The sequence below is a fragment of the Lolium perenne genome, chromosome 7 (genome assembly GCF_019359855.2).
Source record: "Lolium perenne isolate Kyuss_39 chromosome 7, Kyuss_2.0, whole genome shotgun sequence".
Lineage (NCBI taxonomy): Eukaryota > Viridiplantae > Streptophyta > Magnoliopsida > Poales > Poaceae > Lolium > Lolium perenne.
Genome location: NC_067250.2, coordinates 115,883,102 through 115,954,943, shown reverse-complemented (window position 1 = coordinate 115,954,943; position 71,842 = coordinate 115,883,102). Strand labels below are relative to the sequence as shown.

At 45.5% G+C, this 71,842-nt stretch overlaps 4 protein-coding genes and 1 pseudogene across 5 annotated transcripts; 4 read left to right on the top strand and 1 right to left on the bottom strand.

The window, feature by feature from the left end:
* The first annotated feature begins 7,565 nt into the window (after positions 1-7,565).
* Positions 7,566-8,099, top strand: LOC127323916 (uncharacterized). The gene has a single exon (XM_051352020.1). The coding sequence runs from the start codon at positions 7,566-7,568 to the stop codon at positions 8,097-8,099; it is 534 nt and encodes a 177-aa protein (XP_051207980.1).
* A 7,759-nt stretch (positions 8,100-15,858) lies between these two features.
* Positions 15,859-24,031, top strand: LOC127323776 (C2 and GRAM domain-containing protein At1g03370). The gene is made up of 9 exons (XM_051351895.2): positions 15,859-17,041; positions 17,284-18,648; positions 19,220-19,402; positions 19,576-19,859; positions 19,944-20,060; positions 21,308-21,564; positions 21,781-21,958; positions 22,088-22,360; positions 23,301-24,031. The coding sequence occupies exons 1-9, from the start codon at positions 16,693-16,695 to the stop codon at positions 23,493-23,495; spliced, it is 3,201 nt and encodes a 1,066-aa protein (XP_051207855.1). The 5' UTR covers positions 15,859-16,692; the 3' UTR covers positions 23,496-24,031.
* Positions 24,032-24,793: 762 nt separating this feature from the next.
* LOC127323777 (probable E3 ubiquitin-protein ligase XERICO) lies at positions 24,794-25,779 on the bottom strand. Its single transcript, XM_051351896.2, has one exon. The coding sequence runs from the start codon at positions 25,612-25,614 to the stop codon at positions 25,138-25,140; it is 477 nt and encodes a 158-aa protein (XP_051207856.1). The 5' UTR covers positions 25,615-25,779; the 3' UTR covers positions 24,794-25,137.
* Positions 25,780-55,598: 29,819 nt separating this feature from the next.
* On the top strand, positions 55,599-57,972 carry LOC127323782 (F-box protein At3g07870). 2 transcript variants are annotated; one of them, XM_071823460.1, is made up of 2 exons: positions 55,599-55,878; positions 56,661-57,972. In XM_071823460.1, exon 2 carries the CDS (start codon positions 56,708-56,710, stop codon positions 57,851-57,853), a length of 1,146 nt encoding a protein of 381 aa, XP_071679561.1. In that variant the 5' UTR covers positions 55,599-55,878; positions 56,661-56,707; the 3' UTR covers positions 57,854-57,972. The 2 variants fall into 2 exon arrangements, with proteins under 2 accessions (XP_071679561.1, XP_051207860.1); XM_051351900.2 differs by having other exon boundaries at positions 55,623-55,878; positions 56,671-57,969.
* A 2,139-nt stretch (positions 57,973-60,111) lies between these two features.
* Positions 60,112-61,534, top strand: LOC127323917 (F-box/LRR-repeat protein At2g43260-like; annotated as a pseudogene).
* Positions 61,535-71,842: the final 10,308 nt, after the last annotated feature.

The window sequence follows — 71,842 nt, the reverse complement described above, 5'->3', positions numbered from 1 at the left end:
GCATCCTCATCATTTAACTTAACGCTTGGGTCGGTGTTCACTTTGAAGGGCGGAATTTCAGCAAACATATTATAATCTTCTGACATGTCTGTCTTGTCCTCCACTCCCACGATGTTTCTTTTCCCTGAAAGAACAATGTGGCGCTTTGGATCATCGCATGATGTACTGATCGTTTTCTTATCTTTCCGTTTCCTCGGTTTGCTACACATGTCCTTGACATAGAAAACCTGAGCGACATCTTTCGCTAGGACGAATGGTTCGTCAAGGTAACCAATATTGTTGAAATCCACCATTGTCATTCCGTATTGCTGGTCCACCTTTACCCCACCCCCTGTTAGCTTGAACCATTTGCACCGGAACAAAGGGACCTTAAAGGAGGGTCCATAGTCAAGTTCCCATATCTCCTCTATGTAACCATAATATGTGACCTTTTGCCCATTCTCGGTTGCTGCATCAAAGCGGACACCACTGTTTTGGTTGGTGCTCTTTTTATCTTGGGCGATCGTGTAAAATGTATTCCCATTTATCTCGTACCCTTGGAAAGTCGTTATAGTCGAAGATGGTGTCTTGGCCAACATGTACAGCTGATCTCCAACATCATTGTCATTCATTAAATGTTTTCTCAACCAACTGCCGAAAGCCTCCATGTGGGCCTTCCTAATCCAGGATTCAGGCTTCCCCGGGTTGTCCGAGCGTAAAATATTCTTGTGTTTCTCAAAGTACGGAGCCACCAAGTTGGAATTGGTCAGAACTGTGTGGTGTGCTTCAGTCAGAGAATGGCCGTCCATACATATCGTTGATTTCCTTCCGATCGTGCCTTTTCCACTTAGTCTCCCCTCGTGCCGCGATCGAGGAAGACCAATCGGCTTAAGGTCAGGAACAAAGTCAACACAAAACTCAATTACCTCCTCATTTCCATAGCCCTTGGCGATGCTTCCTTCTGGCCTAGCACGGTTACGAACATATTTCTTTAATACTCCCATGAACCTCTCGAAGGGGAACATATTGTGTAGAAATACAGGACCGAGAATGGAAATCTCTTCGACTAGGTGAACCAGGAGGTGCGTCATAATATTGAAGAAGGATGGCGGGAACACCAACTCGAAACTGACAAGACATTGGACCACATCGTTCTGTAACCGTGGTAGAACTTTTGGATTGATTACCTTCTGAGAGATTGCATTGAGGAATGCACATAGCTTCACAATGGCTACTCGAACATTTTCCGGCAGGAGCCCCCTCAAAGCAATCGGAAGCAATTGCGTCATAATCACGTGGCAGTCGTGAGACTTCAGGTTTTGGAACTTTTTCTCCGCCATGTTTATTATTCCCTTTATATTGGACGAGAATCCAGACGGGACCTTCATACCGCTCAGGCATTCAAAAAAGATGACCTTCTCTTCTTTGGTCAGAGCGTAGCTGGCACGACCTTGAAACCATTCCGGATGCCGGTCATCAGGGTCTTTCAAACGTTGCTGGTCCTGCCGTGCTTCCTTTGTATCATTTGTCTTCCCATACACGCCCAAGAAGCTCAGGAGGTTCACGCAAATATTCTTCGTAACGTGCATCACGTCGATTGCAGAGCGGACATCTAGGACTTTCCAATATTCTAGCTCCCAGAATATAGATTTCTTCTTCCACATGGCTGCGTGCCCGTCAGCTCGCTTCGGAACTGATTGTCCGCCAGGACCCTTTCCAAAGATGACTTTCAAATCCTTGACCATATCAAATACCTCAGCACCAGTGCGTTCCGCAGGCTTCGGCCGGTGATCTGCCTTGCCGTTGTAATGCTTGCCTTTCTTTCTTATGGGATGAGTTTTCGGACGAAATCGACGATGCCCAAGGTACACGTTCTTCTTACAATTTGGCAAATGTACACTTTCCGTCTCATGTAAGCAGTGCGTGCATGCATTGTATCCCTTATTTGACAGTCCCGAACGGTTACTAAAAGCAGGCCAATCGTTGATGGTTACGAAAAGCAACGCTCGTAGGTCAAATTCCTCTTCTTTGTGCTCATCCCACACACGGACACCAGGTCTGCCCCACAGCTGTAAAAGTTCATCAACTAATGGCCTTAGGTACACATCGATGTCGTTGCCGGGTTGCTTCGGACCTTGGATGAGCACTGGCATCATAATGAACTTCCGCTTCATGCACAACCAAGGAGGAAGGTTGTAGATGCATAGAGTCACGGGCCAGGTGCTATGGCTGGAGCTCTGCTCGCCAAAAGGATTCATGCCATCCGTACTTAGACCAAATCTTATGTTCCTTGCGTCAGCTGCAAAATCTTTGAACTCTCTGTCGATCTTTCTCCATTGCGTTCCATCTGCGGGGTGTCTCAACTCCCCGTCCGACTTACGGTCCTCTTTGTGCCATCGCAACAACTTGGCATGCTCTTTGTTCCCTGAACAGACGTTTCAACCGTGGTATTATAGGAGCATACCACATCACCTTGGCGGGAACCCTCTTCCCCGGGTTTCTGGCCCTCAACATCGTCACCGGGGTCATCGCCTCGATCTTATAACGCAATGCAAGTGCATACCGGGCATTCATTCAAATTTTCGTATTCACCGCGGTAGAGGATGCGATCGTTGATGCATGCATGTATCTTCGTAACCTCTAAACCTAGAGGGCAGACAACCTTCTTTGCTTCGTAAATGCGGCGGGCAACTCGTTATTCTTTGGAAACATATTCTTCAACATTTTCAGCAAGTTTTCAAATGCCGAGTCAGCTACACCTGCCTCGTGCCTTCCATTTCAGCAAATCCAGTGTGCAACCCAGCTTTTTCAGACCATCATCGCATCCGGTACAGCGCCTTTCGTGATCCTCTAACATGCGATCCAAATTCTCCCTCTCCTTTTCGGTTTCGCAGTGTCTCCGTGCATCAGCAATGGTCCGACCAAGATCATCAACGGGATCATCACGTGCCTCTTCTTCACCTTCCCCTTCACCTTCAGCATCCTCCATGAAAGTATCACCGAAATGAGCAAGATAGCTTTCATCGATGAAATCATCCCCTTCTTCATCTTCTTCCATTATAACCCCTCTTTCTCCATGCTTGGTCCAACAATTATAGCTTGGCATGAAACCGTGCCGAAGCAGGTGCATGTGAACATCTCTTGAGGAAGAGTAACCCTTCTGATTCTTACAGTTAACACATGGACAGATAACAAAACCCCCCCGCTTGTTCGCATTAGCCACTACGAGGAAATCTTTCAAACCCGTAGTGAACTCGCCGGAGAGTCGGTTACCGTACATCCATTGCCGATTCATCTGCATTATTATAATATAAAATATATAATTAACCATCATGCATTTGTTAAACTAACTAGCTACAAACAATATAAATTAAACAATGAACTACACACATGCATATTTTATCAATGACACATCAAAGGTTCAAGTTGCTAACCGCGATCGAGGAGGAAAAAATAAATGAGAAAGCTCAAGTGTGGCTCCAACACTTCATATCATGTTTGTTTCATTCTCTTGGGGCATTTCATCAAACACCTTATGTGCATAAGAGGAACCAAAAGCAAACCTAACACCCACTTGTGAAGTTTGTGAAGAGAATGGCTCCAAATGGCTAAGTGTTGGCTGCTGGATGGGTATATATAGGGGAGGGGATTTAGTCGCGGTTGGCCTTGGCCTGGCCAACCGCGACTAAAGGTGCCCGCGCCAACCGCGACTAAAGGCCTTCGGGCACCTTTAGTCGCGGTTGGCCTGGCCAACCGCGACTAAAGCCCCCCACGTGCACCAGCTGGCCACCGAGCGCCCTGGGCCCAGGCCTTTGGTCGCGGTTCTCCTGCCGAACCGCGACTAAAGGTCCCATTAGTCGCGGTTGCTACAGCTTCGCGACTTATGGGGCTGGACGGAAGCCTGTTTTTCCACTAGTGCAACCACAAACGAGTCATCAATTCTTGTTCATTCATTCTGAATTTGAACATGCTCCTCACTAGCATTTTTAGTGCCTAATGGACTACCCGCTGCACTTTATGGTGCACCATCTTGTACTTCTCTCTTTGAAAATATATTCACAACTAACACATGAGTAATAGATTTTACTATTAAAAATCTACAACGAAAGAGCATATCCTCAAAAAACAATTAGTTGTTTTTTTGGCCCAAATGCATAAAAACTTCATGAAGAAGCTTGCCCATGGAAATTCCACAACTCCTCAATTAAGTCATCTTAAAGATGTTCATGGGACCCCGGTACAATCTTAGAAATCTTGTGATCCGGTCTAAATCAACTCTCATTGGGATACCGACTAGGTCTGGAGAGGGTGTGTGTGTGGGGTGGGGGGGTGAGGGGACTGGCGTCCATGCACAACCATACTAGCTCGTGTTGACCACACGTGTGCTCTCACGAAGCTTGTAGTTTCTAGTACGGCAATGGGGAGGAGCTCAGATTGGGGGGGGGGATCAAGGGTAGCTATGATGAGTGGAGGAGGAGGTCGAGCCCGCAGGGTTGGGCGACGGGGGCACTCCTCTGTAGCCGAATTTAGGTCGGATGATGGGTAGCAAGGGTGAATGATGACGATGGCAACACGGTGGGAGTTCGATGCATCTAGACGGTGGCAGAATGGGTTCAGGCATGTTGGCAGGGTGGGCACGGGAAGACTTCTACTCGCTAGTTGGCCTTCTTGCGTGTGCCAAAACTTTGGCGATTTGGTTTCGAGATTTATGTTTGTGAGACGAGGGAAGAGATAAGAGTGAATTCGACTTTTTACCCTGTAATTTTGTATTTGTGACACTAATTACCCTGCCGAGTGAAAATTTGTGTAAATTACCCATTTTAAAGGTTTTCCACCCTTAGTTTTTTGTGTTTGTTCATTGGGCAAGGTGTTAGGTGATGATTGGGATCCAAAAATATCAAAACGTTAGTGATGAAGGTAACATATGGATTAACCAAGTTTGGGCATAAATCGTCCATAAGGCCCTTCTATATTTACATACCTTATCGCTGCACATCGACGTATTATACCTATTTTATCTAACAATTACAAGTAAAATGATAAATTGGGTATAAACCGTGTTTAAAGTATCCTAAATGGGATATTTTGGTAGAAGTTCCACTAAATGGGGTAATATGTATCACAAATGCATAACTAGAGGGTAAAAGGTGGAATTTACTCTAAATTTAAAAGGCTCCCAAACAACTTAACAACTTAGGCAGTAGAGGGACGTTTAGGGACAAACGGTTCTGTCAAGGCATCTCCAACGGGGCGACGCAAATGGACGCCACGCAACCGTTTGCGTCCGCGCGGACCGGAAATGCACCTGCACCCTGCTTCAGCGGGGCGACGCATAGTGTCCGGACTGTCCGCGGAGATGCAAACGCAACGCAAATATGCGGCTTGTTTGCGTCTCCGCGGTCGCGCCGAGCGTCCGCTCGCTTCTCCCACGGGCCCGCCTTCCCTGGCTCGAGCTGGCGCGAATTAAAGCAGAACAACGCCGGGGAGGGCAACCGCGCCGATCGACGCGCGAACCGCCGGAATGGAGCGCCGAACCACCGCGAAAGATTAACCGCAGACCTCTTCGTTATACGCGCCGCCATTAATCCCCGCTCAATAAGAGCTCTGCGCTAATTCATCTCCAACCGACATGCCATTCATCTTCATCTCTAACACCGGCGTGCCACCTACGTGAAGCCATGAGCAACCTATCGTTGCCATCGGACACCGACAATGAGGGGAAGCCGCCGGGATGGCGGCATTGGTGGGATAGAGCTACCACGCCGAGCAATTCCAGCTCCCCGCCGACGCAGGGCGAGGAGGACCGGGATGCCGTTGGCCACGACGGCCAGGACGACGAGGATGAAAAGGAGGAGGATTCAGACGCAAGGTGGATACGGCTAGAGGCGGCGGCGGCAAGGAAGGAGGCAAGGGCCCGGGAGAGGGCGCAGGCATGGGCGGAGGCTCGTCATCCGTTCACCGATGACAAGGAAGACCCCAACAACCACTCATCGGAGGGGAACTCAAGCTCGTCGGACGCGTCGACCGGCAGTACCTCTTCGGAGGAGGTGACGAGCAGGAAGCGCGTCCGTGAGAATGAAGAGGCGGAGCCTTCTAACAAGAAGTAGCTAGTTTAAAATTTGTTTGTTCTCGCAGTTTGTATGTTTAATTTATTCGAACTTATTGCACTAATTTTAAAATATCGATTCTACTTAAAAATATGGGGACAACAATTTATACTTCGCATGGCATGATCAAACACTCGTTCGATCAACTTCGCATAGGCAGCCGTGGAAGCAATTTGGGAAGAGGTTCATGCAAGTTTCTTCGAAATATCAATTCTACGTTACAAATGCGTCGGGCCGCTGAGGTTGCTCCCGACGTAAATGCATAATTTACGCCTAGCGACTATTTCGATGGGGCGCGCAAATGGACGTACGCCCGCTGGAGATACCATCAGTTTTTATTTTGGATTGGGGATTATTTCCGAGAAACTGCCGGCGACACTCCTCGTACCACGCACAGCCTCAACGTGCGCCACTGCGCCCTCTGCACGATCCTGTCAGCTGCTACCCGCTAAGAGCAATTCCAATAGTGTAGTCAGCTTTGGTGTTGTTTGCAGCGCCCGACTTGTCATTCTTGTCGTCAGGGAAGACCACGCGGGCTGCTGCGCCGGGCACGCGCAGCGCTCCTTCGCTGGGTGCGATTTCGGACCAATATGGGTCCAACCTGGCCGGCAGCATCCCGGGCCTCTCCCTCTCACGCAGGTTTGAGGCCCTTGCTGATCTGGCCCCGCCGGTGACTGGAGACGGCGTGCCCACCCCCATGGACACCTCTCTCCCTGGCCTGGAGGAGTCCCTCGCGTCGGGCGAGACGGTGTCTCACGTCTCAGACCCCGTGGACGACTGGCTCCTGGACAGCCCCACCGGCCAGGCCCCCGTGGCGCCGCTGGGCCCGACGCTTCCGACCTCGGAGCCAGACCTCCGCGGCGAGGTGATCGCTGACATCTCCCTCTCCCAGGGCAAGCGCACCAAGGTGGTGGAAGTGCAGGCGCCGCCAAGGACTACCAAGAAGACGACGGCGGCGAGCGCGGTGCGGAAGAGCTCCAGGAACCAGGGACCGGCGGCAAACCTACCGGCCTTGGAGAAGGCCAAGCTGTTGACCAAGACCAAGAACCTCGATCCTCCTCCTTCTGGACCAGGTACTAACCCCTTCGCTGCCCTGCCCTCCCTCTCTGACTCGCATATCTCCTCCGTTATCACCGACAGCTGCATTGTCTTCGTACCAAGTGCGGGCACTCGGGAAGAGGCCATTACCCTCCTTCGCGCGAAGGAGAAGGTCCAAGCTGCCCTCGCGGAGGCCGCGGCCGATAAAGTGCGCCAGGCCTCGGAGCTCGCTGCCGGGGAGGCAGCCAAGAACACCGTTGACTCCCCTGGGGAAGGGGGTGCGGATCTTTCCAATGCTCTTGATCTTCCGGCGGAAGCTGGATGTGGGAAGGCCAGTTCCCCTTCGACACGTACCACTCGTAGCATGTCGCGGAGCAAACGCTCCACGCGACCTCTGCTGACGGCCCGCAAGGGGCGCGGGATGAAGCTTAAGGGTAAGCCATGAGAGCCCTCATCTATAACATTAGGGGCTTCGGCGAGCAGGGTCGCCGTACGCAGCTCAAGAACTACCTGCGCCTTAATCACTGCGACATCATCGGTCTCCAGGAGACTATCAAGGCCGATTTCTCCACCGCCGAGCTTCGTAGCCTGGAGTTTGGCAGCCAATATGTCTGGAATTGGGTCCCGGCAGACGGTCATTCGGGAGGAATGCTCCTTGGATTCAATGATGATGCTTTCGAGGTGGGGGCCTGGAAGAGCGGCTCCTTCTTCTTGTCCGCCCCGGTGTTTCAGCGCAACAACCGGCTCCGGTGGTCCTTCTTCCTTGTCTATGGGCCGGCCGACCACCGCCGCACGGACGAGTTCCTGGGGGAGCTCATCCAAGCTGTTAACGCCTCGCCTTACCCGGTGGTGGTGGGGGGCGACTTCAACTTAATCCGATGTGGCGCGGACAAAAACAATGGGAACATCCACAGGGCTAGGATGCTTCAGTTCAACGAGGCCATTGACACTATGGCTCTCAGAGAGCTGGATTGAGCAGGGGCTCGCTTCACTTGGACCAACAAACGCCTCGACCCTGTCCGTTGCGTTCTGGATCGAGTCTTGGTGTCTCCAGCCTGGGAGGCTGCCTTCCCTATGTGCTCCCTTACTGCCCTTACTAGGATTGGGTCAGACCACACCCCTCTCCTCCTATGCGACGGCATGAACGCACCACAGAGGTATTCCCGGTTCTTCTTCCAATCTTGGTGGTTTGAGGTTTCAGGCTTCCTCGAGCTGATGAGGGACAAGCTCAACCACTTCCTTCTAGATCTGGGTCCGCACAGGTGTTGCATCGACCTTTGGCAATGCACATCGCGCCACTCCCGCCAATTCCTGAAAGGCTGGGGAGCTAACCTGGGAAAGGAGCGGCGAGATCGCAAAGCTGCCCTCCTGGCGCAGGTGGGCGACCTGGATCGTCAGGCTGATGGGCCAGGCCTTGACGAAGAAGGATGGGCCCTCAGATATCACCTCGAAGATCAGCTGATCTCCATGGACAGGATCGACGAGGAATACTGGAGGCAACGCAGTCGCCTCCGGTGGACTCTGCAGGGGGACTCTTGTACTGCCTATTTCCATGCTATTGCAAATGGGCGCAGGAGGAAGTGCACCATCCCCCGGCTCTTGACCAATCTGGGAGAGATCGACGAGCAGCAGGCACTAATGGAACACATCTACCAGTTCTACCAGGGCCTGATGGGTTCGGTGGGAGAACCTAGGAGGTTTGCCCTGGGCGACAACCTCTGGGAGGACGAGGGACGAATCTCGGACACTGATAACCGAGAGCTGGAGCTCACCTTCACTGTGGAGGAGCTCGACGAGGTCCTTCTCAGCATGAAACCTGTCTCTGCCCCTGGCCCGGATGGCCTACCTGTCCTCTTCTTCAAGAGATTCTGGGAGACTCTCCGCACCCCCATTCTGAAGATCCTGAACGACTTCGCCCTAGGGAGGGTAGACATCGCACGCCTCAACTTTGGGATTATCTCCCTGATCCCGAAAGTTAAGGGTGCTGATCAGATCAAGCAGTTTAGACCTATCGCTCTCATCAACGTTATTTTTAAGTTTGTCTCCAAGGCCTACGCGATCAGACTTGCTCCCCTTGCCCATAGGACGATAGACCGTAGTCGGTCGGCTTTTATCCAGGGACGATGCCTGCACGAAGGAGCACTGGCTCTCCATGAGATTGTTCATGAGCTCCACTCTAAGAAGCAAGAGGGCTTGCTTCTTAAGCTCGACTTCGAGAAAGCCTTTGATAGGGTTAACTGGGACTTTCTCCAAGAGGTCCTGCTCCGAAAGGGTTTTTCGGGCATGATGGTTCATAGACTCATGCAACTGGTCAAGGGTGGCCAAACTGCGATTAACGTCAACGGGGAGATTGGACCGTTCTTCCGAAACGCCAGGGGTGTGCGCCAGGGGGACCCCTTCTCTCCCATCCTCTTCGACTTTCTTGTAGATGGCTTTGCGGCAATGCTATCCAGGGCATCTGCAGCGGGGCACATTCGAGGAGTTGTTGACCACCTCATTCCAGGGGGAGTGACTCACCTTCAATACGCGGACGACACTTTGGTTCTAATAGAGCCCTCTCCGCTGGGTATTGCTAATCTCAAGACCCTTCTTCTCTGCTTTGAGAACATGTCGGGCCTTAAGATCAATTTTGACAAGAGCGAGGTTCTGTTGACAGGGGTCACGGAAGGGGCACGGATTGGGATAGCCCAACTCCTCAATTGCAAGCTGGGTAGCTTCCCCATTCGCTACTTAGGTTTTCCAATTAGCGAACGTCCGCTTTGGGTAGCAGACTGGGGCTTCCTCCCGGATAAAGTTGGTCACAGGGTGGACCCCTGGCAAGGCCTTTACCTTGCCTCGGCTGGCAGACTGGAGCTGACCAACTCCTGTCTGTCTAGCCTCCCCTTGTTTGCCATGAGCATGTATTTACTACATGATGGCACTCACAAGGCGATGGACAAACACCGTGCTCGCTTCTTCTGGGAAGGAGTCGGTAACCGTCGGAAGTACCATATGGTAGACTGGGCTACTGTTTGTAAGCCCAAAGCGTTCGGTGGTCTGGGGATCCTGAACACCAAACTCATGAACATCTCCTTGATGCTCAAATGGATTTGGAAACTCTACCAACATGAGGAAGGTCTTTGGGCGGACCTTATCCGGGCCAAGTACTTGGGGGGGCGAGACCTATTCTCAAGGGAAGTCCCTACCAATGGCTCCCAGTTCTGGAAGTCCATTCAAAAGATCAAATGGTACTTCAAACTTGGGGCCAAACATGAGGTGCGCAATGGTAAGCGCACCTACTTCTGGCTGGACTGGTGGACGGGTACGGGCCCTCTCCACTCCCGTTTCCCACGCTTGTTCAGCTGTTGTATGTCTCCCTTCGCCACCGTCAAGGACGCACGTGTCCTTGACGGTGCACCTGGGGAATGGCGGATTGGGTTCCGCCGCCAACTTGGGATGGTGGAGCGGGTGGAATGGGACGATCTTTGCAGGGAGGTCCACGCCCTTTTCCACTCCACTCAGGAGGACATTGTCTCCTGGTCCTTGGAGCCCTCTGGACGCTTCACGGCCAACTCGACCTACCTCCACTTGTCGCGGGGGGCGACAACTACCTGCTTCAAGGAAGTCTGGCGTACATGTGTACCACCCAGGATCAGAGTCTTTCTTTGGCAGCTGATCCGCAACAGACTTCCTTCCTCAGCTCAGGTGGCCAAGAGGCGAGGACCTTCGGATGGTCTTTGCTCGCTTTGCCACGAACCTGAGGATTGCAACCACATTTTCTTCTTATGTCCTATGGCTAGATTCATGTGGGCCGGAGTCAGGGAGCTACTCCGGTGCGACTGGAACCCTGCAGGGGCAGGGGAGTTCATCGCGTTAGCCAATGGTCTTTCGGGCCCCTTGCGTAGGCTAGTTTGGTTCACTTTTGCGGCCCAATGCTGGACCCTATGGAACATTAGAAACAAACTAACTATCGAAGGAAAACTGATTGGCAACCCCGCTGATGCTTTCTATCATATGCTTCTTCATTTACAGCACTGGAGGGTTCTGGTCAGACCGACGGACCATGCACTGGTGGACACGGCGGTGGGCGACGTCCGGAGGCTATACACGCGGACTAGAGGCGACAGGTCTTCATGATGGCGATCGTTTCCGTCTCAGCGCTTGATGTGTCTGTAGCTATCTGCCTTTGTTCTTAGGATCCAGGGGGATTTTCTATCTACTGCTATCTTTGATTGGTGTTGTGTGGAACTGGATGCTGTAAGACTCTTGTATCTGTGGTTGTCGTGTTGGCTTTATCTATAAAGCTGGGCTTAGGCCTTCTCTTTAAAATAGTGTAGCCAGCTGCTGGCTATAAGCCAAATGCCATGTCATCTATAGCTAACTTAGAACCAACATATACAATAGTGAGCTATAAAATGTAGTACTTTAGCAATGCATGATCCACCTTTCACTCTCACAAAGTGCCTAGGAGCACGTGCTAGAGCTCGCTCTTGCATAAGAGCCCCTCTCCTTCTCTCTTCTCCTCTCTCTCCTCCAACTAAGCAATAATATAGTATTTTAATCCTTATAGGCAGTTGACTAGAACTTATTGTACTTGCTCTAACGCGTTGAGTTTTATTTTCTCATGGTTCAGTTGTTATGGATTTGCGTGACGAATCACGAGGGTCGGCTGTGATGTGATGTCCATGGCCTGTAGTGAAACACACAGCTCAATCTGGGCTCCCTCGCTACGCAAACTGATAACATTTCGGCGCTCATCATAGGAAGCTTCCCTGATAGGGTAACAGGATCTCCAGCCACGTCTTCTAAAGCAAGCGTTCTCTAAACAGATTTGGGGCGCGTTAAACAAAAAATTGTTCTCTACCGCGCGCCCCAAAAACCCCTTCCGTCCGGCGACCGCGCGGCCCAATACGGTGCCTGACGCCCTAAGCACTTTTTCGCTACAGAGGACGCTCCGGATACAAGGAAAAGCGTGGCGGGCTCCCACCTGTCGGTGACTATTTCCATAACCGTTGTTCGCGCCTTTTATTTCTCCCCACGCCTTCCCTCCCGCGCCTCCCACCCCTCTCTCGTCGCTCGATTTGCCGGCAGTTTCAACGGCTGATCTCTTCTGAGTCGGCACCGTCGTCCCGGCTGGCTCTCTCGCCAGCCTTTTTGCCGCCGCCGCTTCGCCAGCGCGTCCCAGAACGTGGCGTCAAATCCGCCCACCTCCGCGCACATAACGTGTTTGACGCCTTGTCAGGTAGGCGCGATAGGCCGTTGTTTGTTTCTTCGTCTGTCACGCCTGAATTTTAACCATTATTTTTTCTTCAGACATGGATAGCGACGACGATATGCTTGTACGACTGCTGAAGGACGAGAAAGCCTTCGACGACGACATCCGGGAGCATTTTCTGATCATCGCGTCCCTCCAGGACATGCTTGACACCGAGGAGGAGAAGCAAAAGAGACCGCGCCACGGAGAATCAAGGCCGGGGAGAAAGAAGTCGAATCCCCGGCAGAGGATGGAAGGGCATACCATGCTGCACAACGACTACTTCGCAGATGACGCAACACATGTCGACAATTTTCGGCACCGGTATAGGATGAGCAAGCGTTTGTTCATGAATATCCTCCACGGTGTTCGAGAGTTCGACACCTACTTCAAGCTGAAGCACGCCGTTGTAGGCGTTGCTGGGTTCTCATCGATTCAGAAGTGCACCGCCGCCATGATGATGCTTGCATATGGAGCACCTGCTGATACACGAGACGACTACCTTCGTATGAGTGAGTCTACTGACATTGAGTGCATGTACGAGTTTTGCCGAGCTGTGGTGGGAAAGTTTGGCAAATACTACCTGAGAGGGCCAACTGAAGAAGAGACTACAAGGATCATGTCACAAAATACTGCGAGAGAATTCCCTGGGATGCTTGGAAGCATTGATTGCATGCACTGGTCATGGAAGAACTGCCCGTTTTCTTGGCAAAGTATATACAAAGGGCGTCATGGATATTGCAGTGTGGTGCTTGAAGCTGTGGCAGATTATGCCTTGTGAATTTGGCATTCTTTCTTTGGCATGGCGAGATCACACAATGACATCAACATGTTGCAGCAGTCTCTGGTGTTCAGCAAACTAGTGGAAGGTCATGCTCCACCATGCAACTATGAGATCAATGACCACCAATATACCAAAGGCTATTATCTAGCCGATGGTATATATCCTAAATGGGCCACTTTTATCAAAACAATATCGGCTCCATCAGGTCAGAAAAATTACCACTTTGCTTCGAGACAGGAGGCTTGCAGGAAGGATATCGAGCGTGCATTTGGTGTGCTTCAAGCTCAATTTGCAATTGTCCGGTACCCTGCTGTAAGCTGGTCTCACGACCAAATGTGGGAAGTGATGCAGGCTTGTGTGATCATGCACAACATGATCATCGAGATGACCACAAGAATCATGTCAGGAGACATGTTGGTCCCTATGAGTGTCAGGGCCCTCTTGTGGAGGTTGATCATGAGTTATCTGCAGATTTTACTGATTTCCTCGCCATACACGCGGAGATTTATGACAGCAATGTTCACGAGCAACTTTAAAATGATCTCGTTGAGCATATGTGGAGGATCAAAGGATTATCAGCAAATACTGTGGCACCTTGATCTAGCCTAATTTATTACATTTGTTTAGTTATTTTATTGTTTGTTGTATTTTAATTTGAAAACAATTTTGACAAACATATTTTTGTGTATGCTATATTTAATAAATGGTTGTGTTTTCGATAACCCTATAAAAAACTTTGGGACCGGTGTTTGGGGGGACGCGGCTGGGGAGCGACGTCCTCCAAACGTGGTACGAACAAAACACATCCTCCAAACACTCGATCCGGTGCCGTTTGGGGACGCTTTGGGGAACATGGCGGAGATGCTCTAAGATAGGTCATAGACGCATTGGTAAGATAAACAAAAAGTATAACCGGGTTTAGATGTGACAGTGCAAGTAAATAAATATGTTTCGTTGTTATACTTCGTCAAATCTCCGATGAAGAAGCAACTACGATATCGAAACATCACTGACAGCTACGTTTGAAGTTTTCCATTTTTAGTTTGATGAGAAGGCACACATTGACGTTGTCCATTGCAGTTATCCATAAAGAGCCGTGGCCTATGGAATTCAAAGTCAAGGAGTGAATTTCGTGGTTTTATATAACGTTACATGCAAAGGACAATATTATATGCATTCCAATCACGTCGGGGATATTTACCATACAGGAATGGATATGGTTAACTATCGAAGCTGACGACTGAACATGCGTAATTCATAGTTGCACGCGGGAGCACGTGCTCTGTGCAGAAAATGATATTCAAGTGTAAGAAAATGATATTCCTGTCGGACCTTATGATTGCACATAAGGTACTGGAGAAATCCAACCACGATGTCTCTCATATGAAAAAAAAAATCTCATATGATATAAATGTTTCATCTAAGTATTGGAGAAATTCAAGCACGATGTCTATCATACTTCCTCAGTTTTATATTACTCCGCATATAAGATTTGGTTAGAGTCAAAACTTTGCAAAGTTTGACAAGATATATGTAAAAAAAATTATTACGAGTATTATTTATCGTAATGCAATGAGTAGTCATATCATTTACATTTGACTTTTTATATATTAATATTTTGTCATTACTTGTTGGTCAAAGATTACAAAGCTTGACTTTGATCAAATCTTATATGAGGGATAATATGAAATGGAGGGAGTATGAAAAAAATCTTCTTACAGTTCAATGCAACTACTCTTCTCTCTCTCTCTCTTTGTTCAGTAAAGTAGCACATTATGTGAAAAAATCTACTATATTTTCAAGTTGATGTGATTTTTCTAGGATACTAGGTCATATGGTTTTGGTCCATGCATAATTTAGCATGCAATGAGATTCCAATCCCGTTATTTTTTTTCTTTTTCTTTAAAAGGGTCCTTAAAGATTTTTTTAAAAAATGGAGCCTCCGAGCTATACCTGGCCATGGGAATCCCGGCCCGGCCTGAAATTCCTGGGCTTGGACCAGCCCGAGCATGCATGTGGGTTGGGCTTGGACCGAAGATTTAGGCTCGATGGTTGCGCTGGATCGGTCCAGGGCTTGAGAAATGTGCCAAATAAGGAAGAGGCCCGACACGAGGCCCGAAACCCGATGGGTATTTGTTGTCATGGGCCGGGCTTGGGCCAAAATTCTAGGCCCGATGGTCGGGCCGAGCCGGGTCTGGGCCTGGGTTTTTTGCGTCAGGCTTTGTTAGGCCCGGCCCGAAGCCCGGCCCGACCCGAAGCCCGGCCCGACCCGAACTATGCTCAGGTATACTCCGAGCACATGCTCCGGCCTAAAAAGCTTTACAAATATAAAATAAGGTTCGAAATCTTCACAATAAGAACCTTTTTCCACGGCTTGTCTGAATTTAGTCTCCAAAAAATACTATTTTTCTTTTCTTTTCTCCTAATGGCCAATTTATGTTTTCGTTCTCTTGGAACTACTTTCCACAAATATAATGGACACAAATATGTACAATGCCACAAAATTCTTATTTTACGAGTTATATATTAGACAAAATTCTGGATAAAGATGCACGTGTACGTTTGATAGTGCAGAACTACTTTCCGCTTTTAGACGTGTACTGCCCAATCCAAGCAAGATCTCAATCATGACCATCCGTCCGGAATCAAATGTCTGGCAGCCCTCTGGCCGTACTCACGATGGCTGCAGTTGTACTTGCGCCGACGAATTCGTCACGGGAAATCTCCCGTCTTGACACCGGAATCCCGAGGTCTTGTACAGCGACGGCGCGACGGCGACCAACGGCAAACGCGGGGAGACCAGGGCCGGAGAAGGACAAGACGAAGAAATTAGCAACCCCGAGCCGAGCCGCCGACTCGGCCGGGGGAATCACCGGCGCGCCAAAAAGGCGGATGCGCCGCCGCTAGTTTAATAGGGTGTGCACCATGAAGAACACGATGCCTTTTCTCCACCACCTCCTCCCCACTCGTCGCTTCCTTCCCATTTCGCTCCTCCTGTGTCGTTGACGAAATCTGGCGTCCATCCATCCATGTGGTTGGCTTTGTTTTGCTTTGACTTGATCCAACAAAGAAGACGACTTGGGAGCTAGTATATTGAGGAAGGACTTGCGCGCGGTCTGCCGGTTACTCCCTTCATTTGGTCTCCTCCTCCTCCTCCTCGCCATTTCTCTCGCGCACGTCTGCTTGCTTCTTCTTCCTCCAATCCTCCTGCTCCTGTCCGTCTCGTCTCGGCTCGGCTAAATCTGATCTGGTTCTGGTGGCGCGTCCACATCCAGTGGGGATCCTAGATTTGGAAAGGGAGATTTGCGCCTGGAAAGCGGCCGATGTGCCTGTCGGCCTTGTTTCTTTGCCGGGATTGGTAATGGGCGTGGAATAAGTGATGTGGGTTTGCTTTGCCATTTTGATCTTGGGATTGGCTCTTGGGGAGCAGAGATAGTTGGCCCGTTTCTTGGCAGGAGTGGTCCTTTTGGTGTTTGGGATCGGGAAAGGAGCAAGCTCCTGATCGATTCTTGCCATTTCTTGGTGGGGGATTTGTGCTTGAGAAGTTAGAGATGAGGCTGACTGTGCGTGTGATCGGAGCCCGCAACCTGCGCGCCATGGATTTCAACGGCTTCAGCGACCCCTATGTGAAGTTGCAGGTTGGGAAGCAGAGGTTCAAGACCAAGGTGGTCAAGATGAACCTGAACCCGGAGTGGGATCAGGAGTTCAGCTGGGTCGTCGCTGATGTCCGGGAAGTGCTCAAGCTCGACGTCTATGATGAAGACATGATCGGGACTGATGACTTCCTGGGCCAGGTGACGGTGCCACTGGAGGATATTCTGGCTGCGGAGGACCTCTCCCTCGGTACGCGCTGGTACCAGCTTCTTCCCAAGGGCAAGAGTGACAAGGCAGTTGATTGTGGTAATTGTTTCAACTCTGATTTTTTTCCCTAGTAGTATCTTCTAATGGTCGTTTGCTATGTTAAATCATGCCTTTTGTCTTTTTGCATATGGATTCAGTATTTGACTTTGTGAAGCTGCAGCATGTGTTCATCTTACTACTAGTACTACCTGTAGGATCTACAAGGGCATAAATTCTACTTACGTCATTGTGCTCAAAACCATGGTCACTTTTCTGATTTATCATTTGGTTGCACCTTGCAGGGGAGATTTGTGTTGCAATATCTCTAGAAACAGGTGGGGCCACACGATCATGGTCTGATACAGCTGAACTAACTGGCATACAGAAACAATATTCATTGGTATCAAGTCCGAGCACTGGATCATCAGCTGCATTAGCTTATCAAGAAAATGAAGCCCCTAAAGGAGATAATGTTATTGAGTATTCTGGTGGAGCTCAAATCCCTGAAGAGGAAATATGTAGCCAAGGGACGGATCAAACAGCCACGGAGGACAGGTTTAACGTGATTGGTACTGAAATTTCTAATGGAGCAGAAACTCTTAAAACAGAAAAGCTTGAAAGGCCCTCGCTTGTTGATCGTGTCTGTCAAATGTTTGTCAAGAAAACTGATGATCTTTCGTCAACGTCTATGGCGAAGACTGAGGCGTCGGAAGAGGTTCAACAAGAACCAGCAGGAGTTGAGGTCCCTGTAAGCCAAACTGATGATATGTCTACAGAAGCTTCATTTGATGAACTCTTGAAATCTTTTGAATCAAAGCATGAAGGAGTCGAAATGCCTGTGAATTTACAAGGAATTCTTGTTAACCAGTCATATTTTACGTCGCCTGGTGATTTGAATAATCTTCTCTTCTCACCAGATTCAGATTTTCGACCAACATTGATACAGACTCAGGGTTGTACTGATTTCAAAACTGAACCCTGGAGAACTGATAATAGTGGGGAGTCTCTGAAGAGAGTGGTAACCTATACAACTGCACCATCCAAATTGGTTAAAGCTGTTAAAGCAACAGAGGAACAATCTTATTTGAAGGCTGATGGGAAAGAGTTTTCAGTTTTAATGAGTGCCAGCACCCCTGATGTTCCTTGCGGTACTTATTTTCGGACAGAGATTCTTTTCCGTATTATGCCAGGTCCAGAACTTGATTCTGAGCAACAGACTTCACATTTGGTCATTTCTTGGCGCATGAATTTTCTTCAGAGTACTATGCTGAAAAGTATGATAGAAAATGGTGCAAGACAAGGCTTGGAGCAAAACTATGCACAGTTTTCTGATTTACTGGCAGAGAGGATCAAGCCTATTGATGTAGAAGATGCTGGGTCAGACAAGGAACAGGTCTTAGCTTCATTGCAAGGGGGCCAGGAGTCTGATTTGAAGATAGCATTCCTATACTTCTGCAACTTTGGTGTCTTGTCCTCCCTTTTTGTAGCCCTGTACATTGTTGTGCACATTTCACTGGTGAATTCAGGTGCAGTTCAGGGACTTGAGTTTCCTGGATTAGATTTGCCAGATTCACTCAGCGAGATTGTCATGGGTGGGCTATTGTTTCTTCAGGTGCAACACATATTTAAGAAAATCTTGTGTTTTTTTCAGGCAAGGGAACAAAAAGGTACTTTCTTCCCTTTCAATCCTCATTTCCATCACTTTCCATCTGCAATGCGTATGTACCTCTTTGTAAATGGAAGACTCCGGTTATTAATAACCAAGAATATGTTATCAAATAACAAAGTTCAGCTGTGTTGCTGTTTAGCATGCCTTTTGGATATTCTCCACTCCCCTGACATTAACGTGTTGTAAATTAAAAGATCTTTCAATTTGCTTCATGCAAAAGAAATGCAAAACTTCAGTCCTGTCAGTTTTCTCCAAAGAAACCTATGTATTCGTACCATATCGATGATGCAAAGGCGCTTCATGTTATATCTGTTTAGATGGCTTATCTTTATGGCGACTCTATGTGATCCTTGATTTGTAATAAGTTTTGAATGTTGCTGGTTGTAAAACCGATTTGTTTTTAATAAAAGAAGCCATATGCATCGATTGATGCAGAGGCTGGGGTATCCCCATTTCGAAAAAAAAAAAATCGTACCATATCGATTTGACTCTCATTTCTTGATGTACATTATTGAATCTAGTTGCCATAAATGTGATTTTTTCTTAGGCTAATATTTTTCCTCATGCAGTTGGTGATCATGGCGTGAAAGCAAAAGGCGACGGATGGTTGTTGACAGTTGCTTTGATTGAGGGAACCAAGTTGGCACCAGTCGATGCTACTGGTTTCTCTGATCCTTACGTGGTATTTACTTGCAATGGTAAAACAAAAACAAGTTCAATCAAGTTCCAAACACTTGAACCTCAGTGGAACGGTATGTTATTTGTGAAAAAGTTTCTGATGTTCCTTCATGATCCGTAACATCTTCCATAACCACATATCACTAAGAAAAGTTAACATGGAAATTCCCCCATTTTAGTTGAAAAGATAGGGCCGTCTGGTACATGATGTATTGCACAACTAAATATATTTCCCTAAATCTCGCAGACATCTTCGAGTTTGATGCCATGGATGATCCTCCATCAGTGATGAATGTACATGTGTACGATTTTGATGGTCCATTTGATGAAGTTACCTCCCTTGGACATGCTGAAATCAACTTCGTCAAATCAAACCTGTCAGAGCTAGCCGATGTATGGATTCCTCTTGAAGGTAACTTGGCTAAGTCCAGGCAGTCTAAGTTACACCTCAGAATATTTTTGAACAACTCTAAGGGCACTGGTATGGTCTCCGATTTTATGAGCAAAATGGAGAAAGAAGTTGGTAAGAAGGTGAGTACTTCCCTTCCCATCTTCTTGAAAGCATACTGTTACTATGTGAGTTTCCCCTAGTCTGATCTGGGTTACTGCTGCCAGATGCCATTGCGGTCTCCCCGAAGTAATACTGCATTCCAGGAGCTATTCTCTCTCCCAGCTGAAGAATTTCTCATCAGCAGTTTTACTTGCTACTTGAAGCGAAAATTGCCTACGCAGGTACCTCTCAAATTGCAACTGACACTATCATAAAGTGGAAAGCCAAACATCAAGGCTTGATGGGGATCAGGGATATTGAGGGTTCGAACATAGACTGGGAGGATAGAAAATCAGGGACAGAATACATTCGTTCTTCTTTGCTTGAGCTCATAACCAAGAATGGATAGCCTTTTATAGAAAAAAAAAAGAATACCATTGTTCTGTCAGGAAATATGCAACTTGATCTATTGCCATGGCCTTAGGCCCATATCTATACATGGTACGAGAAAGAGTAGGAAAAGGAAATACATAGTCCTACTAACATATTCAACCTTGAACCATTGCAGAAGTTTAAGTTTCAACTGTGAACTCTGTAACAGTTTGTTTTTTAGCATTGAACTCTTGAGTCAGTTTACTTTACCCCCTTGCCATATCCCAAGTGGTTTTGTGCTAACTAAGATGACAATTGGCGTCAGTTTAAACTAAACTCCCAAACTTCTAAATCAGTTTAACTCTCTTCTTCTATATACATGCATCGAGACACAAAGCTTTCCATTTTATCGAAAAAAAGAGAAGTGGCATGACTTATACACATCAAACAATGTAAGTATTTTTTTTAGAAAATCAAGAAAAAAAAAGTTAAAAATATGGACGGAGTTTTGGAAAAAGTTTTTCAAGATTGACTGCTGAATCCTTTTTCAGTTTGACTATGGGGGAAAACATTGTAGAAACTTAAGATCTATTTCTTTGCAGATTGACGATTAAAGAAGTTCAGCTACAGGTCATCTTTTGACTGTTAAATTCTCCTTTACTTGATTTTTATAAAATAAATATTTACCTTGCTGATATGGCAAGGTGCTGACGTGTGTAAGTGACACCACGCGCTTCGTCCTAATCAGCAAAAAACTAGTTGGGGTAGGACAATGGGGGTAAAGTAAACTGATTCAGGAGTTCATGGTTAGAAGCAACTGGTTACAGAGTTCAAGGTTGAAAATATGTTATACTTGCAGAATTGTGAATTGTGTACTCTTTAATTAGTTGTTCTTAAAAGATATGGAAATTCATTTATTTGGATATGGCTAACTTGTTAGTATGTACACACTTTTGTGTACTATGAGCATCTTGTATTGCCAGTTTCAAACGTGTATATTGAAAAATGAAATTTAGAAAAAAAAATGTGTGTATCAAAGGGTGTCTGATCAAAAGAAAATGAAATACTTACTAAACGTTCTGTTAATTAACAAGATAATATGTACTTTTCATTTCAGGGCCATCTTTTCTTATCTCCAAGAATTATTGGATTTTATTCAAGCATGTTTGGCCGAAAAACAAAGTTCTTCTTTCTATGGGAGGATATTGAAGACATACAGGCAATTCCTCCATCACTAGCGTCGTGGAGTCCATCCCTTGCAATAACTCTTCACAAAGGTAGAGGGATGGATGCAAAGCATGGTGCAAAGAGCATTGAGAGTGGAAAGCTGAAGTTTTCTCTGCAGTCTTTTGCATCATTTAGTGTGGCCAATAGGTAAATCTCCACCTTTTGGAAATGATATGAATTATTAGCTCCACTAGAATAAACCATTTAAAGGGTTTTCCAGTTACAACAGCCAGTCTAGACCATCGAGAAACATCTGTATTGATACACTAGACCATAGCACCTTGAAATCTCCTTTTGCATGTCATTATGATTCTTGGCATTTTAGTCTGGCCCCTTACAGATATTTTTTGGGGTGCTTTACAGGACGATAATGGCTTTATGGAAAGCAAGATCTTTGAGCTCCGAGTCCAAAGTACAGATTGCTGAGGAGCAATCCCAAGATAAAGCTCTTGAGAGCGAAGACAGTGGAATTTTTCTTGGTGTTGAGGACTCCAAGAGCCTTCAGATGAGCGAAGTTTTTTCCTCGACCATATCTGCTAATGTAATTCGAGTTAACCTATGCACACCATGGCAACTTTCATTTGCATCTGAGTTGCACCTGCAAGTTCTGTAACTACTTATGATGAAATTTATCACAAAATTGAACTGAAATGAATGTTCCTTTGGCCAGATGAACTCACTTATGGAGTTGTTTGAAGGAGGTTCGTTGGAGATGAAAGTCATGGAGAAAGTTGGCTGCCTAAAATACTCCGCTACACAATGGGAATCAGATAAACCCGATGAATCTCAAAGACAAATTCATTACAAGTTCAGCAGGAGGTTGTCTCCTGTTGGAGGAGAAGTGACTGGTACCCAACTGAAATCTCCTATGCCCAATAAGAAAGGGTGGATTATAGAAGAGATCATGGAACTTCAAGGGGTCCTCCTTGGTGACTTCTTCACGGTATGTGGATATACTCAAATCTTCTATGCGCAGCTCTCAGAAAAAAACAAAACCATGCTTATACTAGTGGCTAAGTGTCTAAGAGTAGCACAATCTCAACGCAAAATCTTCGCTTCTCGATGCATTGATACAAAAAGAAGTTTACATACACGGCTAGGACTCACATGCACATGACTGAGCTACATTGGCGATGCTCTTCTTGGGCATACTGATTGGAGCCCTTTCACCCTAGCCAATCCCCACAGCCAGGCCTGAATTGATATGGTTCACCCTCATACACAAGCATTGCAGTGTTTTCCATGTGGACCATGCCGTGAGCTGCACCAGCGAGGAGGAACCCTTCCGCTGGCAGTTACATGATCTTCATGTGACACCTTTCACAATGTCTAGAAAACTTCTGCCTTTGAAAGATGGTGCGGTTTTTCACCTCATGACATCTGTTCTGTATATTGAAGTGTTCTATTGTCGTAGAAGTACATCGCTTTAGTTACACTAATTGGTTGAAATCTTCGCTGAGATAGAGGATTTTAGTTTGACTCAGAAGGTCAGTATTAGGTACTAGAATTTTGGCTTTTTATATAGACTATCCTCCACTGGTTAGAAAGATGAAACAATTTCAATGCACGACCGAAACCGTAGTAGTACAGTAATCAATTCGAGTACAGATTTTCTGTCAGGTACACATGACTTGTGATGCATAAATTAGTGATTGATGTTTGTTCTGGTTTTTTACATATGTCGAGCCAAAATATTATGTAGGTTGTGAGTAAATGTTTGTTCTGGTCTTTCATGTATGTGTACCCAAATATCAAATTAAACATGTTCCAAGTTGTTCCATTGTCTGTTGGGAGCAAATTAAACATGTTCTGCTTATTTTCTGCATACATAAAACCAGAATAAACATTGTAAATGACATGTACACCTGACTTTGTGCATGCAGCTTCATATAAAATATCAGATCGAAGACCTTGCTCCTAAACAAAAGGCGTGCAGCGTCCAGGTCTATCTTGGAATCGAATGGTCAAAGAGCACCAGGCATCAGAAGAGAATCGAGAAGAATGTCCTCTCAAGTTCGTCTGCTCGCCTAAAGGAGATGTTCAGCCTTGCATCAAAGCAGCTCCCGCACGCCCGATAGGACCATTCATCCGTGACAAACCCCTGTGCATAATACTGAATGACCGGACATATTCTGACCGCCGGTAATGATCTTCTGTACATACATTGCTTGACTGAAGATACACGCCGGACGGGCGACTGATTCATTCTTTAGACCATTTTAGAGGCGAGCTTTGCAAACCCAACCCGTTTGCAGCAGCTGAGCCATTGTGGCTGAACTCAGGACTCCAATCCATTTGTTATGTTGCGCTGTATCTGACAAAATGTATCACAGACAACAGCAATTAGACCAAACCATGATACCGGCCGCCTCTGTATGTGGTGATGAACTACAGTGACACCAGGACCTACAGCTTGTTTCTGTGTAGACTAGTGTGAGTGTGTGTGTGTGTATTTCTACATAGACATACATAGGATTGCAGCACTCTGTTCTGCGTATCTTTTTTGTACATGGAATTGAACCATTTGAAACCGTTGCTTCAAAGATCACGTGTTGAACTGCACAGAGGCGGAAATAAGTGATCAAATAAAGTTCACAGACAGTTCCTGTGTTAAGCTGTTGTATCTTCTTCCTTACTGTTGGGGGGATAGGGATAGGGAAGGCATGAATATGAAGAAACCTAACAAAACCGCTATGCTGAAAAGGACCAGTAGTGTACTATTCTTATCCCCGTCTGTGGAATGCAAAGTTGGACTCCAGAGTTTGATGCTCTGGTCTAACCAACTCGTCTCTGATGAATAGTAGAATTTGTGGAACTGTCGCATTTCCGAGCATTGCCTTTGATAATAGTAGATTGGCAGGCAGATAAGTGGTGAATGAAACAAGGGTAGGGATTAGGGAGGGTGAATTGATGGGCACATTCATGGACGCAGACGCGGACACGGGGAGTGCGGCCATGTCGACAGGCACGTACGCAGCCCATGTGACTCACATACTACTTACTACACAGCCCCTCGTCGCCGTGCCTTTCAGCGCCCAACGAATTGCGTCTAGACATATCCTCCCGCCCGGCGACCTGCTCGGGTTCTGCTCCTCCTCCCCAAAAATATCTTCTTGTGTCGACCATTCCCTCTAGAACATTCTCTTCTTTTCTCCTCCCACGCAAGAAGAATTGTTGCCGTTTTTCCTCTGAAAAAGTTTCCATTTCTACGTGCGCCCATACTAGTACTTTTGTTTCTATATATAATAATTCGGCAGATTCATCGAAATTCAGTTTAATTTCTACGAAAAAAGGCGCAGACTGATTATTAATTACTACTACTAGCACAATTATACATGAGAAAAGAAGAAAGCAAGAGAGGCAGAAGGAGCTCAAGTTTGATGTCATGGATATTATCTTCATCATCTCTTTGAATTGCAAAAGCAGCGGTGTACACAGGAGCGCTACACCCTCCATGTCCATGGGATGGGAGCACTCGGCGGATATTTACAAGGTACAGCGGCAGCGCAGCAAAGGAAGAAGAAGAGGAGGAGGCCACTCTAATAAGAAGCGGCACCACTACTGTAAAACATTAGAGTAAATAAAGGAACACTAAATGGGGTGGAGCTAGAGCTAAATGGGGATGGATGGATCCTCAATTTTCCTAGGCGCACACGGCAGGGCCTTGACGGAGCTGGCTCCGCGGTGGTGAATCGAATCGAATCGACGGCGGCAGATCTCTCAGTGAACCCGGGCGAAGCCGAGCGAGGGCGGGTCGTCGGCGGCGGGGAGGAGGCGGAGGCGGCAGAGCGGGCAGGTGGCGTGGTCGTAGTCGAGCCACGTCTCGAGGCACGCGCGGTGGAACAGGTGGCCGCAGGGCAGCCGGTTCACCACCGACTCCGGCTCGAACCTGGCCAGGCACACGCGGCAGTCCGGGGAGGCGCCGCGGCGGGGGCCGCGCCCGAACAGGGCGGGGGTGAAGCTGCTCCGGAACCTGTCCGCGAGGGTCGGCCCCGCGGGGGCGGGGGAGGGGGAGGAGGAGGACGGGATGGCGAGGGGCTGGTCGTCGTCCTCGCCCCAGGCGGGCGGCACGGGGAGGCCGACGAAGGCCATGGCCGCGCGCACCAGGTCGGAGAGCACGGCGATGGACACGGCCGTGTTGTAGAGGAGGAAGATGAAGAGGTTGTCCTTGGGCGCGGGCATGCTCGAGAGGCCCATCTCGCCGGAATTGGCTGGCTCCGGTGGGGAGTTGGGGGCTGGAGTGGATTGTTGTGATTTGGGGGTTTCCGGCGGGTGGTGGTGGTGGTGGTGGTGGTGGGTGCGACCCTGCGGCAGAGAGACGGGACAGAGGTGGGGATCGATGGTGCTGGAGAGAGTGGGAGGAGGAGGCGACGTATTTATAGGCCTTTTTCCAGTGGTGAGTAAACGGGAAGGAAAGCCGGCGCTGATTCACACGCACAGTTCGTTCAGCCTGGGAAAAGTTACCGGAGACAAATGGACTGCCATTGCTTGACCCGCCGCCCATAGTGCGCCGAGTGGACTCATCCAGTGCACAATGCAATCGATCCACCCGGTCACAATAGGCGTTGACCGGTCGAGACCACAAGATTCTCGATTTATATTTCTTGAAAGTTCATAACCTCGTTTAAATGTGGAATTGTCTCAGTTAATTTGATTAAGTTAAAATTATTCACGGATGCCACAAGATCGAACTTTTACATCTGTTAGCTTCGTTAAAAACAATGCGTGAGGGGGGTGACTTTCCTTTCTAGAACCCGCTAGGATGCGAACACGCGAAAGAGGGACGTTTTGGTGTCGCGTTGCATCGGTGGCGAAGTAGGCGACGAGAAAAGAAATGAGGTGGCATGTAAGATGACGCAAGAGAGTGGAAACCGCAGGGTGCTGACATCACAGAAAGGAGGAGTAAAGGATATGCATCCACCGACGGTGGTAGTTGGGACGCTCATCCTCCTTTCTGACGCGGCACACCATCAGAGGATAGGGATACGCATCCACCGATGGTGGTAGTTGGGACGCTCATCCTCCTTTCTGACGCGGCACACCGTCAGAGGATAGGGATACGCATCCACCGGCGGTGGTAGTTTGTACGCTCATCCTCCTCTCTGATGCGGCACACCGTCAGAGGATAATGATACGCATCCACCGATGGTGGTAGTTCATATGCTCATCCCCCTCTCTGACGCTGCACATCGTCAGAGGATAATGATACGCATCCACCGACGGCGGTAGTTGGTACGCGTATCCTTCTTTCAGACGCGACACAATTTTAGAGGATAATCATATGCATCCACCGACGGTGGTAGTTGGTACGCTCATCCTTCTTTCCGACGTGGCACTCCGTCAGAGGATAATGATACACATCCACTGACCGTGGTAATTGGTACGCGTATCCTTCTTTCTGACGCAGCACACTGTCAAGGGATAATGATAGTGCAATCAAAGTATGCTAGGCCTAAATTACCAAAACAGAACATACTATGCAACAACAACATTCATTAAATTAACCCCACATAAAAGGCATGTCTTGACCAAGTCAAGTTAATTCCATATATCGCAAGCATAAAATCATCAAAACCACAAAGTAGAAATTCTCCATATAGGTCTCTTGAAAATTCATTACCTCGTTCGAAACGTAATTTGTACTAGTTACTATGATTAATTAAATAAAGTTATTCTTGGACGCCACACGAGGAAACTTTTTATCCCTTCGCGTCGACAAAACAAAGGCACGAGGTGGGTGACTTTCCATTCCAGAAATTGCTAGCATGCGAACAAGCAAAAGAGGGACATTCTGATGTCATGTTGTGTCGGTAGCAAAGTAGGAGAGGGAAAAAAATAAAGAGGCCTCCTCTAACTTGACGCAAGAGAGTGGAAACTGAAGCATGTTGACGTCATATTTTCTTGCACATGAAAATGAGGATCAAAGGGTATGCATCCACCAATAGTGGTAGTTGGGATGCTCATCCTTCTCTTTGATGCGGCACACTGTCATCATATGAGGATAGTGCGACGCGGAGAAGATAGGCGGAAATTAGCGAAAGATAACATATGAAAAAAAAGATTCATGATTTAACCCCAGATGTAAACCACTTCTCGGCTAACTCAAGTTAATTCTAGATATCACATGCAAAGAATGTGGGGTTAACCCCATGATGTCTACGTTCCCCCTCCTTTCCTGTAGACAGTGTTGGGCCTCCAAGAGCAGAGGTTTGTAGAACAGCAGCAAGTTTTCCCTTAAGTGGATCACCCAAGGTTTATCGAACTCAGGGAGGAAGAGGTCAAAGATATCCCTCTCATGCAACCCTGCAACCACAAAGCAAGAAGTCTCTTGTGTCCCCAACACACCTAATAGGTGCACTAGTTCGGCGAAGAGATAGTGAAATACAGGTGGTATGAATAAGTATGAGCAGTAGCAACGGTGCCAGAAAATAGCTTGCGGGCGTGTAGTTGATGGTGGTAGTATTGCAGCAGTAGTAACACAAGAAACAAGAAACAAGCAGCGATAGCAGTATTTAGGAACAAGGCCTAGGGATTACACTTTCACTAGTGGATACTCTCAACATTGATCACATAACAGAATAGAGAAATGCATACTCTACACTTTTGTTGGATGATGAACACATTGCGTAGGATTACACGAACCCTCAATGCCGGAGTTAACAAGCTCCACAATAATGCTCATATGTTAGTAACCTTTAGTGTAAGATAGATCAAAAGACTAAACCAAGTACTAGCATAGCATGCACACTGTCACCTTCATGCATATGTAGGAGGAATAGATCACATCAATATTATCATAGCAATAGTTAACTTCGCAATCTACAAGAGATCATGATCATAGCATAAACCAAGTACTAACACGGTGCACACACTGTCACCTTTACACACGTGCAGGAGGAATAGAACTACTTTAATAACTTTGCTAGAGTAGCACATAGATAAATTGTGATACAAACTCATATGAATCTCAATCATGTAAAGCAGCTCATGAGATTATTGTATTGAGGTACATAGGGGAGAGATGAACCACATAGCTACCAGACAGCCCCGAGCCTCGATGGAGAACTACTCCCTCCTCATGGGAGCAAGAGCGGTGATGAAGATGGCGGTGGAGATGGCAGCGGTGTCGATGGAGAAGCCTTCCGGGGCACTTCCCCGTTCCGGCGGCGTGCGAGAACGGAGACTCCTGTCCCCCGGATCTTGGCTTCGCGATGGCGGCGGCTCGAAGGTTTCGTGGGTTTCGTCGAACGCATCGGGGTTTTCGCGACGGAGGCTTTATATAGGTGAAGAGGCGGCGCAGAGGGCTTACGGGGGCCCACACCATAGGGCGGCGCGGACCCCCTCTGGCCGCGCCGGGGGTGTGGTGTGGGGCCCCAGGTGGCTCCCCTACGGCGGCTCTCGGGTGTTCTGGATGGTTCCGGGAAAAATAGGAACCCGGGCGTTGATTTCGTCCGATTCCGAGAATATTTCGTTACTAGGATTTCTGAAACCAAAAACAGCAGTAAAACGAGGCGGCACTTCGGCATCTTGTTAATAGGTTAGTTCCAGAAAATGCACGAATATGACATAAAGTGTGCATAAAACATGTAGATAACATCAATAATGTGGCATGGAACATAAGAAATTATCGATACGTCGGAGACGTATCAGCATCCCCAAGCTTAGTTCTGCTCGTCCCGAGCAGGTAAAACGATAACACAGATAATTTCTGGAGTGACATGCCATCATAACCTTGATCATACTATTTGTAAAGCATATGTAGTGAATGCGGCGATCAAAACAATGGTAATGACATGAGTAAACAACTGAATCATAAAGCAAAGACTTTTCATGAATAGTACTTAAAAACAAGCATCAATAAGTCTTGCATAAGAGTTAACTCATAAAGCAATAATTCAAAGTAGAGGCATTGAAGCAACACAAAGGAAGATGAAGTTTCAGCGGTTGCTTTCAACTTATAACATGTATATCTCATGGATAGTTGTCAATGCAAAGCAATATAACAAATGCAATAAGCAAGTATGTAAGAATCAATGCACAGTTCACACAAATGTTTGCTTCTTGAGGTGGAGAGAAATAGGTGAACTGACTCAACAATGAAAGTAAAAGAATGGTCCTTCAAAGAGGAAAGCATCGATTGCTATATTTGTGCTAGAGCTTTGGTTTTGAAAACATGAAACAATTTTGTCAACGGTAGTAATAAAGCATATGTATCATGTAAATTATATCTTACAAGTTGCAAGCCTCATGCATAGTATACTAATAGTGCCCGCACCTTGTCCTAATTAGCTTGGACTACCGGATCATCACAATGCACATGTTTCAACCAAGTGTCACAAAGGGGTACCTCTATGCCGCCTGTACAAAGGTCTAAGGAGAAAAGCTCGCATTGGATTTCTCGCTATTGATTATTCTCAACTTAGACATCCATACCGGGACAACATAGACAACAGATAATGGACTCCTCTTTTATGCATAAGCATGTAACAACAATTAATAATTTTCTCATATGAGATTGAGGATATATGTCCAAAACTGAAACTTCCACCATGGATCATGGCTTTAGTTAGCGGCCCAATGTTCTTCTCTAACAATATGCATGCTTAACCATAAGGTGGTAGATCTCTCTTACTTCAGACAAGACGAACATGCATAGCAACTCACATGATATTCAACAAAGAATAGTTGATGGCGTCCCCAGAAACATGGTTATCGCACAACAAGCAACTTAATAAGAGATAAAGTGCATAAGTACATATTCAATACCACAATAGTTTTTAAGGCTATTTTGTCCCATGAGCTATATATTGCAAAGGTGAATGATGGAAATTTAAAGGTAGCACTCAAGCAATTTACTTTGGAATGGCGGAGAAATACCATGTAGTAGGTAGGTATGGTGGACACAAATGGCATAGTGGTTGGCTCAAGTATTTGGATGCATGAGAAGTATTCCCTCTCGATACAAGTTTTAGGCTAGCAAGGTTATTTGAAACAAACACAAGGATGAACCGGTGCAGCAAAGCTCACATAAAAGACATATTGTAAACATTATAAGACTCTACACCGTCTTCCTTGTTGTTCAAACTCAATACTAGAAATTATCTAGACCTTAGAAAAACCAAATATGCAAACCAAATTTTAGCATGCTCTATGTATTTCTTCATTAATGGGTGCAAAGCATATGATGCAAGAGCTTAAACATGAGCACAACAATTGCCAAGTATCACATTACCCAAGACATTATAGCAAATTACTACATGTATCATTTTCCAATTCCAACCATATAACAATTTAACGAAGAGGAAATTTCGCCATGAATATTATGAGCTAAGAACACATGTGTTCCTATGAACCAGCGGAGCGTGTCTCTCTCCCACACAAGCATTTATTCAAACAAAAGAAAAAAAAACAAAAACACAAAGACGCTCCAAGTAAAGTACATAAGATGTGACCGAATAAAAATATAGTTTCAGGGGAGGAACCTGATAATGTTGTCGATGAAGAAGGGGATGCCCAAGGCATCCCCAAGCTTAGACGCTTGAGTCTTCTTGATATATGCAGGGGTGAACCACCGGGGCATCCCCAAGCTTAGAGCTTTCACTCTTCTTGATCATAGTATATCATCCTCCTCTCTTGACCCTTGAAAACTTCCTCCACACCAAACTCAAAGCAAACTCATTAGAGGGTTAGTGCATAATCAAAAACTCACATGTTCAGAGGTGACACAATCATTCTTAACACTTCTGGACATTGCCCAAAGCTACTGGAAGTCAATGGAACAAAGAAATCCATCCCACATAGCAAAAGAAACAATGCGAAATAAAAGGCAGAATCTGTCAAAACAGAACAGTCCGTAAAGACGAATTTTAAAATGGCACCAGACTTGCTCAGATGAAAATGCTCAAATTGAATGAAAGTTGCGTACATATCTGAGGATCACTCACGTAAATTGGCATAATTTTCTGAGTTACCTACAGAGAATTAGGCCCAGATTCGTGACAGCAAGAAAACAGTTTCTCTTGTGAGTAATCCAAATCTAGTATTGACTTTACTATCAAAGACTTTACTTGGCACAACAAAACACAAAACTAAGATAAGGAGAGGTTGCTACAGTAGTAAACAACTTCCAAGACACAAATATAAAACAAAGTACTGTAGCAAAATAACACATGGGTTATCTCCCAAGAAGTTCTTTCTTTATAGCCATTAAGATGGGCTCAGCAGTTTTAATGATGCACTCATAAGAAATAGTAGTTGAAGCGAAAGAGAGCATCCAGAGGAAAATTCAAAACACATTTAAGTTTAACATGCTTCCTATGCATAGGAATCTTGTAAATAAACAAGTTCATGAAAAGCAAAGTAACAAGCATAGGAAGATAAAACAAGTATAGCTTCAAAAATTTCAGCACATAGAGAGGTGTTTTAGTAACATGAAAATTTCTACAACCATATTTTCCTCTCTCATAATAACTTTCAGTAGTGTCATGAGCAAACTCAACAATATAACTATCACATAAAGCATTCTTATCATGAGTCTCATGCATAAAATTATTACTACTCCCAACATAAGCATAGTTATTCTTATTAATTGTAGTAGGAGCAAATTCAACAAAGTAGCTATCATTATTATTCTCATCAAGTGTAGGAGGCATAGTATTATCATCATAAAAATTACTCTCCATAGTAGGCGACACTAAAAGACCAATATCATTATAATCATCATAAATAGGAGGCAAAGTATCATCAAAGAAAATTTTCTCCTCAATGCTTGGGGGACTAAAAAGATCATGCTCATCAAAGCCAGCTTCCCCAAGCTTAGAATTTTCCATATCATTAGCAACAATGGTGTTCAAAGCGTTCATACTAATATCATTGCTACTAGCATGCAAATAAGATTCCATGGGTTTTTTAATTTTCGCATTAAACCATTCATGTCTTGACTCAGGAAATAGAATAAAAAGGTCACAGATGTTGTCCATTATGCCTTACTAGTGTAAACAAGAAACAAAAAGATGCAATTGCAGGATCTAAAGGAAATAGCTTCGAGTACTTACAGCGCCGGAAAATAGCTTAGTAGCCGAGATCCGGAGTGTGAGTACCTTTTACCTTTCCTCCCCGGCAACGGCGCCAGAAAATACTTGATGCTGTCCAGGACTGGCGCGTGGTTGACGAGGGAGGAAATGGTGTAGCTTTCCTTCGTTCCCCGGCAGCGGCGCCAGAAAATAGCTTGATGTCTACGTTCCCCCTCCTTTCCTGTAGACAGTGTTGGGCCTCCAAGAGCAGAGGTTTGTAGAACAGCAGCAAGTTTTCCCTTAAGTGGATCACCCAAGGTTTATCGAACTCAGGGAGGAAGAGGTCAAAGATATCCCTCTCATGCAACCCTGCAACCACAAAGCAAGAAGTCTCTTGTGTCCCCAACACACCTAATAGGTGCACTAGTTCGGCGAAGAGATAGTGAAATACAGGTGGTATGAATAAGTATGAGCAGTAGCAATGGTGCCAGAAAATAGCTTGCGGGCGTGTAGTTGATGGTGGTAGTATTGCAGCAGTAGTAACACAAGAAAAACGAGAAACAAGCAGCGATAGCAGTATTTAGGAACAAGGCCTAGGGATTACACTTTCACTAGTGGATAATCTCAACATTGATCACATAACAGAATAGATAAATGCATACTCTACACTTTTGTTGGATGATGAACACATTGCGTAGGATTACACGAACCCTCAATGCCGGAGTTAACAAGCTCCACAATAATGCTCATATTTTAGTAACCTTTAGTGTAAGATAGATCAAAAGACTAAACCAAGTACTAGCATAGCATGCACACTGTCACCTTCATGCATATGTAGGAGGAATAGATCACATCAATATTATCATAGCAATAGTTAACTTCGCAATCTACAAGAGATCATGATCATAGCATAAACCAAGTACTAACACGGTGCACACACTGTCACCTTTACACACGTGCAGGAGGAATAGAACTACTTTAATAACTTTGCTAGAGTAGCACATAGATAAATTGTGATACAAACTCATATGAATCTCAATCATGTAAAGCAGCTCATGAGATTATTGTATTGAGGTACATAGGAGAGAGATGAACCACATAGCTACCGGTACAGCCCCGAGCCTCGATGGAGAACTACTCCCTCCTCATGGGAGCAGCAGCGGTGATGAAGATGGCGGTGGAGATGGCAGCGGTGTCGATGGAGAAGCCTTCCGGGGGCACTTCCCCGTTCCGGCGGCGTGCCGGAACAGAGATTCTGTCCCCCAGATCTTGGCTTCGCGATGGCGGCGGCTCTGGAAGGTTTCTGTGGGTTTCGTCGAACGCATCAGGGTTTTCGCGACGGAGGCTTTATATAGGCGAAGAGGCGGCGCAGGAGGGCTTCTGGGGGGCCCACACCATAGGGCGGCGCGGCCCCCCCCCTCTGGCCACGCCAGGGTGTGGTGTGGGGCCCCCAGGGCTCCCCTCTGGCGGCTCTCGGGTGTTCTGGATGGTTCCGGGAAAAATAGGAACCTGGGCGTTGATTTCGTCCGATTCCGAGAATATTTCGTTACTAGGATTTCTGAAACCAAAAATAGCAGAAAACAGGAACTGGCACTTCGGCATCTTGTTAATAGGTTAGTTCCAGAAAATGCACGAATATGACATAAAGTGTGCATAAAACATGTAGATAACATCAATAATGTGGCATGGAACATAAGAAATTATCGATACGTCGGAGACGTATCACCCCATAAGGCAGTTGTTCTCCATATAGATTTTTTCAAAGTTCAAAACATCGTTCAAATGTGGATTTGACTGAGTTTCTATGGTGAACTTAAATTATTCCCAGATGTCGTAAGATGAAACCTTTTTTTGTCCCCTGGCCTCCACAAAACCAAGGCATGAGGTGGGTGGCTTTCCTTTCTAGAAATTGCTATGATTCAGACATGAAAAAGAAGGACACTCTAATGTCATGTCGCGTCGTTAGCAAAGTAGGTGACAAAAAAAAGAGGTCGCATCTATGTTGACGCAAGAGAGTGGAAACTAAATCATGCTAGCATCGCAATTTCTTGTGCATAAAAAGGATGAGTGAAGGAAATGCATCCATAGATGGTGGTAGATGGGATGCTCATCCTTCTTCCTGACGCGGCATACCGTTATTAGATAAGGATGGTGTAACCTGAAGAAGATAGGTGTAAACTAGTGGAAGAAGATGTATGCAAAAAAACACGAGTTAACCTTTTTTGCTTGGGAAGAGGTAACCCTAAATCACAAACACTCAATTTTTCTTTCTTCTTCAAGCAAACTCTCCAAAACCACCTTGTGAATCTCTTTACTCGTTCGATTTCTCATCAAGTCCTCTTGCACCAACGATTTAAAGTATGTTTCTCTTCTGATCCCCCAATTTCTCTTTGAAAATCTTTGCCCAACATCTCTATATTTCCAATCATAGTTCATAGATGAATAAGAATGGTTTTTCTGTTGAGCATATCTTGTGGTATTATTTTGAGGAGATCTTTACACTTAGGACCAATTACTACTCTAATATATTGGAACCAAGGTGCTAAATGTTTCCAAGTTTACCATTGATAGATATGAATACGAGGGGACAAGCCCGGAAGAGCAAGACCACCGAGGATGAGTACCTCGGGATTGCGCTAGGGAGGAAGCAAGACTTCGCCTGCTTCAAGCAGCTCTGTGCACGCACCATCACGTCCACCAAGTGGTCATGCCCCGTCATTGTTAACCATATCAGGATAGGTAACAATTTCAATATATAAACTTATTACTAATGTGGGGTCGCAAGAATTTGTCTACCAAGACGCCCTGACCTATCGCCACTGAATTTTAGAGTTGTTGACGATATTGAAGCACACCATGCTCGCCTTCCTTGGGAGCACGAACGAAGGTGTGGATAGAGTCACCTTCCATCTGATGATCCGTAAGTATGATATGATTCTTAGCGAGTGGTGTGATCACTTCGGATTCTTCAATGGAGATGACCATGTCCACTCTGCAAACCGTTGTTAGAATCCATCTCCCCTATCTTATTTTCATTAAATGAGCATATTTGAGAATTTCTCTAAGGAAAACCACATTAAAAATCATGTCTTCACTATTTATACTATGTTATTGCTAACACTTGCAGGTACATGGTGAGTACACAAGAGTCAATGAGGACGAGGAGATCATCCTCGCCAAAGCTGTTAACATAAATCATCTACCTTGATTTGTAGAGGGTTGGTCCCCTGATCCCTGTCACTGTGAGAGTGTCCCCCGCTATTTAAGGCAAGTAACCAAGTTGAATCTACCCTAGCTATCCTGCCATCTGGCTAACGTTTTAAGAAAGCAAATTAGTAGTACGTGGCAGAGATGGCCTATACACAGTTGCCGGATAAGATCACAGCAGCTGACGAGACTACATAAATCACTAAAACATCCAAATTGTACGAAGGCATGCAGCTAGATCTGATCCTGATGTCGCATTAGGTGCAGTGCATGCGTTGTTGATCTTGGTGAGCTGTCAGTTCGGCTTCAAACGCTAGCTCGGTACGACTCCAATGTTTCTTTCACGGTTGCATCACACCATATAAGTATACCAGTCAAGTAATGAACTTTTCTTACCCGCAAAAAAAAAGTAATGAATTTCTCTCTCTCTCTTTTGCTTCTAAATAACCGAGAGGGATTTTAAAGGTGAACAAGTTTTTTTTACGAGAAAGATCTAAATCTATTACATAAGTTCACAAAAAGTACAAAACATAATAGAAATTACATCGAGGACATTGGACCACCTAACAACCACTACTGAGCCGCCGACGCACCGATGTCGCTGCTCTCTTACAGGAGCCAACCTAACGATGACGATAATAGTCGAGAAATCTTTGTGCACATACCCCTAAGAACCAGCGCCCCGGACATTGGGGACCTTAGCGGAGGCCAAAAGGGCCATGGCCACCGAAAACTCGCAAGTTCGCCCGAGCTAGAGTGATCCTTTTATCCATGTGGTATCGAGCCGTTGGCTTGTCTGAGTGACGTCACTCGCATGTCTGCTATACGATGGTGGGCTACGTACGCCAAGTACACGCGGTAGCAGGAGCCAACCACATTTGTCGTAAGAAACACCCCGATGCTAGGGTGACTGGTACCAGTGGACGCGTTTCTGTTCCTGTTCGAGGCTGTATCCTGTTCCACTCCCGGCGACATGTGGTTGGAGACTAGGACGGGAGAGAACTTGTAGACATGTCTGGCAACGATTGGTCCAACGCTCTCCTCATGGCCAGCTTTGCATGTTGTTCAATTGAACAGCCGCTTATCTTTACTGAGGCTTTTGTATTTGCACCGGTGTTGTTCAGGTATGGAGGAGGAGCGTCTGTGGGGTTTTTGAAAATCTGGCGCCCAAAACTGGTACGCCCACTGGTTATATATAGAGCACCATGCGTACTTGCTTCAGCTTACGGCTGGAACGAAGCACACACACAAAGCCTAGGCAGGTCGGGGGTCTGGAGCCAAAAATCCATAGAAATCTAGCCTGCTTTACATCCTGCCGCTTTTTTGCAATCTCAGATGGCTGCAAATTTTCTTCCTGTAGGGGCAGTGCTGGTGGTCATCGAGGACTCGGTTGGTCAGGTACCCCGATTCAGCTACACTTCTGATATGCTGCCAGCTAAACACAACAGTCTTTTCACTTGGCCGACTAATAAAAGTGATTATTACAAACCAGATAGAGATTTTTTTATCTAATACACTTGCACTGCAAATCTGCAGCACGAAATCGCTGATGCAACCGCCTGGTCAGCATCTGGTTCACAATCTGGTGGAAATCAACCCTGAACTGGCTGTTCTTCCCATACAAGGCACCTAGCCTCTCCTTGGGTTAATCATAGTCGCGCGACCTACTACTGACCGCCGGAAGGGCTGGCGCCGTCGTTGAAGCGGGAGCGCTTCGCGCACGCGCACCGCGCATGCCGGCGAACGGACATCTCGTCCTACCGCCTGCCACATTCGAGGGCCTCGGCCAGGGAGCTGTCCCACAGGGCCTCCGCCTGGGCGAACGCCACATGGGTAGCCGCCGCCACCGCCGCCGCCTGGGCCGCCTCCTCCGCCGCCGCCGGACCGCCGCCGCGTCCTCGTTCGCCTGGGCCGCCGCCGCAGCGTCCTCGTTCTCCTGGGCCGCCGCCTGGATGGCCGCCACGTCGGCAATGAAGCGGGCCCTGTCCCTAGCCACCTCCTCCACCGCTTCGTCCCTGGCGGCGATGGCGGCCTCCAGCTCCCGGTTCTTCTGCTCAACCCGCGCGGGAGAAGGCCCCTACGCTGGAGCGAGTCTAGCTCGGAGCACATTAACCTCCGAGCCATGGCCATCGCATAGCCGTGGGCTTCCTCCTCCGCCACCCAAGCCTGACGGTGCTGGGCGTCCCCAGCCAGGGACTCGAAGGACGCGACCAGAACCCGCTGATCGCCGGCGCACTCAAAGCGGCTGGGCACGGGGGGTCGTCGTCCGCGATGTCGTGGATGACGGCATCCGCCGGAGGGGCCGCGATGGCCGCCCGCGCCTCCGCGAGCTCGGCCCTGGCGTCGGCGAGTTCGGCCATGGCGTTGGCGATCTCCGCCTTGGTCGCCGTGAGGCGCCCTTCCGCGCGCTCTGCCGCCTCCGCCACCGCCTCCGCAACCTCCACCTCCACCGCCGCCGCCTCCAGGCTGCTGGGCCTCAACGCCGGCGGTGGCTACCTCCTCCTCCTCCGGGTGGAGGTGGCGGCACATCTGAACAACGTGCTCCCAACTAAGGTTCTGCCCGACCATGGATGGATTAGCTTGAGGTGTGCCCGTCGTCCCCGCCGGTGTCCATCATATATAGCCACGGCAGAGCGGGAAACAACGTTCGCGCGCAGGTCGTTTCCCGCGAGCGCGAAACGCCGGCGAAACTTGCCAATGTATTGGGCACGCGCGGGAACGAACGTCGTCGCGCGAGAACAGTTAATTGCCAGCGGCAGTCCTCGACGGGACGTAAAACGCCATTAGCGAGCTTGACGCTGTCCCCGGTTAAAAAATACGTCCGCACCGCTGGAGGTACCCCAGATGCAAACGGTCGTCCTGGGCCACACGGCGTCCGCGGGCCGATGCAAACGGACATTTCGGACGTCTAAAATGCGTCGGCCTGCTGGAGATGCACTTAGGTAAAGGGTCGATGCTAGGTTTTCCCGACTCGCGAAACGGGCGCTCCAGCTGCGAAAAGGCAGTCACTTAGCTACGGGCCCGCTGCCCACGGAACATGTTCCACCATCCAGATCGAATCCTTTCCTGGTCCTGTTCGACCGACGTGGACGGGTATTTAATTAGAGGGCCAACGTCTACCCTCCATCCGTGTGTACATACAGCGCAATTGCTCAGGTGGCCCACCGTGCCATACAACATTTAATGATAATTTGTTGCCTTCGCGTCGTGCAGTACGTATTCCTATATCAGGCTCACCTAAGCCCGGGCGCCATTCGTCCACCCTCCATGGCCACCCCCAACTCAATAAAAGTTGCACAATACTACTTAGTATCTACCATTTTCTACCATACAAAATAGAAAATATTTTCATTTGACCCTTGCAACTTTCATCTAATTTTAAATTGCCCCTCCTACATTTATGGTCAAGGTCCGCCACTACCCAAGAGCTGGAGGCCTGGAGTTGTCATCATGAAACCCTTAAATTGGTCCAAACCTTCTAACATCAAACCTCTAACACATGTAAACTGGACGAGATCCATCACCACAAGAAAGTAGCGAGCAGACGAATTCCTACCCTCCTCAACGCCACAAACGAGATCATGACGTGACAGTGGGTGAACCCAAACTCGTCAAACCAATTGGTACTGAAACAAGTTGCCAAATTTATTTTGCTACGGAAAGAAACTGCTCCACGCTACTCGTGACGCCGATGTGTGTTTGTTTTCCTGTCGACTGAAAATATGCCCGACCATTTTTAACCTGGGCTAGACTGGCGAGTTTATGTACGGCAGTAGTAATTTCCATGGGAAGCGGACAAATTAACAAGCAAAGACGTGACCATCACGCTGAAGGCTGAACGCTATCGAAGCTTCTCCTACGCCCATACGCGCGCACGTACACGCGGCCGGGCTCACTCACCGGCGAGAGCGACGCGGTCGCCGACGGCGACGTGCCGATGGCCCTGCCGGATGGTCGACACGGCGCTCCCAGTCCCGGCCGGATGGTGCCGTCTGTCCGTGGACCAGCTGAGCTATCGCCAACGGAATTTGTAGGTGAACAAGGATGAGTGGGAAGAGGGACAGCGTCGTTGCTGCGATGACGATGTGATCGAAAGGGACAGGGAAAAATCTGGGTTAACGCGCATTCCGGGTTGAATTTTGCTGATTAGTTCGGTTCGACTGTTGACTCATGATTGGTACAACTTAACTTTGGCTAATCTGAGGCATGCTAACCTTTGAACTAGTATGGCTCATAAGGACTCTTGGCAGGACAGAGATTTGATGCACATGATCACCAATGATCTCTTTATTCAAATAAATTAAAAGCAATATCTCTATTCTCTAAGTTTTAAAAGATTCTGAAAAGAGATCATGGGGTAGTCAGTAATGTATCTCACAAATGAGCACATTTTTAATCGGAAACAATGTGTAGTTTGGGCTACACAAAAACACAAAAAATGAAGATCTAAACATAGTGATTTCAAATCTCTAAAAAAGACATACTTTTTCATTTCTATGTAGCTCAGAATACAAAACATTTGAAACTAAAACTTGTGCACATTAGTAGGGTATACCATTAACTACTATTAGAATTTTGTTTCATAATTTTTTAAAACCTATAAACAAAATCCACTCCGCAACCGAGCTTAGGCTTTGGCCACAGGGGTAAAGCATTTGTGTCATGTATTTATGGGAAAGTAATCCCCATTGTAGCTTTTGGATTTTAAAACTTGTCATGTCATTAATGAATGGAGCCAAAATTGCCTCCACGTTTAAAAAAGACCGTTTTTCATCACGTAAATTTTTTTCCCAAAATCTCCTAAATTGTTTTTCCATCACGTTTTTCACCAACATAAAAAGAGCAAAAATGTATTGTTTAACAATTTAGGAGAAAAAAATAGTGGCTCAAACTGTCAAACACTGAGTTACATGAATTCTTATTAACGAAACATATATGCAGTCACCTGCAGAATCTTTAATTAAACTGCAATCCACTTGTTTTGGTTGGGAGAAAAAGAAAGAAATACTATTACACTACTCTCTCCCGTCAATAATATGAGATGTTTTAATTTTTAATAAATTTATCTATTTTGGTACCTATCTAGTTTATTTTTACTTTTTTAGTGTGTAGATTCACTCATCAGTGTGTGTGTCTAGTTTACTTTAAAATACCTAAAACATCATATGTGTGAACGAAATGAGTAGTTAACAAAACGCGGTATGCATGTGTACTTTAACATTGTCCTTTGCAGGTGTTGATTATCCTGAATTTTGGGTGGAGACAAGACAAGGACGTGCCGTTCTTGGATGCGGTTGAGACCTCCGACACCGCGAATATGTTTTGCATGATTTGCATGTACAAAACGCCATTAATTAAGCTGGTGCCTGTGCGGGCAACATACTAAACACGTTAACTGGTACGGAGTCGGCGCTGTGTTGGACGCAGTTAGAGCATCCCCACTCGTTTGGGCTCCCCACGCCCAAATCCGGCGAAATTTAGCGCCGGATGGATGTAGTTTTTGGCCTGGGGAGGCCCATTTTCCCAGCCGCGAGCCCATGGACGCGCACCCACCGCGTGCATAGCGACGGCGCAGTCACCGGGAAGGGCAATCGTCGGAGTTCCCTCGACGCATTGAACCGTCGCGAAGTGGACTGGAGAGCCGGAACGACTCGTCGGGAACGGTCGAAGTGGCCTCGATGCGAGAACCGCCGTAATGGAGCACGAACTCCGGGGAAGAGCAACCGGCGCTCTCTGTCGTCGAGAGACCTACATATACGGTTTTCGACGGGCGACGCCATTCATCTGTTCTCTCGTCACCATCCTCCGTCAACCATGAGCGATATCTCTTGGCCATCGGACACCGACAGCGAGGGGAAGCCGCCTGGATGGCGCCATTGGTGGGATCCAGCTGCATCGTCCCCGACGGCGATTCCCCCCCCGCCGGCCGAGGACGAGTTGGACGACGAGGAGGAGGACGAAGAGGCCGTGGAGCAGGCCGAGGAAGAGGCCGAGGAAGAGGAGGAGGAGCAGGAGCAGGAGGAGGAGCAGGAGGAGGAGGACGAAGAAGCTGATGAGGACGACGACGAGGACTCAACTTCCTCCGACGAGGAGGTGGCGAGCCGGAAGCGTCGCCGCGACGACGATGAGGCGGGGCCTTCTAAGAAGAAGAAGAAGTAGTTTAGTTTTAAAGTTTTTATATGTAATTCTTATGTTTATTCGAATTATATTCGAAATATATATATAATCTATCTATGTTGCACCAATTGAGAGTTCAAAGCTTTCGTTCGACGAGGGTTTTGCCGTAGATCGGAGGCCATTGTCGCCGACAAGTTGGGGCCACGCGCGCTTTCGCTTCGTCCGGAGTCCCCGAGCGCTCCCCGGGGGGCCGGGGATGTCGTGGGATCGCCGGATGGATTTAGGCCCAAATCCGGACGAAAACGAGGAACCGGGGGCGCGACTGGGCCGAATTACGCCGTCCGGATGGAAAAAACGCTCGCCGGGGGCCTGTTCGGGGGGACGAGTGGAGATGCTCTTAGCAGAATATGCACAACTGGGCCTAGTATATATCGTATGGAAGCAGGAAACAATATAGGATTCCTACAGAACTCTGCCTGAGACGCAAGAGGTCAAGCAAGTAAACAAGACGAGTTGAGCAAATGGTGGTTAGTTTATTGCTTAAGCGAGATTGCGTTCGGAGATTTTGCTGGTATGGGCACATGTGGAGGGCGCTAATCCATATCAGGCATCCGACGAGAAATTCAGGGGTCAATTCATTGCGGTACTATATTCGATCAAATTAGGCGAGAGCTGATGCCGGTGGACGTTATCTTATCTTTGCTTTTCTGCGATTAGAGTGGTGTAGTACAAAAAGTAGTGAACCACCCCACTCCAATCCACTGATCATTGCATAAAGTGCATGGTTTATCCACCTTAACAAGATGTGGTATTTTCGTTTGTTTATTAATGATGTTTTAGTCGAGCTCCTTTTGTTCGATCGGTTTAGCGGTGATCGTTCTGGAAATAGCATTTTACTCCGCTTTATAAATAATAAAGCTTAGCGGTTAAATAAATATAAAGCGACGAGGGGACTCTTTTAGCTCTTTTACAAGTGGATCAAAGATAAAAGACAAGACTAGGAACACTCACGCCCTCCAAGACACACTCAAGACTACCGACTAGATATGTAAGCATGCCTCCTTGTGAAATCATCGTACATCGTCGCCCCGCACCCACCAAGCTACCATTGGATAAAGGGTGGCCTGCCCTCTCGCTCTGGGCCGTGGAGCATCGATCCGACCAGCAGATACCAAGTACCGAGACCGGGAACAACAACATCACATTTATATGATCGGAGACAGGGGCCGATTTGAGTTGAGATAGGACCTGAGCATGCTCAACAATGACAATGACGTTGCCTAGACCAAAACGGTCAAGGGAATCCACCTGGAGCCTTGGGGCAAGGAGGTAGCCACAACGTCGCCCCCACGAGAGGGTCACAACACCTTAAGGCATCGCCGTCGCTGGCGTCAGAGCGCCGAGCTTTTGCTCGAAATCACCCCCCACGCGACCCCACGGTACAACAGATTGCCCTCTGTAGACAAACCGAACCTCCATGACGCGACATGGGAGTCGCTACTGTCGAAGCACCGCCAACAGCATGATCCCTGCTGCTCACTTGTTGCCACCCACATGGCCAGTCGCCACAACCTGCAATGCTCGCCGGAGAGCCGACCGCGCAGTACTTATTTGAGAGACGTCGCACTCGCATCCATGTCGCACCGGAGAGGGAGCAAAACACCACTACAACGAGCCAAACAACACGGACGTGAGAGTTAGTGCTAGATCTAAGTCAACCTGGCCCAACATGGGTAAAGGATTGCCACTGGGGCCAGTACGACGGTGACCTTGCGACAACGGGTGGGGTGGGGGGCAGAAGAGAGGATGTCTAGGTTTCCCGATGATATTTGATGATTTGCCACAGTTATCTCTAAAATTTGATTATTTGCGTCATTTTTTTTCGAGGGAGGATTATTTGCGTCATGGCCACCGCCACCACATGTCATCCAAGGTGTGGAAAATAATCTAATTGCAAAGAAAGAAAGCGCCACATGTCATCCAAGGTGTGGAAAATAATCTAATTGCAAAAAAGAGACGCTGGGACGAGTGGGCTAACCCCTTTTTTTTTTTTTTCCTGAGACGCGGACCTTGTTGGAAGGATTAAAGAAAAATACAGAGATTCATGTCACACGGTGCTACACAGTGCAGCAGTCGCTCGCAGGGATCGTCCCAGCGTTCTGGCTAGGCCAGCACGTCGCTAGTATGTAGAACAGTCGTCACACCCCTGCTGAATCGGTGCTAGGCCGGGCCACGGCGCTACGCATGCATGCACCCAGCGAGCCACCACCGGCCACCGCGCGAGGTGCGTCCCCACTTGTCACCACGGCCCCGCCCGGCCGCCCCGCCCCGCCCCGGCCACGACGGCGCGCGGAAGCAACGAGCGATGGGACATACTACGCCCGAGTCGGGTGTGGTTTGGTTCCGTTGGGTTGGTGGCGGGCGTCGTGGCGGCTTCGCAGCTGTGGCGTGACGCTCGGTCGGACACGTACGTACGTGACAGCAGCACATGCCACTCCCCATATCCGTCGAAGCTAGCTTCTTCCGGAAACAGAAGCAAACCGGGGCGGGGGTGCGCACTGCCCGCAAGAGAAGAGAACAAGTCATTCATGTGGTGGTGGTAGAGATGGATGAAGCAGTCGCTGGCGAGTCGCGGGGCAGCCAACAAGGCGCAGAAGCTGCCAAAGCGCCAGAGATCGACCGAAGCCAAATGGGAGAGGAGTGGCGCCATCGCGCAAGCGTCCGAAGCGGTCACGTGGAGGCGGCGTGGTGCACCGCGTGCGCGACACCGACGGCGCGCGCGCCCCCTAGCTAGCTACTCGCCTTCTTCTCCCGGCCTCCCGCCTGGCCTAGCGGCCAAGTCTGCCTCACACGGAGCCTGGCCCTCCCGTGCTGGGGCCGAGTGAGCCTTGGGGCGAGCAGCAGGGTCACGTGGGTGCTGGCGGCGGGCGCCCGGAGCTGGAGCCGGAGCTGGAGCTGGAGCTGGGCGCCGCGGTGCCGTGCCGCGTGGCGTGCAACGTGTCGGGGCGAGAGCTGGAGCTGCCTCCGGAGGCGCACAGCTAGGCTTCACCGGTGTCACCGTCACAGACTCGCCCAGACCAACCGCTGCCCATGCTGCAGCGCCAACAACGTTCACATCACTGGAGCGCGCGTGTGGGTGGACGTGGCTAATTCCAGCACTTGCCCTACTATATCCGTCAGGCCCAGATACAAACCCGATCAGTTCAGCTTCAGGAAAAAAAAAACTTCAGTAGGCGCCGATTCGCAGAACCCAAAGGCCGCGGCGATGCGCTGGTTCCGGTCGGAAGACGGCGCACCTTTTTTTTTTTTTGAAGGGTGTGGCTGGAAATTAATTTCGTTCTCAGTTAGATAATGTTAAATACTGGAAATGGTGTGATAGATAGACGAATGACGTACCACAACGGCACCTCCAAGAAGGGAAACGACGTCCTAAGACGCCATCGCCGCTGGCACGACCGAGGTCAACGCTAGGCTTTCACCTGGAATAACCCAACAACCATCTTCACCGCCGCTTCCAGCACCACCGACAGCTGACGAACCACCACAACCAAGCTGAACCTCGCGTGACAAGAAGTTTGCCAACACCAACAACCAACTTCCCAACACCGCAGATAGCAACTAGACGTCACCTCACAACGTCGAGCCACCATCAGGGAGAAGTGCCCCGACAACAGAACCAAAGCCGATCTGCAAGTTGCACTGACCACCCGTGGCGCCACCGCGCCACCATCCTCTCCGTGGCCACCTCAACCACACAGCTGCAGACAACAACCGGGACCGCCCACCCCGGCCGGCCTGCAACACGCGTTGACCTCGCAGGAACCGCCCGCTCCAACAGACCTAGGCACCGCCTTGATCTGTGGCTCCGCACGACCTCCGTGCCGAGCAGCAGGCGGCCCAGCTCCTTAGCCTCCACCATGTCTCCGGGGCCGCCGCCTCGGCCTGCCTATGCCAGTGAGCCGTCATCCTCACCCCAGCTCAGTCCGATGGGGCCGACGCCACGAGAGAGAGAAAGAGGACCTCCCCCGACACCATTTGGCAGCAGGAGGCCGCCGCCACCGCCGCGCAGCAGTCGGCAGCGGCGGGGGAGCGCCGGGGAGAGGGTGGGTGTGGCGGGAGCGATACGCCCCCGGTGCCGCTTGGGGAGCGACACGGTGTGTGTGTGTGTTTGGTTGTCCTTCCATTCTCTTATTCACGAGGATGCATGAATCTCTTTTTTTTTTTGAGCCAGATGCATGAATCTCTTGATTGCGCATAGTAATGGTGCAAAGCTACAGAGATTCAGTAAACGGAAGCACCTAGTGTGGCGCTCTTCTCGCATCGCATGTTGGATGAAAGCACCTAGTAACATAGCTCTGGCACCTCAGGGAGGTCAGCGAAGTGTGATCGTTGCCACCTGCAGGTACTGATCCTGTTGACTTGTCGTGCTCAACGAATCTGATTTTCGCAACCAATGCACTTCCTCTCCTTGCAAAATTGTCACTTGTGGCGATTGAAATCTCAACCGGTTCTGTTTTTTTTTTTTTTTGCGGCCAGCCAAGAAGGAAAATGGCCGAACCCTATTCTCCGCCCAATGCGGACGCTATCTGGCGCTCCGCACAGGGACGGAATAGGTTGGGCCAGGCCCATTAACGGGGCAGTTAGTTTTCTTCTTTTCTGGGTTTTTTTTTTATTCTGCTGGATTTCTCTTTCGTTTTTTCTCTAGGCTTTTTTCGGTTTTCCTTCTGATATTCGGTCAGTTTTTTCTAAACCTTTTAAAAACATGAAATTTTGAAAAATTCACATTTGAACTTTTTAAATTCAAACATTTTTTTGATTTGAACATATTTGATATCTAAACATTTTTTAATCCAAACTTTTTTAAACCATGAACAATTTTTAAATTTGAATAATTTTCAAATTTGAACAATTTTCACATTTGAACTTTTTCAAATGCGAACATTTTTCAGATTTGAATATTTTTTAGATTCAAACATTTTTTAAATATGAACATTTTTATCCGTTAGAATTTTTTATCCAAACTTTTGAAATTTAAACTTTTTTGAAACTTGAAATTTTTTAGATTTAAACATTTTTAGATGTTAGAAAATTTTCAAATTATATAGATTTGAACATCATTCAATTTTAAACATTATTAAAATATAAATTGAAATAAAAAAGGAAAGAAAAGGAAGCAGTGCCTTTATTGGGCCGTGATGTCTACGTTCCCCCTCCTTTCCTGTAGACAGTGTTGGGCCTCCAAGAGCAGAGGTTTGTAGAACAGCAGCAAGTTTTCCCTTAAGTGGATCACCCAAGGTTTATCGAACTCAGGGAGGAAGAGGTCAAAGATATCCCTCTCATGCAACCCTGCAACCACAAAGCAAGAAGTCTCTTGTGTCCCCAACACACCTAATAGGTGCACTAGTTCGGCGAAGAGATAGTGAAATACAGGTGGTATGAATATATATGAGCAGTAGCAACGGTGCCAGAAAATAGCTTGCTGGCGTGTAGTTGATGGTGGTAGTATTGCGAAGATAGTAACGCAAAGAAACGATAAACAAGCAGTAGTAACTCAGCAGTATTTAGGAACAAGGCCTAGGGATTACACTTTCACTAGTGGACACTCTCAACATTGATCACATAACAGAATAGATAAATGCATACTCTACACTTTTGTTGGATGATGAACACATTGCGTAGGATTACACGAACCCTCAATGCCGGAGTTAACAAGCTCCACAATTAATGTTCATATTTTAGTAACCTTATAGTGTAAGATAGATCAACATAACCAAATAGATCACATCAATACCATCATAGTAATAGTTAACTTCACAATCTACAAGAGATCATGATCATAGCCTACGACAAGAACCACACGGTGCACACACTAGTCACCTTTACACACGTGCAGGAGGAATAGAACTACTTTAATAACATCACTAGAGTAGCACATAGATGAATTGTGATACAAAACTCATATGAATCTCAATCATGTAAAGCAGCTCATGAGATCATTGTATTGAAGTACATGGAGAGAGATTAACCACATAGCTACCGGTACAGCCCCGAGCCTCGATGGAGAACTACTCCCTCCTCATGGGAGCAGCAGCGGTGATGAAGATGGCGATGGAGATGGCAGCGGTGTCGATGGAGAAGCCTTCCGGGGGCACTTCCCCGCTCCGGCAGCGTGCCGGAACAGAGATCCTGTCCCCCAGATCTTGGCGTCGCGATGGCGGCGGCTCTGGAAGGTTTTTGTGGTTTTCGTCGAACGCATCATTGTTTTCGATCCAGGGGCTTTATATAGGCGAAGAGGCGGCGCAGGAGGGCTGACAGGGGGGCCAGACTATAGGGCGGCGCGGCCCCCTACGGCCGCGCCGACCTATAGTTTGGTGGGCTGTGGCCCCCTCCGACCTCTCCGGTGTGTTACGGATGCTTCCGGGGATTCTAAGATCTTTGGCGTTGATTTCGTCCGATTCCGAGAATATTTCGTTACTAGGATTTCGAAACCAAAAACAGCAAAAACGAGAACGGCACTTCGGCATCTTGTTAATAGGTTAGTTCCAGAAAATGCACGAATATGACATAAAGTGTGCATAAAACATGTAGATAACATCAATAATGTGGCATGGAACATAAGAAATTATCGATACGTCGGAGACGTATCAGCATCCCCAAGCTTAGTTACGCTCGTCCCGAGCAGGTAAAACGATAACACGTATAATTTCTGGAGTGACATGCCATCATAAACTTGATCATACTATTTGTAAAGCATATGTAGTGAATGCAGCGATCAAAACAATGGTAATGACATGAGTAAACAACTGAATCATAAAGCAAAGACTTTTCATGAATAGCACTTCAAGACAAGCATCAATAAGTCTTGCATAAGAGTTAACTCATAAAGCAATAATTCAAAGTAAAGGCATTGAAGCAACACAAAAGAAGATTAAGTTTCAGCGGTTGCTTTCAACTTGTAACATGTATATCTCATGGATATTGTCAACATAGAGTAACATAATAAGTGCAATAAGCAAGTATGTAGGAATCAATGCACAGTTCACACAAGTGTTTGCTTCTTGAGGTGGAGAGAAATAGGTGAACTGACTCAACATTGAAAAGTAGAAGAATGGTCCTCCATAGAGGAAAAGCATCGATTGCTATATTTGTGCTAGAGCTTTGATTTTGAAAACATGAAACAATTTTGTCAACGGTAGTAATAAAGCTTATGTATCATGTAAATTATATCTTACAAGTTGCAAGCCTCATGCATAGTATACTAATAGTGCCCGCACCTTGTCCTAATTAGCTTGGACTACCGGATCATCACAATGCATTGTTTTTACCAAGTGTCACAAAGGGGTACCTCTATGCCGCTTTGTACAAAGGTCTAAGGAGAAAGCTCGCATTGGATTTCTCGCTATTGATTATTCTTCAACTTAGACATCCATACCGGGACAACATAGACAACAGATAATGGACTCCTCTTTTATGCATAAGCATATAACAACAATTAATAATTTTCTCATTTGAGATTTGAGGATTGTTGTCCAAAAGCTGAAACTTCCACCATGGAACATGGCTTTAGTTAAGCGGCCCAATGTTCTTCTCTAACATATGCATGCTTAACCCTATGGTGGTAGATCTCTCTTACTTCGGCACAAGACGAACATGCATAGCAACTCACATGAAATTCAACAAAGAGTAGTTGATGGCGTCCCCAGTAAACATGGTTATCGCACAACAAGCAACTTAATAAGAGATAAAGTGCATAATTACATATTCAATACCACAATAGTTTAAAGCTATTTGTCCCATGAGCTATATATTGCAAAGGTGAATGATGGAATTTTAAAGGTAGCACTCAAGCAATTTACTTTGGAATGGCGGAAAATACCATGTAGTAGGTAGGTATGGTGGACACAAATGGCATAGTGGTTGGCTCAAGTATTTTGGATGCATGAGAAGTATTCCCTCTCGATACAAGGTTTAGGCTAGCAAGGCTTATTTGAAACAAACACAAGGATGAACCGGTGCAGCAAAACTCACATAAAAGACATATTGAAAACATTATAAGACTCTACACCGTCTTCCTTGTTGTTCAAACTCAATACTAGAAATTATCTAGACCTTAGAGAAACCAAATATGCAAACCAAATTTTAGCATGCTCTATGTATTTCTTCATTAATGGGTGCAAAGCATATGATGCAAGAGCTTAATCATGAGCACAACAATTGCCAAGTATCACATTACCCAAGACATTTATAGCAATTACTACATGTATCATTTTCCAATTCCAACCATATAACAATTTAACGAAGAACTTCGCCATGAATATTATGAGCTAAGAACACATGTGTTCATACGAACCAGCGGAGCGTGTCTCTCTCCCACACAAGCATTTATTCAAACAAAAACAAAAACAAGAAACATACAGACGCTCCAAGTAAAGTGCATAAGATGTGACGGAATAAAAATATAGTTTCAGGGGAGGAACCTGATAATGTTGTCGATGAAGAAGGGGATGCCTTGGGCATCCCCAAGCTTAGACGCTTGAGTCTTCTTGATATATGCAGGGGTGAACCACCGGGTGCATCCCCAAGCTTAGAGCTTTCACTCTCCTTGATCATGTTGCATCATACTCCTCTCTTGATCCTTGAAAACTTCCTCCACACCAAACTCGAAACAACTCATTAGAGGGTTAGTGCACAATATAAATTGACATATTCAGAGGTGACACAATCATTCTTAACACTTCTGGACATTGCATAATGCTACTGGACATTAATGGATCAAAGAAATTTATCCAACATAGCGAAAGAGGCAATGCGAAATAAAAGGCAGAATCTGTCAAAACAGAACAGTTCGTATTGACGAATTTTAAAATGGCACCAGACTTGCTCAAATGAAAATGCTCAAATTGAATGAAAGTTGCGTACATATCTGAGGATCATGCATGTAAATTGGCTTAATTTTCTGAGCTACCTACAGGGAGGTAGACCCAGATTCGTGACAGCAAAGAAATCTGGGACTGCGCAGTAATCCAAATCTAGTACTTACTTTACTATCAAAGACTTTACTTGGCACAACAAAACACAAAACTAAGATAAGGAGAGGTTGCTACAGTAGTAAACAACTTCCAAGACACAAATATAAAACAAAGTACTGTAGCAAAATAACACATGGGTTATCTCCCAAGAAGTTCTTTCTTTATAGCCATTAAGATGGGCTCTGCAGTTTTAATGATGCACTCATAAGAAATAGTATTTGAAGCAAAAGAGAGCATCAAGAGGCAAATTCAAAACACATTTAAGTCTAACATGCTTCCTATGCAAAGGAATCTTGTAAATAAACAAGTTCATGAAGAGCAAAGTAACAAGCATAGGAAGATAAAACAAGTGTAGCTTCAAAAATTTCAGCACATAGAGAGGTGTTTTAGTAACATGAAAATTTCTACAACCATATTTTCCTCTCTCATAATAACTTTCAGTAGCAACATGAGAAAACTCAACAATATAACTATCACATAAAGCATTCTTATCATGAGTCTCATGCATAAAATTATTACTCTCCACATAAGCATAATCAATTTTATTAGTAATAGTGGGAGCAAATTCAACAAAGTAGCTATCATTATTATTCTCATCAAGTGTTGGAGGCATAGTATAATCACAACAAAATTTACTCTCCATAGTAGGTGGTACCAAAAGACTACTATCATTATAATCATCATAAATAGGAGGCAAAGTATCATCAAAGAAAATTTTCTCCTCAATGCTTGGTGGACTAAAAAGATCATGCTCATCAAAACCAGCTTCCCCAAGCTTAGAATTTTCCATATCATTAGCAACAATGGTGTTCAAAGTATTCATGCTAACATGTTCCATGGGTTTTTTAATTTTCGCATTAAACCATTCATGTCTTGCCTCACGAAATAGTACAAAGAGCGCCCAGATGTTTTCCATTATGACTAACTAGTGTAAACAAGAAACACCCAGTTGCAATTGCAGGATCTAAAGGAAATAGCTTCGAGCACACACACAATGGCGCCAGAACAGTACTTTACCTGGAACCGAAGTATGAGTGCCTTTTACCTTTCCTCCCCGGCAACGGCGCCCGAAAAGTGCTTGATGTCTACGTTCCCCCTCCTTTCTCAGGCAGTGTTGGGCCTCCAAGAGCGAGAGGTTTGTAGAACAAAGCAAGTTTTCCCTTAAGTGGATCACCCAAGGTTTATCGAACTCAGGGAGGAAGAGGTCAAAGATATCCCTCTCATGCAACCCTGCAACCACAAAGCAAGAAGTCTCTTGTGTCCCCAACACACCTAATAGGTGCACTAGTTCGGCGAAGAGATAGTGAAATACAAGTGGTATGAATATATATGAGCAGTAGCAACGGTGCCAGAAAATAGCTTCTTTGGCGTGTAGTTGATGGTGGTAGTATTGCAGCAGTAGTAACGCAGTAAACAAGAAACAAGCGGTAGTAACTCAGCGGTATTTAGGAACAAGGCCTAGGGATTACACTTTCACTAGTGGACACTCTCAACATTGATCACATAACAATAGATAAATGCATACTCTACACTTTTGTTGGATGATGAACACATTGCGTAGGATTACACGAACCCTCAATGCCGGAGTTAACAAGCTCCACAATTAATGTTCATATTTTAGTAACCTTATAGTGTAAGATAGATCAACATAACCAAATAGATCACATCAATACCATCATAGTAATAGTTAACTTCACAATCTACAAGAGATCATGATCATAGCCTACGACAAGAACCACACGGTGCACACACTAGTCACCTTTACACACGTGCAGGAGGAATAGAACTACTTTAATAACATCACTAGAGTAGCACATAGATGAATTGTGATACAAAACTCATATGAAGCTCAATCATGTTAAGCAGCTCATGAGATCATTGTAGTGAAGTACATGGAGAGAGATTAACCACATTGCTACGGTGCCCGAGCCTCGATGGAGAACTACTCCCTCCTCATGGGAGCAGAGCGGTGATGAAGATGGCGATGGAGATGGCAGCGGTGTCGATGGAGAAGCCTTCAGGGGCACTTCCCCGCTCCGGCGAGCGTGCGAACAGAGATCCTGTCCCCGGATCTTGGCGTCGCGATGGCGGCGGCTCGGAAGGTTTTTGTGGTTTTCGTCGAACGCATCGGGGTTTCGATCCGGGGGCTTTATATAGGCGAAGAGGCGGCGCGGGAGGGCGACGGGGGCCGGACTATGGGCGGCGCGGCCCCCTCGGCCGCGCCGGCCTATAGTTTGGTGGGCTGTGGCCCCCTCCGACCTCTCTGGTGTGTTCGGATGCTTCCGGGGATTCTAAGATCTTTGGCGTTGATTTCGTCCGATTCGAGAATATTTCGTTACTAGGATTTCTGAAACCAAAAACAAGAGAAAACAGAACTGGCACTTCGGCATCTTGTTAATAGGTTAGTTCCAGAAAATGCACGAATATGACATAAAGTGTGCATAAAACATGTAGATAACATCAATAATGTGGCATGGAACATAAGAAATTATCGATACGTCGGAGACGTATCAGGCCGCATCTGGAGTGGCCAGGAAAGAAGAACCTTACGCGGGACGCTTCGCTCCCGCTGAAGGCGGAGGATAGGCGCCCTATACACCGGCCGGGTCGGTGCGGACGCGATGCCGCACACCCCCCGACCCGGCGGTTGTGTAGTGGGCCGCGGCCCATCAGGTAAGGTCGATTTTATTTTTCTTATTCTATTTCCTTTTCCTTTCTGTTTACATACTTTCGTTTTTTAAAATAACAATTTTTTAAATCCGTTTTTAATCTTGAAGTTTATTTTTTAATCTTTTTTAAAATAATTTTTTTGAAAAATAATTTTTCAGAATACCTTTTTTCAAAATTTGAATATTTTTTAGATTGAACATTTTTCAAAATTTGAACATTTTTAGAATGAATTTTTTAAAAAATATTCGATTTTCCCAAAATTTGAACATTTTTCGAAAATGAACATATTTTAAATTTGGACATTTTTCGAGTATGAACATTTTTCGGATAAGAACAATTTTTAGCTTTGAACATTTTTTATTTTGAACACTTTTCAAATTTAAACGTTTTCCAATTTGAACTATTTTCAAATTTAAACTTTTTCGATTTTGAAGAAAAAGAAAAATAAAGAGAAAATAAAAGGAAAGAAAAAAAGAAAAAAGAAAAAAGAAAAACAGAAACAGAAAACGAAAAAGAGAAAAAGGTGAAAATGGGCCAGGCCCAACACCCTACCAGGATGTGCGGTGCCTCGTAGGCTCTGACCTGGTCGGTGTATAGGATTTCCAGATTTCCTATACACCGACCGGTCGGCAGCATCTTGCAGCCTTGCACACCCCCCGCCTTGTAATTGGGCCAGGACCGGTTCGGGTGTTGGGGCACTTGGCCGTTTTCTTTTTTTTGAGATATATTTTCTGTTCTTTTCTTTTTCTGTTATTTTCTTTTTCATTTCTATTTTCTTTTTCATTTTTCTTTTTTCTTTTTCATTTCTTTTTATTTTCTGTTTCTTTTCTTTTTTTTCTTTCTTAAGATTTAATTTTTTAAATTTAAATATATATTAAGTGTAAAATGGTTTATCTCAAATATTCGAGAAAATTCAAATTCGAAAATTGTTCAAGTCGAAAAATTGTTCAAATGCGAAAAATTTTCAAATAAAAAAATTGGTCAAATTCGAAAATTGTTCATATATAAAAAATAATAATTTTCGACTTTTTTTGTTCCATTTTAAAATTTGATCCAATTTGAAAATTGTTCCAATCTAAAAAATGTTCAAATTTTAAAAATATTTAAATTTCAGAAAGTAAAATAATTTTAAAAATCGGGTCTAAAATGAATCAGCTTTTAAAAAACATAAAAAGAAAAATAGAACAGAAAAAACAAAAAAGCAAAAGAAACAAAAAAAGAAAGAGTGGAATGTTGGGCCGGCCCAACAACCCGCCTGAGGGGTGTGCGGCGCCTGGTCCGCACCGACCAGGTCGGCCTACAGCACCCGGGATTCCTATACACCGACCAGGTCGGTGCCTACCAGGCACCGCACACCCCTGATCGGGTATGGGCCTGGCCCATTTATCGCTTTTTTATTTTTTTTCGTTTCCGCCTTTCCTTTTTTGTTTGTTTTTCTGTTTTTTCTTTTCTTTTCTGGTTCTTTTTTGTTCGAATTCGAAAAATTCAAATTGTAAAATAGTTCATATTTGATAAACGTTCAAACATGGAAAATATTTAACTGTGAAAATTGTTCAAATAATTTTTGTTCGTATTCAAATTTTGTTCGTATTAAAAAATGTTCATATTAAATTTTTGTTCGTATTAAAAAATGTTCAAATTAAATTTTTGTTCGTATCCAAAAATGTTCAAATTAATTTTTTGTTCGTATCCAAAAAATGTCCAAATTAAATTTTTGTTAGTATCCAAAAAATGTTCAAATTTTGAATTAAAAAATTAAAATTGAAATTTTGGAAAAAAATGTTCAAAATTTGAAAAAAATTAGAACAAAATAACGAATTTTCGAAAAAAATATTAAAACAAAATTGTAAAACTTCGCTTTCAAAATTATTTGAGCTTTTAAAAAACGTAAAAAGAAAAGGCAGGAAAAGAAAAGGAAAAACCGAAAAAAATAAAGAAAAAAGTGATGTTGGGCTGGCCCAAACCACCCGCCTGGGGGGTGTGCGGCGCCTGGTCCGTGCCGACCAGGTCGGCATACAGCCACCCCCTACGGCACCCCCCTAGGATTTCCCGATAGGCGCTCCCAAGAAAATGAGAGGAAAAAAAAAGTCGTGACATAATGGGCTTTCCGGGCCGATTTGATGTTTCTGTTCCCGCAAAAAAAAGAAAAGGATTTCTTCATCAGTGCCTCCCAGTCCCAGCAAGAAACAGAGTAAGAAACAGAACCGGTTACTCCTTTTGCCCCTGCTCTCGCCTCCCCCACATCAAATTCACGCCCCAAGATCTCCATGGCGACAAGATCTCGTCTACGGCGGATTCGTCTAGACTGTTCGGCGACTACTCGCTTTCCTCCGGGCTCCTCGATTTCGCGTGCTTCTTCCACCGATGTGGTCCGCTGCGGCGTCTGCTTGTTGGCAGACCTCTGTGGAAGAGGCGCTTCGGCTTGGGTAGGTTTTGCCATGGAAATCCCCCATCGTTGTCTTGCTATTGAATTAGGTCCGTGGTGTCACTGGAAAGAAATTAACACAGAAAATTAGAAGGTGCCAGGTTATTATTAGACATCAATTCGGCTAGACCATCTGTAGCTGCTTTGCCCCCCTTTGATTTGCAAAACCATTAAAGCTCCTTGCCCCCTTTCAGCCCCAGCTAATCTTTGGTCTCTAGCTATTTTTCTTTATTATGCTTGTGATCCTGTTCCTTCCGTTTTATTCGCCTATATGTATTGGGCGTTAGGCCCCATAAAGTGTTCGGGCTGCAGAAGCAATCTCTGCATTTGATTCTCATTGGATTTTTATAGTAACGGTTTCTATTTCATCTGGCATAATACTGTAGGCTAACAATTCAAAGTCCGCCTCGCTTCTTTAATGTCATGGCTTAAGTTCACTGTGGTCTATATAGTTCTCTGCAATCAGCTGGAGATGACCCTGTACCCAGTATTATTTTTTTCACAATGTACTGAATTAAATCATGTCATGCAATGTGCTTTTCATCTGTACAATTTATTTAGAATATCAGTAAACCTGTTCTGCTCGGATATAGTATGAGAAGAGCTGCAGTCCATCACAATTCGAATCGTGCATTTCAAATATCCAACATAACAGACAATGTAGTACAGAAGCTATAAATTGAATGATGAAACTGTAATTATACCATAGAGTGTCTAGGACAATTAAATCTGCATATATATGGCTTCTCTGGTATCCAGCCTTGTTACCACTTACATTGTCAGCTTTGCGCAGGAGTATTGGACCCTTTCTGGACAAAGATCTGGCTGCAATGGCAAGACAAGAAGCCACTACAATTGAGTGTGTTGGATTTCTCACCGAAGACATCATCAAGGAGATACTTATCAGACTCCCTGCGAGAAGTTTACTTCGGTTCCGCAGCGTATCCAAGCAATGGCGCAATCTACTCAGCAGCCCAAACTTCATATTGGCACACTTGCAGCATGCATCGCAACGCCTCCTCCTCTTTTCTGATAGAGATTTATCCACGCCTCTTCGTATTCAGTCAAACATCTTTGATGAAGCATGGTCCCCATCATCGTCTGGTTATTCGGCCGATGACCTTTTTGCGTCCTGCAATGGCCTGCTCTGTTTCAACGAGGAATCCTCACTGAAGATCTGCAACCCCATGACAGGTCACTCTCTGCACATTGTAAAACCAGTGAGGACATCGGATTGTCAATTCCGCTGTGAATATGCCTTCGGGTTTCACCCCAAAACCAACAAATACAAGATTATACATTTTATGCACGAGTTCCACGGCCAAGGAAGTCCCTGCCGGGTGGATTCGATACAGGTGTACACCCTTGGTGAAGAGGAGTGGAGAGAGATAAGAGTTCCAAGCGCTCATTTGTTGCTGTCATTAGGAGTTGTCAATGTGGATGGAGCTATGCACTGGATAACAGGGCCAAATGGTGGATGTTCAGATATCGCGGTGATGTCATTTGATCTCAACGAAGAGGTGTTCACATCAGTTCGTCCTCCAACACTGCAGCAAGAAAAGAAGGCCCGCTATTGCACGTGCGCTTACTCTATAACAGAGATAGATGGAAAGGTATGCTTTGTGATCACGTTAACACATTCCCGTCTGCAAAGCCCAGAGCAGTACAATGCTCCTGGGGAGTTCAATATCTGGATGCTCGACTGCCACAGCAAGCAGAAGTGGTTGCCCATGTACACCATCATATGGCCACCTGGATTCTGGTCTACTGTTCGCCCGCCGGTTTTCATCCACGGGAGGAAGGTGCTGCTGCAAGACATTGGTGGCCAACTGTGGTCGTACGATGTTACAGCCAATAGCTGTCAGCTTCAGATAAGCTCTCAGAGGATGGTGGCAAGCCACCGTCGCCCCAGAGTGGTGCATTCCTATTTCTACAAGGAGTTTTTTAAACAGGAGGCACAAAGTGCCCAGCTTTAAATTAATAAAGCCAAAACGGCTCGAAGATACAAGAATGCTGAAACAGCTTACAACATCCAACACCACAGCAAACACAAGAAAAACAAGAAACCCAGCTGAAGTCCTCGATGTCCTCAAGCAAGAACGAAGCACCCGGGAGCGACGAAGGTGGAGCAGGGTAGAAGCATCGAACGCGAAGCAGCGGAGACCCGCCTGCCCCAGGAGCAATCTGTCGTCTTGCAGTACTCCTCCATCACCGGAGAGGGCCCCTGCCCCCTCGTCCTGGCTCGAAAGGACGCCGAACCGCCGGCAATGGAAACGCTCCCCTTGAGCAGAGCACACAACAAGAACCAAGCCTAGCACTAGGGCAGGAACAAAGCCCTGACACTCGCAGCAAGAACTCACCTTGCGAAGCCAAGCCACCCGCCGGGGTTCACCCACGCAGAGCCGAAGCTGCGGACATGGTCGTTGATGAAAAAAGGCCAAGCTCTGGTAGCATTGGATGGGTTGGCCGGTCGACGCGCATTACTGAGTAAATCTATACTACTAATGTAAGGGTCTCAAGCTCTGGTGCCTGCCCATGTGGCAATGGTGACAAGAATGATCGTTAGTGTTGGCGTCCTTCAATATTGATACATTGGCTTAATCCCTATCATTCTCCGTTGTTTGATTAGCTTTGACCTCTTCGGCCACCGTCTGTCAATGCTTTAGCTATCTGCTGTGTACAACATCTGCTGAAACTGAACCTGCTTGCTTCTTGCCATGCAAGTGCACCCATTGCGTTCTCTGATGTCTGAAACTTGGTGTCAGTTTTGCGAGTGTTTTTTCTTTTTATGTTGCAATTATAGATTGTTAATTATATTAACACAATATCTAGATTTTTAAAGTCCTACCTGGTACATAGTGTGTAACAGTGCAAGTTTTATTTTGGTACTGTGCTTTAGCTGAGTCCTGCCAAAACAAGTCTTCTGTTTTTATACAGTGTTCTGAATCTGTTGAGCTTGCAGTCTGATGCTGCTTTCTCCAAATATGCATGAAAAGTACCGTAAGTATCACTGTATCAGCTTACCCATGTGCTCAGATATGTGGGCAGCAAATAAATCAGCAAGATAACGCGATACTGTAATCAACTATACGAGAGTCCAGTTTTTAATAGATGATCAACAGTTTGGCATGAAACTGAACCTGGTTGCTTTTTGCCATGCAAGTGCACCCATTGCGTTCTATGAAGTGAAACTTGTTGTCACTTTTGTGAGTTTTTTTTTTCCTTTTGTGTTGCAATTCTCGATTGTTAATTATGTTTAAAATAAAAAATATCTAGATTGTAAAAGTCCTACCTGGTACGTGGTGTGCAGCAGTGTAAGTTTTATTTTGGTACTATGCTTTAGCCGAGCCCTGCCAAAACAAGTCTTCCATTTTTGTAGGTAGTGTTTTGAATCTGTTGAGCTTGTAGTCTGATGCTGCTTTACTCAAATATGCATGAAAAGTAGAGGCGACTAGGGTTTCCCGCCTCCCGTTGGTGCCGCGGCCGATCTGCCTCGCCTCCTCTGGCCTTAGGGTCATGGAGGCACGGTGGATCCTGGTCCTTATCGGCGGGAGGTTTTGTATTTTGTTGTTTTTCTCATTCTCTTTAGGGTTTGTGTCCTACTTCAAATGGCGTGGCGGTGGTGACTCCTTGAAGATGAAATAGAGTCCTCCCCGTCTAGCATCCGTTCCAGTGATGCGTCTAGCGTTGCTGGCGTGTGGAGGTTTGTCTCCAGTGGATATCGCTGGATTTGGTCTGTGTTTCTTCTGATGTACGCTTCTCTTCATCGGTAATGATTGTTGTTCTCTTACGTCGGGTCTTTGGGGCCTTAGCACAACGACTCTCCGTCTATCTACTACAATAAGCTATAGTACGATAGGCAAATCTGGCTCCAATGAGGGAAAGATGAGGACGGTGGCGCGCCTTCACCTCGTTCAAGTGCTTGTAGTCATCGTTAGGTGGTTTAAAGACCTTTTTGTATTCTCGCCAAAAAAAAGACCTTTTTGTAATTTTTATTAATTTTGGTTTACTTGTAGTGCTGTTGAAGAGTATGAACAGACCATGGTCTTTTCGAAAAGAAAAATGCATGGAAAGTACAGTAAGCGTCGGCCTACCCATATATATGTTCAAATATATGTGCAGGAAAATAATCAGCAAGATAACGCGATGCTTTATTAACCAACTAGGTTTCAATAGATTTCGTTCATCAATTGCTGATCAACAGTTTGGCTGCACGGAGACCAATCACCGAAATTCACACAGTTTGGCTGTATCCCGTACGGAAATATGCATCAGGTCATGTATCTCAATCGGATTGAACATAATGCTATATTGGACTCGAACACTAGACGCAAAGAAGGGGAGAGAATTCATGTTGTACATAGGTAAGATCTAGGTGCCGGATCATGTACCAAAAAGAGGATCTTCTCGTGCCAAGCAGAGCGGCCGCTACACACGCCATGGGCGTGGACTTCTCGACGGACGTTCTCGTGCACATCCTGGTGCTCCTGCCGACGAGCTCCAGACGGCAGTGCCGCCTGGTGTGCAGCCACTGGCGCTACGCCGTCGACGAGCGCACGCACGAGCGCTTCGTGCGCACCAAGATCCTCGCCGTCGTCAAGGCCCACGACCGCGCATCCGCCTACGTGCTCGACGAGGCGCGGGGAGTACTGGGAGGCCGCCACAGGCGCGTCTGGACCGGCCCGCTCTCCGCCAACGTGATCGGCACGCGCAACGGCCTCATCTGCGTCCTCGACGACGCCACGGGCGCCATCACTGTGTCCAACCCGCACACGCGGCGCGAGGCGGCGGTGTGCGTCCCGCCCGCGCCGCGCGCCGGCGGCCTCAGCCCGTGCTCTCCGGCCGTGCGCGCGCACGAGGCGTACGGCTTCGGGTTCCACCCGCTGACGCTGCGGTACACGGTGGTGCACGTCCCCTGCTACTTCAACAAGTCCGGCACGTTCGACCCCGTGCAGGTGTACACGCTCGGCCCCGGCGGCGGCGCGTCCTGGCGGGAGGTGCCGACTCCCGGCGCCAGCGGGAGGTGCCAGCAGGGCGGCGTCGTCTGCGTGGACGGCTCGGCGTACTGGATCACGAGGGGAGCGCGGGAGAGGATCTTGTCGCTGGACCTGGAGGATTGGCACGTCGCGCCGGTCAAGTGGCTCCCGGACACGCCGGAGCAAGGGTGCAGCTACCGCCTGACAGAGATGCGCGCGAGACTCTGCGTGGTGGTCACCGTGGGAGCGCCCCCAGCGACAAGGGTAGAGGTACAATATGCAGTGTCTCACATCTCGTCAGGCGTTCGTCGATCGATCGTCTCACTGTTTGCACCTACTTATGCTAATGTTTCTTCTGTCCACTTCACCAGGTGTGGTGTCTCGAGAACACGAAGGAGCAACAGTGGGCTCGCAGGTACAACATACAGATCGACACACTGAAGCAGCACTTGACGTGGCCGCTCTTCGCGCACGGCGAGCATGCGCTAACAATGGCGCAGGAGCAGCCTGCGCAAGCACAAGATGAGCGGCAAGAGGAGCCTCCTGTGCAGCATGGCACGTGTATGGAAGAAGAAACCGGGGGCAGAGATCATGAGATTCGATGTTCGCAAGAACTTTGAGATCACCACTTTTGCCTACATGGAGACTCCAGAAGAACTGCTCGAGAGCAATACTACCTAGTGTTAAGGTTCATGCACTAGCCACTTGAACCAAAAGTCCGAACTGATGGAAAGGGCTAGGCAATCCACATATACACTTTACAACACCCTCATTCGCGTGTGACGGGAGAAGAGAAAGTCAACACGTGAAAAAAGAAGAGCACACCGAAACAGCAGTGGCTATAGAGGGGGGCAACAACAATTTTTAGGCTTAATTACGAAAATCATGTGAAAGCCAGGATTTGAACTTGAGACCTAGGGCTCTGATACCATGTTAAGATTCATGCACTAGCCACTTGAACCAAAAGTCCGGACTGGTGGAAAGGGCTAGGCAATCCACATATACATTTCACAACACCTAGTACTAATAATGAGCATCAATAAGCCTACATCACATTCAAAGTTTCAAATAGCCGGCAATAGCTTGGTTATAGGGCGAGCTATAGCTTTTTTGGAGACCCGCCGCTACGGCTATGCCATTTATAGGCTAAATGAGAAAAAACCGCTAATAGCCGGCTATAGTTATATTTAGCCCCTAATTAGCCTCAAATTTAGCCGTTGAACCTCATGTATTCTGAATTTCTCTCCTTGTTCTTTTTTATTTCTTGTTTTCTGAAACTTGCGTTCAATATGCTTAGATAAACTTGTGAGTTGAATAATTCAATACTTGTTTGCTTTGAATAGTTCAAACAAGTTGTATCACGAATCATGTTTAAATCATAGTTTTTTAGTAAGATATGACTGAAATATTTCAAAAATTTAAAAACCGCTAAATGGAATAGCCTACTACAACCCGGCTATAGCCTTTCATCAAAAAATGTCGCGGCTAAATGAGATAGCCGGATATTTTAAACTATGATCACATTCAGTGATAATAATCAAAGATTTCATCATCTTTTTAGCACATAAAACTAAAAAACTAAAATGGCAAACAACAAATAATTTTCCTTTCTATTTTAACAAAAGAGAATAAAAGACAAAAACACATATGTTACTGATATTATCAAGATTAAGCTTTCTTGTGATTATCAAATACAAAACATCTTTATTTTAGAGTATCATTTTATTATCATTGATTTTTTTCTCTCCTACATGTCCATCGGCTAAAAAATGGATATGCACATACCTATTACTAGCTAACGATGAACCGTTGAAGCCTCGAATAAATCTAAAGATAACCGGGTACAGCTCAATAAATTGATTACAGTGGAAAACCTTGAAATGATTATACTTTTATACTAAACTTTTCTAATTTGAACTACTTGTAAATACTACGGTTTTATCGAGTATGATTTTCTATTACTTTTTTTTAGCATAGTTCAAGTGTTTTTTTTGTGATAGAATTACAATTTATATCGATGAAATATATATATTTGCATTGTGTTATATTTAAAATTTGAATATACAACAATGTTTCATTCGATTGACAATTGCATGAACTGTATGTTATATATTTATGTTAGAATCTTTAAACCATATTGTTTATATAAAAAATATCTTAATACATGATTTACTATAGCAAGATTCTTTATTGTCTTTTGGTTAAATTTGTCTCGCGAGTTATCATGGATTCAATATGATTTGGCAGTGTGTGTATGTTCTTTCTTGGTATTGAAATACAACTGCTAATAGTATCACTGACTAATAAAAAGTATAATAGATTTTGCTATTTTTACGTGCATACGATCTGATTAATTAACTAGATGATTCCTCACACGTTGTCACGGAAATAGAAATATCCATATATGTGTAGCTAATTGCATTTCTGATTATAAGTTACATGAGTGTCAACACCCGGATTTTTAAGTCCAGATGCCTATTATGCCATACATCGCAATCCCAGGAAGATTGTTGTTGCGAGACATAACAGTCGATATCATAAGTCATCATTCATTACAAACCATACTTGTCTTACAAATTTAGATCACATGATCCAATATTACACAAATAGTTGATCTAATGATCAACGAACACAATACATAGCGAAAGCGTAATAAAAGGGGACTATCTAGTCCACAGGCCAACGCTTGACGTCAGAAGATTCCTAGTTCTCGTAGGCGTCCTGCTGGTCGTCACCTTGGTAGTGCTGCTCTTCTTCACAGTCTGACCATTTGAATAGCCAGGGACACAACCGTGAGTACTTTAAGTACTCGCAAACTAATACTAGTGTAAGTACTATCAATTATAGTAAGGGGGTGCTAAGCTCGAGTTTATTTTGCATAAAGCCAGTTTTAGTTCACACATATTTGATAAAAGACTCTTCCTATGCTAACTAACTCAAGTGGGAACATTAGTGTCATTCCCACAACTCAGTTGTGATTCAAGTCAAGTTACCATTCAATTCATCAACCAGTTTCAAGAAATATCTGACACCGGAAACAATATGGCCTTTCCAACCGTCCGTAACCATGGACGCGGCTATTCGAATAGATTTACACTCTGCAGAGGTTGCACACTTGTGCCACAACATTTGATTACATCCGTCAGGGATAACCCTGAATTATCGTAACTCAGTACGCGGATCATCAACCCTAACCTTTCACTTACATACCCTAGTATAGGTACCTCTCCCCATGAGCTTGGCCTCCCAGTGAACACAAACCGTCAGCCTGGGAACTGCACGGGGATTGGGCCGTACATTCACCTCATTTCACATCATTTCACATTCTACGGAGGCAGCCTCGGCATAACCCCTATGATGCTTGTTCAAAGGGAACCCATACTAAGATGTATAAACTTCCAGTTAAGCCCTACCCATAATCAGGTATTGTGGGGGTACTCAAGAATTGGAAAGGTATCGCATCCAAACCAACATCAGTTTTGATCAAGAATCCACCATATCATTCAAGTCATATTCAGCTTCAAAGGTCTTTCAATAGAATGAATCTTCATTCCAAGGTTTTCAAATTCATTTCAAAGTCACAAGTTCCCATCTAGAGTAGTCAATTTTATTTGTTAGCACTAGCACTAAGCATGAGGGGTGCTATCTTGCTTATCCATTCTTGAGGCTAACTTTACTACTCTTGTAATACTCTACTTAGACCAAAGTTAACTATAAAAGGAAAAATCTTTGATAAACAAAGTAAAAGCTTGTAAGATAACAACTTGGGATGGGATCATTGCAAGTAAGGTAAGAGTAATGGTGCCTTGCTCCAATAGAGCTTTGCACTTGCAAGAATATTAGCTTGCCTTGGTTGGTCCACCATAGGAACCCTACCAATGCTCCACCATAGGAACCCTACCACCAAGATCCACTAAGGAGTACCACGAATTGGCGAACTTTCTCTTGGTAGAATGATAGATCGGGGTCTCCTCCACCACTCCTCAAAGTATGAGCAAGATTGGTTCGGTGGATGGGGAGATCCCCTTGATACGTCCATTTTGCATCACTATTTTATATCATAATTTACTGTTATTCATTGATATATTTCATATTTAGAGATGATACTTATGTTATTTCATCTATTTTGCATGTTTCATGATTATTGGAGAATCATCCACCGGAGTCAGGATTCTGCTGGAAAAAGCACCGTCAGAATGCAATATTTCTGGAGATCAACAATTGACGAAAATTACACCGAAGATCTTATTTTCCCAGAAGAATGAGCCAGCCAAAAGGAGGAGCCAAGGAGGGCCGCCATGCCCCCCCTTAGGCCGGTGCGGACCCTGGCCTGGCCGCACCGCCTTGTGGGGAGGGGGCCCACAGCCCCCTTCGGCCGCCTCTCTTTCGCGTACTTCTTCTACCCGAAAACCTAAGGTGCGGGGAATAATCGCGAAGAGTCACAGCCGCCTCTGCGGGGCGGAAAACACTAGAGAGAAAAGAGCTCTCCGACAGGCTGAAATCCATCGGGGAAATTCCCTCCCGGAGGGGGAAATCGACGCTATCGTCACCGCCATCGAGCTGGACTTCATTGGGATCATCATCACCATCATCTCCACCACTGTCACCGTCATCTCCACCGCTGCACCTCGTCACCGCTGTAACATCTAGGGTTGAATCTTGATTGTTTGATAGGGGAAACTCTCCTGGTATTGATTACTCCTTGTTATTGATGCTATTGAGTGAAACCATTGAACCAGGTTTATGTTCAGATTGTTATTCATCATCATATCACCTCTGATCATGTTCCATATGATGTCTCGTGAGTAGTTCGTTTAGTTCTTGAGGACATGGGTGAAGTCTAAATGTTAGTAGTGAACTATGTTGAGTAATATTCAATGGTTTGATATTTAAGTTGTGGTGTTATTCTTCTAGTGGTGTCATGTGAACGTCGACTACATGATACTTCACCTTTATGGGCCTAGGGGAATACATCTTGTATTCGTTTGCTAATTGTGGGGTTGCCGGAGTGACAGCAACCTGAACCCCCGTTGGTATATTGATGCAGGAGGGATAGCAGGATCTCAGAGTTTAAGGTCGTGGTTAGATTTATCTTAATTACTTTCTTGTATTTGCGGATGCTTGCAGGGGGTATAATCACAAGTATTTATTAGTCCTAGGAAGGGTGGTGCATTAGCATAGGTTCACCCACACAACACTTATCAAAACAATGAAGATTAATCAACTATATGAAGCGAAAGCACTAGACTAAATTCCCGTGTGTCCTCAAGAACGTTTGGTCATCATAAGTAAACAAACCGGCTTGTCCTTTGTGCTAAAAAGGATTGGGCCACTCGCTGCAATTATTACTCTCGCATTTTACTTACTCGTACTTTATTTATCTGCTATATCAAAACCCCCTGAATACTTGTCTGTGAGCATTTACAGTGAATCCTTCATCGAAACTGCTTGTCAACACCTTCTGCTCCTCGTTGGGTTCGACACTCTTATTTATCGAAAGTACTACGATACACCCCCTATACTTGTGGGTCATCAAGACTATTTTCTGGCGCCGTTGCCAGGGAGTGAAGCCTATTGGTAAGTGGAATTGGTAAGGGAAACTTTTACTGTACGTGCTGATTTTATTTCTGCCTGCTGCTATAATTCATTATGGAGAGATCTTCTCTTGAATTCCTATTTGGAAAATCTACTACTACTGCAAAGGTAGTGGATGAGGCACCAGGTGAGAAAGAGGTTCCATGCAAAATACCTATGAAAATTATTGAACGTGTTGTGGATAACCGCTATGAAGGGGATGGAACTGTCCATCCTGGAGATCATTTACTGTTTTTACATGAATTATGCGGGTTATTCAAATGTGCAGGTATTGCTATGGATGAAGTTAGGAAGAAACTATTCTCTATATCGTTGTCTGGTAAAGCAGCGCATTGGTATAAATTACTGAAGAATGGGGATTCTCTTGATTGGAATGATATTGTGCCTCTATTTTATTCTAAATTCTATCCTCCAAGTGAAATTCACAAAGACCGGAACCTCATATATAATTTCTGGCCTCATGATGGAGAGAGTATTGCCCAAGCATGGGGGAGATTGAAGTCTTTAATGCTCAAATGCCCCATTCATGAGCTTCCTGGTAATATTATCATTGATAATTTCTATGCAAGACTTTCTTTTCAAGATAAAACCTTGCTGGATACTACTTGTTCTGGATCATTTACACGCAACAAAGAAGAGTTTAAAAGGGACCTTCTTGATCGGATTCAGGAGAATACTGAAGGATGGGAGAACGACAAAGATAGAGAGTCAGGTATAAATTATGATTATAAATGCATTGAAGTTTTTATGGATACTGATAAATTTCATAATATGAGTGCTACTTATGGTCTTGACTCTCAAGTTGTTGCAAATTTTTATAAAGCTTTTGCCTCTCATTTTGAATTGCCTAGGAAGAATTTTGATAAGTATCATGAACCGTACAAAGATAAAACTGATTCATCTATAAATAAATGTGTTGTAATTGAAACTATTGATCATATTCTTCCTGAAGCTTATATTGAAAAAACTCCTTTCCCTACTAAAATGAAGGAGTATTCTGTTATAACTAGTGCGGTTAATAAAAGTGCAAAGAAACTTATAGAACCTGAAGAGCAAATAAAGGTTGAACCTGCTATTGCAATAGTTAAAGATCTTGTGACTGAAAATGTAGAAGATGGTCATATTATTTTCTGTGAAGATGCTTCTAATATTGTTCCGCATCCTAATAAGTCTAGGAAAGCCAGTGTTCCTATGCTCTCTGTTAGAATTGGTGATCATTGTTATTATGGTTTATGCGACATTGGTGCAAGTATTAGTGCCATTCCTTATGAGCTTTACACGGAAATCATGCATGAAATTGGTTCTTGTGAACTTGAAGATATTGATGTGGTTATTCGGCTAGCTAATAGAGAAACTATCTCTCCTATTGGTATTGTTCGAGATGTGGAAGTTCTATGTGGTAAGATTAAATATCCTGCTGAATTTTTGGTACTTGGTTCTGCTGCTAGTAAGTCTTGTCCTATTATTTTTGGTAGACCTTTTCTAAATACTTGTGAAGCTGTTATAGATTGCAAGAAGGAGAAAATTATGACTAAATTTGTTGGTGAATCTTATGAGTTTAATTTCTCCAAATTTTCCAAAACTCCTTATAAAGCTGATTTGCCTAATAATGATTTTAGAGTTGAACAGTGTGCGTCTATTGCTCTTGCTCCTAATAATCCTTTGCAGCAACATTTGGAGGATAGTGAGAGTGAAGTCTTTAGGGAAGAAAGGAATGAGCTTGATGAAATTTTCCTTCGTCAACCTATTCTTAAACATGACTTACCGGTTGAAGATCTAGGTACAACACCACCACCAAAGGAAGATCCTGTTTTTGATTTAAAACCATTGCCTGATAATCTTAAGTATGCTCATATTGATGATAAGAAAATATATCCTGTTATTATTAGTTCTAAGCTTTCAGATTTTGAGGAAGAAAGGTTATTGGAAATATTGAAGAAACACCGAGGAGCTATTGGCTACACTCTTGATGACTTGAAGGGGATTTCTCCCTCTATTTGCCAACATGCCATCAACATGGAAGATGATGCAAAGCCTGTTGTTGAACATCAGCGTCGTCTAATTCCTAAGATGAAGGATGTGGTAAGAAATGAGGTATTAAAACTTCTTGAAGCTGGTATTGTATATCCTATTGCTGATAGTAGATGGGTTAGTCATGTGCATTGTGTTCCTAAGAAAGGAGGAATAACTGTTGTGCCTAATGATAATGATGAGCTCATCCCTTAAAGAGTAGTTGTAGGGTATAGAATGTGCATTGATTATCGAAAAGTTAATAAAGTTACTAAGAAAGATCATTACCCTTTACCTTTTATTGATCAAATGTTAGAAAGGTTGTCTAAAAATACTCATTTTTGCTTTCTTGATGGTTATTCTGGGTTTTCACAAATTGCTGTTAAAACTAAAGATCAAGAGAAAACCACTTTCACCTGTCCCTATGGAACTTATGCTTATAGACGTATGCCTTTTGGTTTATGTAATGCTCCTGCTACTTTTCAAAGATGCATGTCTGCTATTTTTCATGGCTTTTGTGAGAATATTGTAGAGGTATTCATGGATGATTTTTCTGTCTATGGAAATTCTTTTGATAATTGCTTGCGAAACCTTGATAAAGTTTTGCAGAGATGTGAAGAAACTAACCTTGTTCTTAATTGGGAGAAATGCCACTTTATGGTTAATGAAGGAATTGTATTGGGACATAAAATTTCCGAGAGAGGTATTGAAGTTGATAGAGCTAAAGTTGAAGCAATTGAGAAGATGCCCTATCCTAGGGATGTGATGGCGTGTATTTCACACGTTCGTTGGGCAACCCCAAGAGGAAGGTATGATGCGCACAGCAGCAAGTTTTCCCTCAGAAAGAAACCAAGGTTTATCGAACCAGGAGGAGCCAAGAAGCACGTTGAAGGTTGATGGCGGCGGGATGTAGTGCGGCGCAACACCAGAGATTCCGGCGCCAACGTGGAACCTGCACAACACAACCAAAGTACTTTGCCCCAACGAAACAGTGAGGTTGTCAATCTCACCGGCTTGCTGTAACAAAGGATTAACCGTATTGTGTGGAAGATGATTGTTTGCAGAAAACAGTAGAACAGTATTGCGATGATTGTATTTCAGTAAAGAGAATTGGACCGGGGTCCACAGTTCACTAGAGGTGTCTCTCCCATAAGACGAACAGCATGTTGGGTGAACAAATTACAGTTGGGCAATTGACAAATAAAGAGAGCATGACCATGCACATACATATCATGATGAGTATAGTGAGATTTAATTGGGCATTACGACAAAGTACATAGACCGTCATCCAACTGCATCTATGCCTAAAAAGTCCACCTTCAGGTTATCATCCGAACCCCCTCCAGTATTAAGTTGCTAACAACAGACAATTGCATTAAGTATTGCGCGTAATGTAACTAGTGACTACATCCTTGAACATAGCACTAATGTTTTATCCCTAGTGGCAACAGCACATCCATAACCTTAGTGGTTCTTGTCACTCCTCCAGATTCACAGAGGCATGAACCCACTATCGAGCATAAATACTCCCTCTTGGAGTTACTAGCATCAACTTGGCCAGAGCATCTACTAATAACGGAGAGCATGCAAGATCATAAACAACACATAAGCATAGCTTTGATAATCAACATAACAAGTATTCTCTATTCATCGGATCCCAACAAACGCAACATATAGAATTACGAGATAGATGATCTTGATCATGTTAGGCAGCTCACAAGATCCGACAATGATAGCACAATGGGGAGAAGACAACCATCTAGCTACTGCTATGGACCCATAGTCCAGGGTAGACTACTCACACATCACACCGGAGGCGACCATGGCGGCGTAGAGTCCTCCGGGAGATGATTCCCCTCTCCGGCGAGGGTGCCGGAGGCGATCTCTGGATCCCCCGAGATGGGATCGGCGGCGGCGGCGTCTCCGGAAGGTTTTCCGTATCGTGGTTCTCGGTGCTGGGGGTTTCGTCACGGAGACTTTTTATAGGCGAAAGGGCAGGTCAAGAGGCGGCACGGGGCCCCACACCACGGGGCCGCGCGGCCAAGGGGGGCCGCGCCGCCCGAGGGTGTGGCCCCTCCGTGGCCCCTCTACGTCACTCCTTCGGACTTCTGGAAGCTTCGTGAGAAAAAAGTCCCCTGCGTTTAGATATCGTCCAATTCGAGAATATTTCCTTACTAGGATTTCTGAAACCAAAAACAGCAGAAACAAGACAGCGGCACTTCGGCATCTTGTTAATAGGTTAGTTCCGGAAAATGCACGAATATGACATAAAGTGTGCATAAAACATGTAGATAACATCAATAATGTGGCATGGAACATAAGAAATTATCGATACGTCGGAGACGTATCAGCATCCCCAAGCTTAGTTCTGCTCGTCCCGAGCGAGTAAAACGATAACACGGATAATTTCTGGAGTGACATGCCATCATAATCTTGATCATACTATTTGTAAAGCATATGTAGTGAATGCAGCGATCAAAACAATGTATATGACATGAGTAAACAAGTGAATCATAAAGCAAAGACTTTTCATGAATAGCACTTCAAGACAAGCATCAATAAGTCTTGCATAAGAGTTAACTCATAAAGCAATAATTCAAAGTAAAGGTATTGAAGCAACACAAAAGAAGATTAAGTTTCAGCGGTTGCTTTCAACTTGTAACATGTATATCTCATGGATATTGTCAACATAGAGTAATATAATAAGTGCAATAAGCAAGTATGTAGGAATCAATGCACAGTTCACACAAGTGTTTGCTTCTTGAGGTGGAGAGAAATAGGTGAACTGACTCAACATTGAAAGTAAAAGAATGGTCCTCCATAGAGGAAAAGCATCGATTGCTATATTTGTGCTAGAGCTTTGATTTTGAAAACATGAAACAATTTTGTCAACGGTAGTAATAAAGCATATGTATCATGTAAATTATATCTTACAAGTTGCAAGCCTCATGCATAGTATACTAATAGTGCCCGCACCTTGTCCTAATTAGCTTGGACTACCGGATCATCACAATGCATTGTTTTTACCAAGTGTCACAAAGGGGTACCTCTATGCACTTTGTACAAAGGTCTAAGGAGAAAGCTCGCATTGGATTTCTCGCTATTGATTATTCTTCAACTTAGACATCCATACCGGGACAACATAGACAACAGATAATGGACTCCTCTTTTATGCATAAGCATATAACAACAATTAATAATTTTCTCATTTGAGATTTGAGGATTGTTGTCCAAAACTGAAACTTCCACCATGGAACATGGCTTTAGTTAAGCGGCCCAATGTTCTTCTCTAACATATGCATGCTTAACCATATGGTGGTAGATCTCTCTTACTTCAGACAAGACGAACATGCATAGCAACTCACATGAAATTCAACAAAGAGT

Excerpts from the sequence above, each read along its gene's own strand:
- LOC127323916 (XM_051352020.1), top strand. The coding sequence starts at position 7,566 with ATGAGAGCCCTCATCTATAACATTAGGGGCTTCGGCGAGCAGGGTCGC.
- LOC127323776 (XM_051351895.2), top strand. The coding sequence starts at position 16,693 with ATGAGGCTGACTGTGCGTGTGATCGGAGCCCGCAACCTGCGCGCCATG. Across the intron at positions 19,860-19,943 it reads AGAAAGAAGTTGGTAAGAAG|ATGCCATTGCGGTCTCCCCG; the intron begins GTGAGTACTTCC and ends TACTGCTGCCAG. Across the intron at positions 21,565-21,780 it reads TCATTTAGTGTGGCCAATAG|GACGATAATGGCTTTATGGA; the intron begins GTAAATCTCCAC and ends GGTGCTTTACAG.
- LOC127323777 (XM_051351896.2), bottom strand. The coding sequence starts at position 25,614 with ATGGGCCTCTCGAGCATGCCCGCGCCCAAGGACAACCTCTTCATCTTC.
- LOC127323782 (XM_051351900.2), top strand. The coding sequence starts at position 55,817 with ATGTGGTCCGCTGCGGCGTCTGCTTGTTGGCAGACCTCTGTGGAAGAG. Across the intron at positions 55,879-56,670 it reads GAAGAGGCGCTTCGGCTTGG|GAGTATTGGACCCTTTCTGG; the intron begins GTAGGTTTTGCC and ends AGCTTTGCGCAG.